Source organism: Scyliorhinus torazame, chromosome 5, assembly GCF_047496885.1.
Source record: "Scyliorhinus torazame isolate Kashiwa2021f chromosome 5, sScyTor2.1, whole genome shotgun sequence".
In the NCBI taxonomy this organism is placed as follows: Eukaryota; Metazoa; Chordata; class Chondrichthyes; order Carcharhiniformes; family Scyliorhinidae; genus Scyliorhinus; species Scyliorhinus torazame.
The window spans coordinates 183,309,572-183,378,651 of record NC_092711.1 but is presented as its reverse complement, the minus strand read 5'-3'; the positions used below and the strand labels follow the sequence as shown (position 1 = coordinate 183,378,651).

At 44.7% G+C, this 69,080-nt stretch overlaps 18 non-coding genes across 18 annotated transcripts; all 18 read left to right on the top strand.

Annotated features, from left to right (window-relative positions):
• The first annotated feature begins 20,561 nt into the window (after positions 1-20,561).
• On the top strand, positions 20,562-20,643 carry trnal-aag (transfer RNA leucine (anticodon AAG)). The gene has a single exon. It is a non-coding gene; the product is annotated as a tRNA-Leu (tRNA).
• Positions 20,644-22,051: 1,408 nt separating this feature from the next.
• Positions 22,052-22,133, top strand: trnal-uag (transfer RNA leucine (anticodon UAG)). Its single transcript has one exon. It is a non-coding gene; the product is annotated as a tRNA-Leu (tRNA).
• A 3,608-nt stretch (positions 22,134-25,741) lies between these two features.
• On the top strand, positions 25,742-25,823 carry trnal-aag (transfer RNA leucine (anticodon AAG)). Its single transcript has one exon. It is a non-coding gene; the product is annotated as a tRNA-Leu (tRNA).
• A 1,408-nt stretch (positions 25,824-27,231) lies between these two features.
• On the top strand, positions 27,232-27,313 carry trnal-uag (transfer RNA leucine (anticodon UAG)). The gene has a single exon. It is a non-coding gene; the product is annotated as a tRNA-Leu (tRNA).
• Positions 27,314-29,464: 2,151 nt separating this feature from the next.
• On the top strand, positions 29,465-29,546 carry trnal-uag (transfer RNA leucine (anticodon UAG)). Its single transcript has one exon. It is a non-coding gene; the product is annotated as a tRNA-Leu (tRNA).
• Positions 29,547-38,530: 8,984 nt separating this feature from the next.
• trnal-uag (transfer RNA leucine (anticodon UAG)) lies at positions 38,531-38,612 on the top strand. The gene has a single exon. It is a non-coding gene; the product is annotated as a tRNA-Leu (tRNA).
• A 1,251-nt stretch (positions 38,613-39,863) lies between these two features.
• Positions 39,864-39,945, top strand: trnal-uag (transfer RNA leucine (anticodon UAG)). The gene has a single exon. It is a non-coding gene; the product is annotated as a tRNA-Leu (tRNA).
• A 2,305-nt stretch (positions 39,946-42,250) lies between these two features.
• On the top strand, positions 42,251-42,332 carry trnal-uag (transfer RNA leucine (anticodon UAG)). The gene has a single exon. It is a non-coding gene; the product is annotated as a tRNA-Leu (tRNA).
• A 3,491-nt stretch (positions 42,333-45,823) lies between these two features.
• Positions 45,824-45,905, top strand: trnal-uag (transfer RNA leucine (anticodon UAG)). The gene has a single exon. It is a non-coding gene; the product is annotated as a tRNA-Leu (tRNA).
• A 1,251-nt stretch (positions 45,906-47,156) lies between these two features.
• On the top strand, positions 47,157-47,238 carry trnal-uag (transfer RNA leucine (anticodon UAG)). The gene has a single exon. It is a non-coding gene; the product is annotated as a tRNA-Leu (tRNA).
• A 2,305-nt stretch (positions 47,239-49,543) lies between these two features.
• trnal-uag (transfer RNA leucine (anticodon UAG)) lies at positions 49,544-49,625 on the top strand. The gene has a single exon. It is a non-coding gene; the product is annotated as a tRNA-Leu (tRNA).
• Positions 49,626-50,876: 1,251 nt separating this feature from the next.
• Positions 50,877-50,958, top strand: trnal-uag (transfer RNA leucine (anticodon UAG)). Its single transcript has one exon. It is a non-coding gene; the product is annotated as a tRNA-Leu (tRNA).
• Positions 50,959-53,263: 2,305 nt separating this feature from the next.
• On the top strand, positions 53,264-53,345 carry trnal-uag (transfer RNA leucine (anticodon UAG)). Its single transcript has one exon. It is a non-coding gene; the product is annotated as a tRNA-Leu (tRNA).
• Positions 53,346-55,650: 2,305 nt separating this feature from the next.
• trnal-uag (transfer RNA leucine (anticodon UAG)) lies at positions 55,651-55,732 on the top strand. The gene has a single exon. It is a non-coding gene; the product is annotated as a tRNA-Leu (tRNA).
• A 1,251-nt stretch (positions 55,733-56,983) lies between these two features.
• trnal-uag (transfer RNA leucine (anticodon UAG)) lies at positions 56,984-57,065 on the top strand. The gene has a single exon. It is a non-coding gene; the product is annotated as a tRNA-Leu (tRNA).
• Positions 57,066-59,370: 2,305 nt separating this feature from the next.
• trnal-uag (transfer RNA leucine (anticodon UAG)) lies at positions 59,371-59,452 on the top strand. The gene has a single exon. It is a non-coding gene; the product is annotated as a tRNA-Leu (tRNA).
• A 1,246-nt stretch (positions 59,453-60,698) lies between these two features.
• trnal-uag (transfer RNA leucine (anticodon UAG)) lies at positions 60,699-60,780 on the top strand. Its single transcript has one exon. It is a non-coding gene; the product is annotated as a tRNA-Leu (tRNA).
• Positions 60,781-63,138: 2,358 nt separating this feature from the next.
• trnal-uag (transfer RNA leucine (anticodon UAG)) lies at positions 63,139-63,220 on the top strand. Its single transcript has one exon. It is a non-coding gene; the product is annotated as a tRNA-Leu (tRNA).
• The last annotated feature ends 5,860 nt before the right edge of the window (positions 63,221-69,080 follow it).

The following is a 69,080-nucleotide window of genomic DNA, read 5'->3' as shown; positions in this document are numbered from 1 at the left end:
CAGAAGAGTCAAACTGACTCGAAATTAGAACTCTCTTTCTCTCTTCACAGATGCTGCATTTTCTCTTTTCCCTTCTGATTTCCAGTGTCAACAGGATAATTGTTTTAATGCAAACGTTGAGCCTATATTCGCAATGCAGAATTAAAATGGTGGGCTTGCGATTTTCAAACGGAATTCACGTACGCTTCTCATTATTCCTCATTCTGACCAATATCTACAGAATTAACCAGGTTTACCCACGAAACCTGTAAGTTTTATTTTCATTTCAGACTTTCTTCATCAGCGTTAAGTTTCTGCGATAAAGTGACATGTTTCCTTGCAGCACAAAAGACAAATCAGTCAAGAACAGCATCGATTGCTGTGAGTTGGAACGTTCAATTGACAGTGAGATGAAATAGTCGCACAAGCTGAAATTCCCCAAACCCTCCCCCCAAACACTGCAGCTCCTGTGAAACGGACAAGACAGAACACGACAGATATTTATTAGTGAAAGGAACTGCCGCCCATCACATTCTGAACTCTTTCGTCGTGTTACGGTCACCTGACTAGCGCGCAGTTAATGCCGAACCCACAGTACACGGAGTCTTTTCAGAATTGAAATTAATAAATATTTCTTCGAAAAACAAATGAAGTATTTTGTCCTTAGCTGTTCAATATCTACATTCACCAGGTTTTGAAATGTAAACACAATTAATTTTATTATTGACAAGAATGATAATTACATATACCACAAAATGTAGAGTTTAGCTGTCAGCTAATTCTTAACCGCGACCCGCAACACACTTTAACTCGTCCCAGCTTCTAACTCGCACATGTGATAGCTCGCCATCGTTGTATTTCTGACTGGAGATGACTTGTTTGTTACACAGTTCTGATTAGCTGAGGGAGCATGCTCGAGATTGCCAAGGGCTCTTCACAATGCCCTTGCTTCTGATCTAAAGAGAAAATGGTGGAAAATCTCAGCAGGTCTGGCAGCATCTGTAGGGAGAGAAAAGAACTAACGTTTCGAGTAAATTGACTCTTCGTCAAACTGATCTATCTCAGTATCACGGAAGGACACGATTAGGGTTGCGTTTTATGTAGTATCGCGGCTGAGCGGTCTAATGTGCTGGATTCCTACTAGAGGCTGTGCGGAAGCGTGGGTTCGAATCCCACCGCTGACAGTTGTATTTACAGTTTTGGCATTTACATTACGTTGAACACGCAGGTTGTGCGCTCAGTCTAACTGAAAAAGAACAAAGAGGAGAGACAAGGTAAATGTTTTGTTTTCTTGCGGGATGGAGTGTGTGTGGGGCTTGAGGCTCCTCCCCAGATATGGCACTGGATCAAATGCTGAATGACAGACGACAATATTAGTTTCAATCAACAACTGGATTCTAAATAGAGAACTCTGCAGAAGGGACATGCCGACTTGAAATGAGAACTCGATTTCACTCTTCATTCACCTGAGGAAGGAGCAGTGCTCCGAAAGCCATGTGATTTGATACAACCTGTTGGACTTTAACCTGGTGTTATAAGACTTCTTGCTCTATTTCTCTCATCACAGGTGCTGTATTTTCAATTTTCATTTCAGATGTCCAGTGGCCACAGTATAATGATTTCAATGCAATCGTAGAGCGTGTGTTTGCGTCCCAGAATTAAGATGGTGGAATTGGGGTTTTGTTACGGAAACACTTTTTTAAAAATAAATAATTTTGTTAAGGTTTTCACAAAATATCAACAACAAAATGTAAAAGGAACCCAATAGAATTAAATACAAAACGAAACAATACAACCCAGTGCCCCCCTCCCCCTATACATAAATAATATATTAACACCCTCCGTAACACAGAGCAAACAGAGCAAATATATACACCCCCTCAGATCTCCCAGTACAGTCAAATACAAATAATATATAACCCCCCCCTTCCCCCCGGGTTGCTGCTGCTGCTGACCATTGTCTACCATTCTGCCAGGAAGCCCAAGAACGGTTGCCACCACCTGAAGAACACTTGCACCGATCCCCTTAAGGCAAATCTCACCCTCTCCAATTTAATAAATCCCGCTATATTGTTGATCCTGGATTCCATGCTTGGGGGCCTCGCATCCTTCCACTGAAGAAGAATCCTTCGCCGGGCTACCAGAGATGCAAAGGGCAGAATACCAGCCTCTCCCACCTCCTGCCCTCCCGGCTCCTCTGCAACCCCAAATATTGCGAGCCCCCAGCCCGGTTTGACCCTGGATCCTACCACCCTTGACACCGTCCTCGCTACGCCCTTCCAAAATGCCTCCAGTGCTGGGCATGCCCTGAACATACGGATGTGGTTTGCTGGGCTCCCTGAGCACCTAACACACCTGTCCTCATCCCCCCAAAACCGGCTCATCCTTGTCCCGGTCATGTGTGCCCTGTGCAGCACCTTAAACTGTATGAGGCTGAGCCTCGCGCACGAAGAGTCAGAGTTCACCCTCCCTAGGGCATGTGCCCACGTCCCCTCCTCGATCTCCTCCCCCCAACTGCTCCTCCCCACCTCCACCGAGGCCTCCTCCTCATCCTGCATCACCTGGTATGTTGCCAAGATCTTGCCTTCTCCAACCCACGCAGCCGAGAGCACCCTGTCCTGTACCGACATATGGATGATAAGGGAATAGTGTAGATGGGCTTTAGAGTGGTTTCACAGGTTGGCGCAACATCGAGGGCCGAAGGGCCTGTACTGCGATGTTCTATGTTCTATGACTGAGCGCACAACGTAACATAGTTCCCAAAACCGTGCATGGTGGCAGCAGCGGGAATTCCACCACTTGCCGCCTGGCAAATTCCCTTATCTGTAGATACCTAAAGGCGCTTCCCGGGGGGGAGCCCGTACTTCTCCTCCAGCTCACCAAGGCTCGTGAACTTTCCATCCACAAACAGGTCCCCTAACCTTCTTATCGCTGCCGTGTGCCACACCAAAAACCCTCCATCTATTCGCCCAGGGACAAAACGGTGGTTCCCCGGTATTGGGATCCACACCGAAGCCCCCACGTCCCTCCTGAGCAGCCTCCATTGCCCCCAAATTTTGAAGGCAGCCGCCATCACCGGGCTCGTGGTATACCTCATTGGAGGGAGTGGCAGCAGCGCCATTGCCAGTGCCTCCAGGCTCGTACCCTCACAAGACGCCATCTGCAGCCTCTTCCATGCCACCCGCCCCCATCACCCACTTGCGCACCATCGCCGCATTGGCGGCCCAGTAGTGCCCAAAGAGGTCGGGCAGCGCGAGCCCCCCCCCCCGCCCGTCCCTACTCCGCTCCAGGAACACCCTTCTCACCCTCGGAGTCCCTCGCGCCCACACAAACCCCGTTATGCTCCTGTTGACCCGCCTGAAGAAGGCTTTCGGGATAAGAATGGGGAGGCACAGGAACATGAGCAAAAACCTTGGGTGCACCGTCATCTTGACAGACTCCACCCTACCCGCCAGGGGCAGCGGCAACGCGTCCCACCTCTTAAATTCCTCGTCCACCAGCCTCGTTATTCCTCACTCTAACCAGATATCTACTTAATTAACCTGGTTTACACACGGAACTTGTAGGTTTTATTTTCATTTCAGACTTTCTTCATCAGCATTAAGTTTCTCCGACAAAGTGACATGTTTCCTTCAGTCAAGAACACCACAGCGTGCTGTGAACTGGAACACTAAATCGACAGTGAGGTGACATGTTTCCTTGCAGCACAAGAGACATAATCAGTCAAGAACAGCATCGATTGCTGTGAGTTGGAACATTCAGTTGACAGTGAGGTGAAATAGTCGCACAAGCTGCAGTTTACAAAATCCACCCACCAAACACTGCGGCTCATGTGAAACGTACAAGACAGCACACCACATATTTTCATCAGTGAAAGCGACTGCCAGACATCACATTCTGAACACTTTACGACCCCCTGACTTGTGTGCAGTTAATTCCAGCCCCACGTGACCCGGAGTCGAAAAACAATTGAAATTATTAACATTTCTTCGAAAAACATTTGAAGTATTTGTTCCATATCTGCCCAATATCTATAATCGACAGGTTTACAAATGTAAATACAATTAATGTTATTAGTAACAATAATTATAATTAATTATGTCACAAATACAACAGGTTAGGCGTTAGCTAATTCTTAAACCGCCCACCCCGCGAGGTTAACTCCTCCCTGCCTCTACACAAACACACGATAGAGAAACAAAGCGGTGAAAAGAGGGGTGGAAAATAGTCTGTAAACTACAAAGATAATAATATCTTCTCAGATGCTTTTGTGCCGAACGCCTTTCTTTAATAGAGGCTTTCTCTTCGAGGTTTTCAGTGCCATGTTGTAATATTTTTAACTGTAGATTCATTCAAAGCTCTGCAGTTATAGAAATATAGCGGCTTTACAGGGGATATGGGGAGAGAGAAGCGACAGAAGTCTTCTCTGTTGTAACTTTTCAACTCCTCACTTTTACTGTTCGACTTGAAGATTAATGCCCTGAAACATCGATGGACCAGAACGTTTATCAAGAAAAATGAAAGGGAAATAGGTGATTCAACACGAATGGCCATTCCATCTCTTTCTGTTGCTTACTCACCTCCAGATCCTCTGGCCGTGGAGCTGCAGATACAGTGGGTTCATAGAATCATAGAATTTACAGTTCAGAAGGAGGCCATTCGGCCCACCAAGTCTGCATCCGCCCTTGGAAAGAGCACCCTATTTATTAATTTTAAATATAAATTTTTATTAAAGTTTTGCAAAATTTTTCATAATAAGCAATAGTAAAAATACTAACACAACAAAATAGAGTGAATATTAATATAGTGCAGAAAGAGAATATAGAATAGCAATTAACTAGACCTTCTGCGACTCGCCTCAGTTTTCCCACGCCCTCCCAATGGAACACTCACACACACCCCCGCCCACTCACTCCTATGGATTGCTGCTGCTGCCTAAATTTAATTTTCCCCGAGAAAGTCGACGAACGGTATTATGCACCCGCCCAACAGCAACATCTCTGTACACTTGGCAAAATTATTTACACACATAAGTAGGCATCTGTTTGTGGTGTTGGCCCTTGCTTCTCCCCGACAGATTTCGCTGCCGTTGTCGTCTCGTGCTCACATCCGTCTTCCCCGTTTTCTTTGTTCTGTGTATGGCAGGTTTGTTAACGTTTCCCTGCCTCCCCCCTCTACCTCCCTGACTCTCCTCTATTGTCCCCTGTCTCTTCCCTCTACTCCCTCCCCCCCCCCACTGTGGTTCACCTTTCCTTCCTCTTAGATTTAGCTGTTCCCGCCCCCGCCCCCCCCCCCCCCCCTCTATCTCGCCCTCTCATGCTACTTTCCCCTGTTTCTTGGCTCCCTGGCTATTCTTCTGCTTGTTTGTTGGCCACAATCAGGTACGGAACAATTGGGTGAATGGCTCTCACGTTCTGTGGAAGCCATCGTCTGACCCTCGGATGGCAAATTTGATTTTCTCCATTTGGAGAGATTCCAAGAGGTCGGACAGCCAGTCTGCAGCTTTGGATGGTGCTGCTGACCGCCAGCTGAACAGGATTCTATGGCGGGTGATCAGGGAGGCAAAGGCGAGGGCTTCTGCCCTCCTCCCCAGGAATAGATCTGGCTGGTCTGAAACCCCGAAGACCGCCGCTTTAGGGCATTGATCCACCCTCACCCCCACCACTTTGGAGCTTGCATCGAAGAAGGCTGTCCAGTACTCCATATGTCTGGGGCAAGACCAGACCACGTGGGCGTGGTTGGCCGTGCCTCCTTGGCACCGTTCACATCTATCCTCCACCTCCAGGAAGAACCAGCTCATACAAGTTCTTGTTAAAGGGGCTTTATGTACCACGTTTAGTTGTGTCAGGCTGAGCCTTGCGCACGAGGTGGGGTTGACCCTATGCAGTGCTTCGCGCCAGAGTCCCCACCCTATTTCGATCCCCAGGTCCTCCTCCCACTTCATTCTTGTTGCGTCCAGTACGGTGTCGGCCCTTTCTACCAGTCGATCATAGATGTCGCTACAGTTTCCTTTATCTTGTATGCTTGCGTCCAGTAACTCTTCCAGTAGTGTCTGTCATGGTGTTTGTGGGTATGTCCTTGTCTCCTTTCGTAGGAAGTTTCTTAGTTGCAGGTACCTTAGCTCGTTCCCCCTGGCTAGCTGGAACTTCTCTGTCAGTTCGCCCAGAGTTGCGATCCTGCCATCCGTGTCTAGGCCCCTGACTGTCAGTGTCCCTCTGTCCTGTCCCCACCTTTTGAAGGTGGCATCAGTCAGCGCTGGTGTGAGCCTTTGGTTGTTGCAGATGGGAGCTTTGCCCGACATTTTGGTTAGGCCATTTTGCTGCCGTAGTTGGTTTCAGGACTGGAGGGTGGCTTTTACCACCGGGCTGCTGGAGTGTTTCTTAGGTGGGGATGGGAGTGCCACCATGGCTGGGGCCCGGAGAGAGGTCCCCTTGCAGGAGGTCTCCTCCACGTGCACCCATTCAGCTTCTGGCTCCTTGATCCATCCCCTTGCACTCTCGGCCGTCGCCGCCCTATGGTAAAGTTGCAGGTTTCGGAAGGCTACCCCCTGGGTTTTGTTTTTTGTAAGACCTTCTTTGGGATTCTAGCATTCTCCTTCTCCCCTGGATGGGTGAACCTTCAGGGGTCCACCACTCCCATCTGTTCCACAAAGTGAACGGGTTCCCGTGCCATGATCGAGGTTTTCCTCATTTTGGGTTTTGATCTGTCAGCCGTTGGATCCAGTACACAGTTGAAGCCCCCCCCCCCCCCCGCCACCCCCCACCCCATGATTCGTCAGTGCGTCGCTATGTCCGGGATTTCTGCTATGCTCCTCTTGATGAAGCTCGTGTCATCCCAGTTGGACGCGTACACGTGAACTAGTACTATTGATGCCCCATCCAGGGCCATGCTGACCGTGACGTACCGTCCCCCTGGGTCTGTAACCGACTTTGTCGCCTTAAACATCGTCCATTTGCTGATCAGTATTGCCTCCCCCCTGGCCCGCTTCCCGTAGCAGGAATGGTAGGTCTGTCCCACCCAGTCCTTTCTTACCCACAGTCGGTCCCGCTCTCCCAAGTGCGTCTCTTGGACTCGAAACGTTACATCTTTTCTCTACCTACAGATGCTGCCAGATCTGCTGAGATTTTCCACCATTTTCTCGTTGGATCAGAAGCAAAGGCATTCTGAAGACCCCTTGGCAATCACGAGCCAGCTCCGTCAGCTTATCAGAACTGTGTAACAAACAAGTCATCTCCAGTCAGAAGCACAATGGGTTGCTCCGATTCTGTCGATATCTGGTTAGAGTGAGGACTAATGAGAAGCGCATGTGAATTCCGTTAGAAAATCACCATCTTAATCCTGCATTGCGAACATAGGCTCTACGTTTGCATTAAAACAATTGTCCTGTTGACACTGGAAATCAGAAGGAAAAAGAGGAAATGCAGCATCTGTGAAGAGAGAAAGAGTGTTCTAATTTCGAGTCAGTTTGACTCTTCTGCCGAGTTCTCGAGTAACAATCCAGTCGTGGTTCTGAAATTAGTGGTGTTGGCTGTCATTCAGCGCTTTGATCCAGTGCCTGATCTGTGGGAAAGCCTCAAGTCCCCGATATACTCCATTCTCCAAGAACAGATCACGTTTGCATTGTCTCTTTCTTCTTTTTCAGTCAGATCTCTGGACAATCTCTGTATTCAATCTAATCTATGGCCAAAACTAAAAACAACCCTGGCAGTGGTGGGATTCGAACCCTCGCCCTCGCAGAGACCACATTTACCTGGTGGACGTGCCCTCCGGTGTTCCCCTTGGATAGGGGCTTTCCAGGATGGCCGCTGTCGCTGCTCTCTCCATGCGGTTGGGCCCCTGCGCTCCGGGGTCTCCCTTCATCCAGGGGGCACCCGACATGCCCGCCTGCTGTGCGACCGCCACGCGAGTAGCCCCCTGCACTCTGGGGCCTCCTTCGCCCATAGACTGTACTTGGTGGATGCTTGCAGCAATTCTTTGTTCCGAGCCCTCGATTGTAGCACTATGTAGCCCTTTTGTTATTCCTTTTCTAGCCTTGTTTGTCCCGCCATCCCTGTGGTCCCCACCCCCTGGTCCCTCCCTTCCTGTGCCCCCTCCGCCCCCGGTCGCTCCCTTTCCTCCCCTTTTCTCCCCCTCTCCCGTATATCCCTCCTCTGTCCCTCTTTCCCCTGCTCCTATCCCCGTTTTCCCTCCCGCCTCTGTTGAGTGCCCCCCCTGCCTGGAACCTTCCCCCCTGTTGGTGGCGCACTGCGGTCCTGCTTTTCTTGCATGTCCCCAGCGCTAGCCTTCTTGCTTGTGCGGTGACCACCCTCTCGGGAGTTACTGTCTCGCTTCTCCTTTGCCCAGCCTTTGCGTTTTTCTGCCCACTCATCTCCTATCCTACCCTGCGCTCGCCTTCCTTGCTTACCGTTCTCCGCTACTCTCGTTCCCTCGTGCTGGGGCCTGGTCTCCCACCTGTGGCGATCCCTCAGGTAGTGGTTTGCTCTTTGTTCAGGCTGCACTCGCCCTGTAGGGGTGGTGGTGGGGGGGGGGGGGGTGCCTGGCGTTGCCTCACCCATCTCCCCTCCTCTATCGGCGTGCTGTTGACTCTAGCCAGGGGTCCTGAATTTCTACCCTCGCTGTTGATTTTCCAGCCCGTGTTCCTCGATAAACTTGTTTGTTTCGGCGTGGGCTGTGAAGAAATACTCTTTTTTTTGGTATGTGACCCAGAGCTTCGCTGGGTGCAGCACACCAAAATGTAGATTGCACTTGTGAAGAGCTGCTTTCGCTCTATTGAATTCGGCCCATCACCTGGCGAGGTCTGCCCCAATGCCCTCGTAAATTCTAATGAAGTGTTCTTCCCATTTGCAAGTTCTGTTCTTCCTGGCCCAGTGCAGGATTGTTTCCCTGTCTTGGTACCGGTGTAGTTGAGCTATAACTGCTCTTGGGTGGTCCCCCACCTTGTGCTTTGGGCGCAGTGACCAGTGTGCTCTGTCATTTCTGGTGGGCCGGGGAAAGTTTCCCTCCCACTAAGTTGCCCAACATCACGGCCACGTAGGCCGTGGGGTTTCTACCCTCGATCCCCTCTGGTAGGCCCACTATCCTGACATTATGTCATCTTGAGCGGTTTCCTGGTCGTCCACCCTGCCCTTCAGGCTCTCCTGCGTAGTGCCCAGTCTCGGCGCCCCTTTCTCCAGTGCCATGATCAGGTCGCTCATGTCAGTTGCGGACTTTTCCAGCACCTTAGTGGTCGCCTCTTGGGCTTCCAGTTTCTCCTCTTGGGCTTCCAGTTTCTTCCCTGCTCTGCCCAGGGCGAGCTGCACCTCCGCCAGGGCCTTGGCCATTGCCACCTTACTGCGGCCTCCATGTCTGCTCTGGTCTCTGCCTTGTTTCCCTGCTGATGTTCCCTCAGCGCCCCGGCAAAGGCTGTCTTCCAGTTACCCTCTGGCCCAGGGGGAAATACTCCTGTCTGACCGTTCTTTTTGTTGCAGCGAGGCTTTGCTTCCCCCGCTTCGTGTGACGGTTGGCTCGCCTGAACGGGCTCGCATAATGTCATCCCATTTGCTTTTCGTGCTCCTTCTTCCCTCTGCTTTGGCTCCATTCTGGCATTTTTCTTCAGTAAAGTTTTTTTTTTGAAAAGTGGGAGAGAAAGAAAAATGAAGAAACTTTTTCCTCCCTTTAAAGGTTTTCTTTCCAAAGTTTTTGGGGTTTTTTTGGAAAAAGTGGGGAAGTTCTTCTTTTCATTTTGCCGTCCTCCATCACCAGGGTCGGGAGAGAGAGAGGCTTCTGGTCGGGTTGGGTGTCCCTCTTTGTTCCGCCACCTGCCTCGTGGTGATTGCCGCCGGGGGGGGGGGGGCGGGGTCCTTGCTGCTGGCTCGGTCCCCGCTTTGGTTCGAGCCGCAACTGGTACTGCTGCCCCGCGTTTTGTTGCCCCGTGCGCTGCTGCTGCGCGGGGGGAGTGGGGCGGGGGGGTGTTCCCAGGTAGTTCCTGCTGGCTCCGTGCCGCTTCTCCTCTGCCGTCCACGTTCTTCAGTCCGGGGGTGGGGGGGGGGTCTCGGTCGGGCCGGTTCGCAGGTCCACGCTCCGACGCGCTCGCTCCCATCGGGGGGTGGGGGGGGGGGGGGGGGCGACTCTTCACGGCCGCCTCCAAGTCTGCGGCTGCTCTCGCACACCTTTACCTCCCACGGGCCACTGCCACTTTTTCCACTGTTCGTACCTCCAGGTGAGCGCCGCGTGGGTCCTTTCTTTATTTTTCCCTTTCCCCCTTTCTGTTTTCCCCTCTCCGTTTAAGAAAAATGAAAATTTGCACAGAAGTAATAACCCACAAGGATTAAAACCCCTCGGACAAAACAAGCAAAAAAACCAAGCGGAAAATGAGAAAAAAAAACTGTTTCTGTAGCGAGAGGTGCCCCGTGCACGTCCCCCATGCCCCCCGCGAGCCCTCAGAGCAACCTATTTGAGCCCATGCCTCCACCTTAACCCCGCAACCTCACCTACCCTTTTTGTACACTGACGGCAATTTATCATGACCAATCCACCGAACCAGCACGTCTTTGGACAGGGGAGGAAACCGGAGCACCCGAAGGAAACTGACGCAGTCACGGGGAGACGTGCAGACTCTGCACAAACAGTGACCCAAGCCAGAAATCGAACCTGGGACCCTGGATCTGTGAAGCAACTGTACTACCCTGTTTCACCTGGAAGTCAGGATCAGTGAATGGAAGACACACTCTATTGAGAAGAGATAGGGCCTAGAGCTGACAGGGTAAAATGACACACGTAGCTCATTGTCCTGGTTATTCGAAACGCTGATTTCAGGTTTATGAAGAGTGCGAATTATCCACAGTCACACACTCTTTCCAGTCTGATGTACGTTGTTAAGCTTTAGCGTCATTACAGTCTGCTGCAGCTTTTCAGGCTGCTGATGAGAGCACATCTAGAATACCGGGTGCTGTTTTGGTCGGTACACTGGTGAGATCACTGATTAGCATTGGAAACCTTACAGTGAAGGTTAAGCAGGTTTTTGCCTGGTAGTGTGGGGTTGTTCAGTGATAGAGGCTGATTAAATTGGGCTGAAATTCCCTGTGGTTTATCAAAATGAGAGGTGGTCTCATTGAAACCTACACAATTCTGAGTGGGTTTTATTGCGTGGTCGCTGGTCGGTAAATGATAACACGCGGGGGCGGGGTCTTGGGCGGGGGGCCGGGGGGGGGGGGGGGGGAGGTGGCGCTGGTGACGACGGGGAACGGTTGGCTGTCCAGATGCAGGATACAAAATTTCCCTCCCGATAAAATTTGTTCCCCATTCCCTGTCTGTGAACTTTACTGTTCTATTTACTGCACTATTCTGTGCATTCTTGGTTTGTGGGCGTGAGGCCCACGCAGACATGGGAGAATGTACAAACTGCATACGGACAGGGACCCGGGGCCGACATCGAACCAGGGTCCTCGGCGCCCTGTTTGTGAACGTTGTGTAAATCTGTAACATCTGTGGTGGCCAGTGTTTGACATTTCTGTCACTGCTGTTTTGATTGCGGGCCCTGAAATGAAGATTTGTTGTTCTTGCCCCAAGGGTGAGTTGAAAGTCATATATTTCATGGTAGAACACATACATCTCATTGGCACATTGTGTCGCATTCTGATAAAAATCAACAGAAAGTTTTGTTGTCAATTCGGAACAGGAGATTCAGAAAGAGGCGAGGTGAAGGACATTTGAAATGGTGCCGAGTCTTCATTGCAAGCCATTGTGTTTCTGACTGGAGATAATTTCTGTTTGTGCCACAGTTCATGATGATCAAATCAGCTGCCGGAGGAGGCTCGACGTGGCATGGGCTCATCCCAACTACTTTGCTTCTGATCTATTTCAGAATCAGTGCCAGTGAAGGGCATAGTGAGCGCTGCGCTACATGTGGTAGCGTGGCCGAGCGGTGTATGGCGTTGGATTTCGGCCCCCGTCTTTCCGGGGGCGTTGTTTCGAATCACACTGTTGCCAGAAATGTTTTAAGTTTTGGCCATAGATTAGATTGAATACAGAGGGTGTGCGCTGCGTCTGACTCAAAAAGAAGAAAGTGGGGAGACAATGGAAACGTGATCTGCTCTTGGGGAATGGAGTGTGTGGGGGTCTTGAGGCTCTTTCACAGGTCTGGTACTGGATCAAGACGCTGAATGACAGATTACACCACTAATTTCAGATCAAGGACTGGATTGTGACGCGAGAACTAGGCAGAAGAGTCAAAATGACTCGAAGGTGGAACTCACTTTCTCTCTTTACAAAATGCTGCATTTTCTCGTTTCCCTTCTGATTTCCAGTGTCAACAGGATAATTGTTTTAATGCAAACGTAGAGCCAGGGTTCGCAATGCAGAATTAAGATGGTGGGCTTGCGAATTTCGAACGGAATTCACGTACGCTTCTCATTATTCCGCACTTCAACCAGATATCTGCAGAATTAACCTGGTTTACCCACGAAACCTGTCAGTTTTATTTTCCTTTCAGACTTTCTTCATCAGCGTTAAGTTTCTGCGATAAAGTGACATGTTTCCTTGCAGCACAAGAGACATAATCAGTCAAGGACAGCAGCGATTGCTGTAATTTGGAACATTCAATTGACATTGAGGTGAAATAGTCGCACAAGCTGAAATTCACAAAACCCTCCCACCAAACACTGCGGCTCCTGTGAAACGGACAAGACAGCACAGGACAGATATTTATTAGTGAAAGAAACTGCCGGCCATCACATTCTGAACTCTTTCAGGTCGTGTTACGGTGACCTGACTTGCGCGCAGCTAATGCCAAACCAACAATACACGGAGTCTTTTCAGAATTGAAATTAATAAATATTTATTCGAAAAACACCTGAAGTATTTTGTCCTTAGCTGTTCAATATCTACATTCACCAGGTTTTGAAATGTAAACACAAGTAATTTTATTATTGACAATAATGATAATTATATATACCACAAAAGCAACAGGTTAGCTGTTAGCTAATTCTGAACCGCGCCCCCAACACACCTACACTCGTCCCAGCTTCTAACTCACACACATGATAGCCATCGTTCCAACCCGTTGTGTTTCTGACTGGAGATGACTTGTTTGTTACACAGTTCTGATCAGCTGACGATGCAGGCTCGAGATTGCCAAAGGCTGTTCACAATGCCTTTGCTTCTGATCTAAAGAGAAAATGCTGGAAAATCTGATCAGGTGTGGCAGCATCTGTAGAACATAGAACATTACAGCGCAGTACAGGCCCTTCGGCCCTCGATGTTGCGCCGACCTGTGAAACCACTCTAAAGGCCATCTACACTATTCCCTTATCGTCCATATGTCTATCCAATGACCATTTGAATGCCCTTAGTGTTGGCGAGTTCACTCCTGTTGCAGGCAGGGCATTCCACTCCCTTACTACTCTCTGAGTAAAGAACCTACCTCTGACATCTGTCTTATATCTATCTCCTCTCAATTTAAAGCTATGTCCACTTGTGCTAGACATCACCATCCGAGGAAAAAGGCTCTCACTGACCACCCTATCGAATCCTCTGATAATCTTGTATGCCTCAAATAAGTCAACTCTTAAACTTCTTCTCTCCAACGAAAGCAGCCTGAAGTCCCTCAGCCTTCCCCCATAAGATCTTCCCTCCATACCAGGCAACATTCTGGTAAATCTCTTCTGCACACTTTCCAATGCTTCCACATCCTTCCTATAATACGGCGACCAGAATTGCACGCAATACTCCAAATGCGGCCGCACCAGAGTTTTGTACAGCTGCAACATGACCTCATGGCTTCGAAACTCAATCCCCCTACCAATAAAAGCTAACACACCGTACGCCTTCTTAACAACCCTGTCAACCTGGGTGGCATCTTTCAGGGACCTATGTACATGGACACCGAGATACCTCTGCTCATCCACACTACCAAGAATCTTACCATTTGCCCAGTACTCTGTATTCCTGTTATTCCTTCCAAAATTAATCACCTCACACTTGTCTGCATTAATCTCCATTTGCCACCTCTCAGCCCAGCGCTGCAGCTTATTTATGTCTCTCTGTAACTTGTAACATTCTTCTGAACTGTCCACAACTCCACCGACTTTAGAGTAATCTGCAAATTTACTCACCCATCCTTCTACGCCCTCCTCCAGGTCATTCATAAAAATGACAACGTGCAGTGGCCCCAAAAGAGATCCTTGTGGTACACCACTAGTAACGGGACTCCAGTCTGAACATTTTCCATCAACGACCTCACCTTGTCTTCTTCCAGCTAGCCAATTTCTGATCCAAACTGCTAAATCACCCTGAATCCCACGCCTCTGTATTTTCTGCAGTAGCCTACCGTGGGGAACCTTATCAAATGTTTTACTGAAATCCATACACACCACATCAACTGCTTTACCCTCATCCACCTGTTTGGTCACCTTCTCAAAGAACACAATAAGGTTTGTGAGGCATGACCTACCCTTCACAAAACCGTTTTGACTATCTCTAATCAATTTATTCCTTTCCAGATGATTATACATCCTATCTCTTATAAACCGTTCCAAGACTTTGCCCACAACAGAAGTAAGGCTCACTGGTCTATAGTTACCGGGGTTCTCTCTACTCCCCTTCTTGAACAAGGGGACAACATTTGCGATCCTCCAGTCTTCTGGCACTAATCCTGTAGACAATGATGACTTAAAGATCAATGCCAAAGGCTCAGCAATCTCCTCCCTAGCTTCCCAGAGAATCCTAGGATAAATCCCATCCGGCCCAGGGGACTTATCTATTTTCACACTTTCCAGAATTGCTAACACCTCCTCCTTATGAACCTCAAGCCCTTCTAGTCTAGTAGCCTGAATCTCAGTATTCTCCTCGACAACATTGTCTTTTTCCTGTGTGAATACTGACGGAAAATATTCACTTAGCACCTCTCCTATCTCCTCGGACTCCACGCACCACTTCCCACTACTGTCCTTGACTGGCCCTACTCTTACCCTAGTCATTCTTTTATTCCTGACATATCTGTAGAAAGCTTTAGGGTTATCCTTGATCCCACCTGCCAAAGACCTCTCATGTTCCCTCCTGGCTCTTCTTAGCTCTCTCTTTAGGTCCTTCATAGCTAACTTGTAAGTCTCGAGCCCCCTAACTGAACCTTCATGTCTCATCTTTACATAAGCCTCCTTCTTCCTCTTGACAAGTATTTCGACTGCTCGAGTAAACCACGGCTCCCTCGCTCGATCACTTACTCCCTGCCTGACAGGTACATACTTATCAAGGACACGCAGTAACTGTTCCTTGAACAAGCTCCACATTTCCATTGTGCCCATCCCCTGCAGTTTTCGTCTCCATCCGATGGATTCTATGTCTTGTCTCATCGCATCATAATTGCCTTTCGCCCAGATATAACTCTTGCCCTGCGGTATATACCTATCCCTTTCCATCACTAAAGTAAACGTAATCGAATTGTGGTCACTATCACCAAAGTGCTCACCCACCTCCAAATCCAACACCTCTCCTGGTTCATTATCCAGTACCAAATCCAATATGAGCTCGCCCTGTCGTAGGCCTATCCAAATGCTGTGTCAGGAAGCCCTCCTGCACACATTGGACAAAAACGGACCCATCTAAAGTACTCGAACTATAGCGTTTCTAACCTCAGCCCATACTACCTCAGTCGACGAGTCCTCATCAAACGTCCTTTCTGCCACCGTAATACTGTCCTTGACTAACAATGTCACCCCTTCCCCTCTTTTACCTCCTTCCCTGAGCTTCATGAAATATCTAAACCCCGGCACCTGCAACCACCATTCCTGTGCCCGCTCTCTCCATGTCTCTGAAATGGCCACAACATCGAAGTCCCACGGTACCAACCCCTGCCGCAAGTTATCCCACCTTATTCCAGATGCTCCAGGCATTGAAGAAGACACACTTTAAACCACCTTCCTGCCTGCCGGGACACTCCTGCAACTTTGAAACTTTACTCATGACCTCACTACTCTCAACCTCCTGGAGCTACAATTCAGGTTCCAATCCCCTGCTGAACTAGTTTAAACCCTCCCGAAGAGCATTAGCAAATTTCCCCCCCAGGATATTGGTACTCCTCTGGTCCAGGAGTAGACCATCCCGTTTGTAGAGGTCCCACCGTCCCCAGAATGAGCCCCAATTATTCAGAAATCTGAAACCCTCCCTCCTGCACCACCCCGGAAGCCACGTGTTCAACTCCTCTCTCTCCCTATTCCTCGTCTCGCCAGTACGTGGCATGGGTAACAACCCAAAGATAATAACTCTGTTTGTCCTAGATCTAACTTTCCACCCTAGCTCCCTGAATTCCTGCCTTGCATCCCTATCCGTGTTCCTACATATGTCGTTGGTACCTATGTGTACCACGACTTGAGGCTGATCCTCCTCCCCCTTAAGGATCCCGAAAACACGATCCGAGACATCCGGGAGAGAAAAGAGGTAACGTTTCGAGTCCAATGACTCTTTGTCAAACTGATCTATCTCTGGATCAAGGCAGGGCACAATTAAGTCTGCCTTTGATGTTGCGTGGCCGAGCGGTCTGAGGCGCTAGATTAATGCTTCGGTTTCTGCAGAGGCGTGGGTTGAAATCCCACCGCTGCCAGTTGTGTTTACAGTTTTGGCATCTACATTACGTTGAACACACAATTTGTGCGCTCAGTTTGACGTCAAAAGAACAAAAAGGAGAGACAAGGCAAATGTTTAGTTTTCTTGCGGATTTGAGTGAGAGTGGGGCGTGAGGCTTCTCCCCTGATATGGCACTGGATCAAATGCTGAATGACAGACGACAACATTGGTTTCAATCAACAACTGGATTCTAAATAGAGAACTGTGCAGAAGGAACATGCCGACTTGAAATTAGAGCTCGATTTCTCTCTTCATTCACCTGAGGAAGGTGCAATACTCCGAAAGATAGTGATTTGATTGAAACCTGTTCGACGTTAACCTGGTGTTGTAAGACTTCTTACTCTATTTCTCTCATCACAGATGCTGTATTTTTAATTACATTTCAGATGTCCGGTGGCCTCAGTTTAATTATTTCAATGCAATCGCAGAGCTTGTGTTTGTGTCCCAGAATTAAGATGGTCGAATAGGGGTTTTGTGACGGAAACACGTAGGCTTCTCATCAGTCCTGATTCTAACGAGGTGGCGACAGAATTAACCTGGTTTACCGATTAAACCTACAGGTTTTATTTTCATTTCAGACTTTCTTCATCAGCGTTAAGTTTCTCCGACAAAGTGACATGTTTCCTTGCAGCACTAGTGACTGCTTCAGTCAAGAACACCACCGATTGCTGTGAGCTGGAACATTAAATCGACAGTGAGGTGAAATTGGCCCACAAGCTGCAATTTACAAAATCCACCCACCAAATACTGCGGCTCATGTGAAACGTACAAGACAGCACACGACATATTTTCCTCAGTGAAAGCGACTGCCAGACACCACATTCTGAACACTTTACGCAGTTAATTCCAGCCTCACTTGAAGCGGAGTCGAAAAACAATTGAAATTATGAATATTTCTTTGAAAAACACCCGAAGTATTTGTTCTACTCACTATCTATAATCGACAGGTTTGCAAACGTAAATACAATGAATGTTATTAATAACAATAATTATAATTAAATATGCCACAAATATAACAGGTTAGACGTCAACTAATTCTTAAACCACCCAATCCCCAAGGTTAACTCGTCCCTGCCTCTACACAAAGAAAGGATAGACAAACAAAGTGGTGAAAAGAGGGGTGGAAATAGTCTGTAAAGTACAAAGATAATAATATCTTTTCAGATGCCTTTGTGCCGAAGGTTTTTCTTTAATCGAGGCTATCCCTTCGAAGTTTACAATATCCTGTTTTAATATTTATAACTGGGGATGATTTCCGTTTGTTACACAGTTCATGATGATCTAATCAGCAGAAGGAATGTGCTCGACGTTGCCAAGGGCTCATCCCAACTAATTTGGTTCTGATCTCTTTCAGGATGAGTGCCAGTGAAGGGCATGACGGGCTCCGTGTTGAACGTGGTAGCGTGGCCGAGAGGTCTAAGGCGCTGAATTAAGGCTCCTGTCTCGGCGGGGGCGTTGGTTCGAATCCCACGTCTGCCAGGAATGTTTTTAGTTTTGGCCATAGATTAGATTGAATACAGAGATTGTCCAGAGATCTGACTGAAAAAGAAGAAAGAGACAATGCAAACGTGATCTGTTCTTGGAAAATGGAGTATATCGGGGACTTGAGGCTTTCCCACAAATCAACCTGGTTTACCCATGAAACCTGTAAGTTTTATTTTCATTTCAGACTTTCTTCATCAGCGTTAAGTTTCTGCGATAAAGTGACATGTTTCCTTGCAGCACAAGAGACAAGTCAGTCAAGAACAGCATCGATTGCTGTGAGTTGGAACGTTCAATTGACAGTGAGATGAAATAGTCGCACAAGCTGAAATTCCCCAAACCCGCCCCCCAAACACTGCGGCTCCTGTGAAACGGACAAGACAGAACACGACAGATATTTATTAGTGAAAGGAACTGCCGCCCATCACATTCTGAACTCGTTCGTCGTGTTACGGTCACCTGACTAGCGCGCAGTTAATGCCGAACCCACAGTACACGGAGTCTTTTCAGAATTGAAATTAATAAATATTTATTCGAAAAACACCTGAAGTATTTTGTCCTGAGCTGTTCAATATCTACATTCACCAGGTTTTGAAATGTAAACACAATTAATTTTATTATTGACAAGAATGATAATTACATATACCACAAAATGTAGAGTTTAGCTGTCAGCTAATTCTTAACCGCGACCCGCAACACACTTTAACTCGTTCCAGCTTCTAACTCGCACACGTGATTGCTCGCCATCGTTGTATTTCTGACTGGAGATGACTTGTTTGTTACACAGTTCTGATTAGCTGAGGGAGCAGGCTCGAGATTGCCAAGGGCTCTTCACAATGCCCTTGCTTCTGATCTAAAGAGAAAATGCTGGAAAATCTCAGCAGGTCTGGCAGGAACTGGAGGGAGAGAAAAGAACTAACGTTTCGAGTACAATGACTCTTCGTCAAACTGATCTATCTCTGTATCACGGAAGGACACGATTCGGTAAGAGTTTTATGTAGTAGCGCGGCTGAGCGGTCTAATGTACTGGATTACGACTCGAGGCTGTGGGGAAGCGTGGGTTCGAATCCCACCGCTGACAGTTGTATTTACAGTTTTGGCATTTACATTACGTTGAACACGCAGGTTGTGCGCTCAGTCTAACTGAAAAAGAACAAAGAGGAGAGACAAGGTAAATGTTTTGTTTTCTTGCGGAATGGAGTGTGTGTGGGGCTTGAGGCTCCTGCCCAGATATGGCACTGGATCAAATGCTGAATGACAGACGACAATATTAGTTTCAATTAACAACTGGATTCTAAATAGAGAACTCTGCAGAAGGGACATGCCGACTTGAAATGAGAACTCGATTTCTCTCTTCATTCACCTGAGGAAGGAGCAGTGCTCCGAAAGCCATGTGATTTGATACAACCTGTTGGACTTTAACCTGGTGTTATAAGACTTCTTGCTCTATTTCTCTCTTCACAGGTGCTGCATTTCCTCTTTTTCCTTCTGACTTCCAGTGTCAACAGGACAATTGTTTTAATGCAAACGTAGAGCCTATGTTCGCAATGCAGGATTAAGATGGTGATTTTCTAACGGAATTCACATGCGCTTCTCATTAGTCCTCACTCTCACCAGATATCGACAGAATTAACCTGGTTTACCCACGAAACCTGTAAGTTTTATTTTCATTTCAGCCTTTCTTCATCAGTGTTAAGTTTCTGCGATAAAGTGACATGTTTCCTTGTAGCACAAGTGACAAGTCAGTCAAGAACAGCTTCGATTGCTGTGAGTTTGAACATTCAATTGATAGTGAGGTGAAATAGTCGCACATGCTGAAATTCACAAAACCCTGCCATCAAACACTGCGGCTCCTGTGAAACGGACAAGACAGCACACGACAGATATTTATGAATGAAACCATCTGTCGTCCATCACATTCTGAACTCTTGCAGGTCGTGTTAGGTGACCTTATTAGTGCGCAGGTAATGCCGAACCCACATTACACGGGGTCTTTTCAGAATTGAAATTACGAAATATTTCTTCTCAATACACCTGAGGTATTTTGTCCTTAGCTGTTCAATATCTACAGTCACCAGGTTTTGAAATGTAAACACAATTAATTTTATTATTGACAATAATGATAATTATATGTACCACAAAAGCAACAGGTTAGCTGTTAGCTACTTTTTACCCGCGCCCCCCTCCCCAAACAACTTAAACTCGTTCCCCCCAGCTTCGAACTCACACACGTGATAGCCATCGGAGCAACCGATTGTGCTTCTGACTGGAGATGACTTGTTTGTTACACAGTTCTGATAAGCTGACGGAGTTGGCTCGAGATTGCCAAGGGGTCTTCACAATGCCTTTGCTTCTGACCCAACGAGAAAATGGTGGAAAATCTCAGCAGGTCTGGCAGCATCTGTAGGGAGAGAAACGCTGTAACGTTTCGAGTCCAATTACTCTTTGTCAAACTGATCTATCTCAGTATCAAGGAAGGGCACGATTCGGTCCGTATTTAATGTGGTAGCGTGGCCGAGCGGTCTAAGGCGCTGGATTAAGGCTCCAGTCTCTGCGGAGGCGAGGGTTCGAATCCCACCGCTGCCAGTTGTATTTCCTGTTTTGTCATCGACATTACGTTGAACACAGAGGTTGTGCGCTCAGGCTGACTGAAAAAAAAACTGGATCGGCAAGGCAAATTCTTGCAGAAGGGAATGTGTGTGGAGCTCATGCCCAGAAATGCCACTGGATCAAATGCTGAATGACAGATGACAACATTGGTTTCAATCAGCAACTCAGTTCTAAATAGAGAACCCTGCAGAAGGGACATGCCGACTTGAAATGAGAACTCGATTTCTCTCTTCATTCATCTGAGGAAAGAGCAGTGCTCCGAAAGCTAGTGATTTGATTCAAACCTGTTGGACTTTAATCTGGTGTTGTCAGACTTCTTACTCTATTTCTCTCATCACAGATGCTGTATTTTCTATTTTCATTTCAGATGTCCGGTTGCCACAGTATAATTATTTCAATGCAATCGCAGAGCTTGTGTTTGTGTCCCAGAATTAAGATGGTGGAATTGGGGTTTTGTAACGGAAAAACGTAGGCATCTCATCATTCCTGATTCTAACGCGGTGGCCGGAGAATTAACCTGGTTTACCCATGAAACCTACAGGTTTTATTTTCATTTCAGACTTTCTTCATCAGCGTTAAGTTTCTCCGACAAAGTGACATGTTTCCTTGCAGCACTAGTGACTGCTTCAGTCAAGAACACTACCGATTGCTGTGAGCTGGAACATTAAATCGACAGTGAGGTGAAATTGGCCGACAAGCTGCAATTTCCAAAATCCACCCACCAAACACTGCGGCTCATGCGAAACGTACAAGACAGCACACGACATATTTTCATCAGTGAAAGCGACTGCCAGACATCACATTCTGAACACTTTACGCAGTTAATTCCAGCCTCACTTGAAGCGGAGTCGAAAAACAATTGAAATTATGAATATTTCTTCGAAAAACACCCGAAGTATTTGTTCCTTACGTACTCACTATCTATAATCGACAGGTTTGCAAACGTAAATAAAATGAATGTTATTAATAACAATAAGTATAATTAAATATGCCACAAATATAACAGGTTAGACGGCAACTAATTCTTAAACCACCCTATCCCCAAGGTTAACTCGTCCCTGCCTCTACACAAAGAAACGATAGACAAACAAAGTGGTGAAAAGAGGGGTGTAAATAGTCTGTAAAGTACAAAGATAATAATATCTTTTCTGATGCCTTTGTGCCGAAGGTTTTTCTTTAATCGAGGCTACCCCTTTGATGTTTACAATATCCTGTTTTAATATTTACAATTGGAGATGATTTCCGTTTGTTACACAGTTCATGATGAACTAATCAGCAGAAGGATAATGCTCGACGTTGCCAAGGGCTCATCCCAACTAATTTGGTTCTGATCTCTTTCAGGATGAGTGCCAGTGAATGGCATGACGTGCTTCGTGTTGAACGTGGTAGCGTGGCCGAGCGGTCTAAGGCGCTGGATTTAGGCTCCAGTCTCTGCGGGGGCGTGGGTTCGAATCCCACCGCTGCCAGTAATGTTTTTAGTTTTGGCCATAAATTAGATTGAATACAGAGATTGTCCAGAGATCTGACTGAAAAAGAAGGAAGAGACAATGCAAACGTGATCTGTTCTTGGAGAATGGAGTATATCGGGGACTTGAGGCTTTCCCACAGATCAGGCACTGGATCAAAGCGCTGAATGACAGCAAACACCACTAATTTCAGAACCACGACTGGATTGTTACTCGAGAACTCGGCAGAAGAGTCAAACTGACTCGAAATTAGAACACTCTTTCTCTCTTCACAGGTGCTGCATTTCCTCTGTTTCCTTCTGACTTCCAGTGTCAACAGGACAATTGTTTTAATGCAAACGTAGAGCCTATGTTCGCAATGCTGAATTAAGATGGTTGGCTTGCGATTCAATATGAGCCAAATTAAGAAACAGTTTATTGAGATACACGATAGACAAACAAAGTGGTGAAAAGAGGGGTGTAAAACTGTCTGTAATGTACAAAGATAATAATATATTTTCAGATGTCTTTGTGCCGAACATCTTTCTTTAATTGACGCTATCCCTTCGAGGTTTACAATGTCCTGTTGTCATATTTATAACTGGAGATGTTTTCTGTTTGTGACACAGTTCATGATGACGGAGCAGGGTCGACGTTGCCAAAGGCTCACCCCAGCGACATTGCTTCTGATCTATTTCAGGATGAGTGCCAGTGAAGGGCATGATGAGCTTTGTGCTTAATGTGGTAGCGTAGCCGAGGGATATAATGCGCTGGATATAGACTCCAGACTTTGCGTGGGCGTTGGTTCGACTCCTACCGGAACGCTTTTAGTTTTGGCCATACATTAGAATGAATACAGTGGGTGTGCACTGTATCTGACTGAAAAAGAAGAAAGAGACAATGCAATCGCGATCTGTTCTTTGGGGATGAAGTGTGTGGGGGCTTGAGGCTCTTTCACAGATCTGGCACTGGATCAAAACGATGAATGACAGACAACACCACTAATTTCAGAACCACGACTGGATTGTTACTCGAAAACTCGGCAGAAGAGTCAAACTGACTCGAAATTAGAACTCTCTTTCTCTCTTCACAGATGCTGCATTTTCTCTTTTCCCTTCTGATTTCCAGTGTCAACAGGATAATTGTTTTAATGCAAACGTTGAGCCTATATTCGCAATGCAGAATTAAAATGGTGGGCTTGCGATTTTCAAACGGAATTCACGTACGCTTCTCATTATTCCTCATTCTGACCAATACCGACAGAATTAACCTGGTTTACCCATGAAACCTGTAAGTTTTATTTTCATTTCAGACTTTCTTCATCAGCGTTAAGTTTCTGCGATAAAGTGACATGTTTCCTTGCAGCACAAGAGACAAGTCAGTCAAGAACAGCATCGATTGCTGTGAGTTGGAACGTTCAATTGACAGTGAGATGAAATAGTCGCACAAGCTGAAATTCCCCAAACCCGCCCCCCAAACACTGCGGCTCCTGTGAAACGGACAAGACAGAACACGACAGATATTTATTAGTGAAAGGAACTGCCGCCCATCACATTCTGAACTCTTTCGTCGTGTTACGGTCACCTGACTAGCGCGCAGTTAATGCCGAACCCACAGGACACGGAGTCTTTTCAGAATTGAAATTAATAAATATTTCTTCGAAAAACACCTGAAGTATTTTGTCCTGAGCTGTTCAATATCTACATTCACCAGGTTTTGAAATGTAAACACAATTAATTTTATTATTGACAAGAATGATAATTACATATACCACAAAATGTAGAGTTTAGCTGTCAGCTAATTCTTAACCGCGACCCGCAACACACTTTAACTCGTCCCAGCTTCTAACTCGCACACGTGATAGCTCGCCATCGTTGTATTTCTGACTGGAGATGACTTGTTTGTTACACAGTTCTGATTAGCTGAGGAAGCAGGCTCGAGATTGTCAAGGGCTCTTCACAATGCCCTTGCTTCTGATCTAAAGAGAAAATGCTGGAAAATCTCAGCAGGTCTGGCAGGAACTGGAGGGAGAGAAAAGAACTAACGTTTCGAGTACAATGACTCTTCGTCAAACTGATCTATCTCTGTATCACGGAAGGACACGATTCGGTAAGAGTTTTATATAGTAACGCGGCTGAGCGGTCTAATGTGCAGGATTACGACTAGAGGCTGTGGGGAAGCGTGTGTTCGAATCCCACCGCTGACAGTTGTATTTACAGTTTTGGCATTTACATTACGTTGAACACGCAGGTTGTGCGCTCAGTCTAACTGAAAAAGAACAAAGAGGAGAGACAAGGTAAATGTTTTGTTTTCTTGCGGAATGGAGTGTGTGTGGGGCTTGAGGCTCCTGCCCAGATATGGCACTGGATCAAATGCTGAATGACAGACGACAATATTAGTTTCAATTAACAACTGGATTCTAAATAGAGAACTCTGCAGAAGGGACATGCCGACTTGAAATGAGAACTCGATTTCTCTCTTCATTCACCTGAGGAAGGAGCAGTGCTCCGAAAGCCATGTGATTTGATACAACCTGTTGGACTTTAACCTGGTGTTATAAGACTTCTTGCTCTATTTCTCTCTTCACAGGTGCTGCATTTCCTCTTTTTCCTTCTGACTTCCAGTGTCAACAGGACAATTGTTTTAATGCAAACGTAGAGCCTATGTTCGCAATGCAGGATTAAGATGGTGATTTTCTAACGGAATTCACATGCGCTTCTCATTAGTCCTCACTCTAACCAGATATCGACAGAATTAACCTGGTTTACCCACGAAACCTGTAAGTTTTATTTTCATTTCAGACTTTCTTCATCAGTGTTAAGTTTCTGCGATAAAGTGACATGTTTCCTTGTAGCACAAGTGACAAGTCAGTCAAGAACAGCTTCGATTGCTGTGAGTTTGAACATTCAATTGATAGTGAGGTGAAATAGTCGCACATGCTGAAATTCACAAAACCCTGCCACCAAACACTGCGGCTCCTGTGAAACGGACAAGACAGCACACGACAGATATTTATGAATGAAACCATCTGTCGTCCATCACATTCTGAACTCTTGCAGGTCGTGTTAGGTGACCTTATTAGTGCGCAGGTAATGCCGAACCCACATTACACGGGGTCTTTTCAGAATTGAAATTAAGAAATATTTCTTCTCAATACACCTGAGGTATTTTGTCCTTAGCTGTTCAATATCTACAGTCACCAGGTTTTGAAATGTAAACACAATTAATTTTATTATTGACAATAATGATAATTATATGTACCACAAAAGCAACAGGTTAGCTGTTAGCTACTTTTTACACGCGCCCCCCTCCCCAAACAACTTAAACTCGTTCCCCCCAGCTTCGAACTCACACACGTGATAGCCATCGGAGCAACCGATTGTGCTTCTGACTGGAGATGACTTGTTTGTTACACAGTTCTGATCAACTGACGGAACTGGCTCGAGATTGCCAAGGGGTCTTCACAATGCCTTTGCTTCTGATCCAACGAGAAAATGGTGGAAAATCTCAGCAGGTCTGGCAGCATCTGTAGGGAGAGAAACGCTGTAACGTTTCGAGTCCAATTACTCTTTGTCAAACTGATCTATCTCAGTATCAAGGAAGGGCACGATTCGGTATGTATTTGATGTGTTAGCGTGGCCGAGCGGTCTAAGGCGCTGGATTAAGGCTCCAGTCTCTGCGGAGGCGTGGGTTCGAATCCCACCGCTGCCAGTTATATTTCCTGTTTTGTCATCGACATTACGTTGAACACAGAGGTTGTGCGCTCAGGCTGACTGAAAAAAAAACTGGATCGACAAGGCAAATTCTTGCAGAAGGGAATGTGTGTGGGGCTCATGCCCAGAAATGCCACTGGATCAAATCCTGAATGACAGATGACAACATTGGTTTCAATCAGCAACTCAGTTCTAAATAGAGAACTCTGCAGAAGGTACATGCCGACTTGAAATGAGAACTCGATTTCTCTCTTCATTCATCTGAGGAAAGAGCAGTGCTCCGAAAGCTAGTGATTTGATTCAAACCTGTTGGACATTAATCTGGTGTTGTCAGACTTCTTACTCTATTTCTCTCATCACAGATGCTGTATTTTCTATTTTCATTTCAGATGTCCGGTAGCCACAGTATAATTATTTCAATGCATTCGCAGAGCTTGTGTTTGTGTCCCAGAATTAAGATGGTGGAATTGGGGTTTTGTAACGGAAAAACGTAGGCTTCTCATCATTCCTGATTCTAACGCGGTGGCCGGAGAATTAACCTGGTTTACCCATGGAACCTACAGGTTTTATTTTCATTTCAGACTTTCTTCATCAGCGTTAAGTTTCTCCGACAAAGTGACATGTTTCCTTGCAGCACTAGTGACTGCTTCAGTCAAGAACACCACCGATTGCTGTGAGCTGGAACATTAAATCGACAGTGAGGTGAAATTGGCCGACAAGCTGCAATTTCCAAAATCCACCCACCAAACACTGCGGCTCATGTGAAACGTACAAGACAGCACACGACATATTTTCATCAGTGAAAGCGACTGCCAGACATCACATTCTGAACACTTTACGCAGTTAATTCCAGCCTCACTTGAACCGGAGTCGAAAAACAATTGAAATTATGAATATTTCTTCGAAAAACACCGGAAGTATTTGTTCCTTACGTACTCACTATCTATAATCGACAGGTTTGCAAACGTAAATAAAATGAATGTTATTAATAACAATAATTATAATTAAATATGCCACAAATATAACAGGTTAGACGTCAACTAATTCTTAAACCACCCAATCCCCAAGGTTAACTCGTCCCTGCCTCTACACAAAGAAACGATAGACAAACAAAGTGGTGAAAAGAGGGGTGTAAATAGTCTGTAAAGTACAAAGATAATAATATCTTTTCAGATGCCTTTGTGCCGAAGGTTTTTCTTTAATCGAGGCTACCCCTTTGATGTTTACAATATCCTGTTTTAATATTTACAACTGGAGATGATTTCCGTTTGTTACACAGTTCATGATGAATTAATCAGCAGAAGGATAGTGCTCGACGTTGCCAAGGGCTCATCCCAACTAATTTGGTTCTGATCTCTTTCAGGATGAGTGCCAGTGAATGGCATGACGTGCTTCGTGTTGAACGTGGTAGCGTGGCCGAGCGGTCTAAGGCGCTGGATTTAGGCTCCAGTCTCTGCGGGGGCGTGGGTTCGAATCCAACCGCTGCCAGTAATGTTTTTAGTTTTGGCCATAGATTAGATTGAATACAGAGATTGTCCAGAGATCTGACTGAAAAAGAAGGAAGAGACAATGCAAACGTGATCTGTTCTTGGAGAATGGAGTAGATCGGGGACTTGAGGCTTTCCCACAGATCAGGCACTGGATCAAAGCGCTGAATGACAGCAAACACCACTAATTTCAGAACCACGACTGGATTGTTACTCGAGAACTCGGCAGAAGAGTCAAACTGACTCGAAATTAGAACACCCTTTCTCTCTTCACAGGTGCTGCATTTCCTCTGTTTCCTTCTGACATCCAGTGTCAACAGGACAATTGTTTTAATGCAAACGTAGAGCCTATGTTCGCAATGCAGGATTAAGATGGTGATTTTCTAACGGAATTCACATGCGCTTCTCATTAGTCCTCACTCTAACCAGATATCGACAGAATTAACCTGGTTTACCCACGAAACCTGTACGTTTTATTTTCATTTCAGGCTTTCTTCATCAGCGTTAAGTTTCTGCGATAAAGTGACATGTTTCCTTGTAGCACAAGTGACAAGTCAGTCAAGAACAGCTTCGATTGCTGTGAGTTTGAACATTCAATTGACAGTGAGGTGAAATAGTCGCACATGCTGAAATTCACAAAACCCTGCCACCAAACACTGCGGCTCCTGTGAAACGGAGAAGACAGCACACGACAGATATTTATGAATGAAACCATCTGTCGTCCATCACATTCTGAACTCTTGCAGGTCGTGTTAGGTGACCTTACTAGTGCGCAGGTAATGCCGCACCCACATTACACGGGGTCTTTTCAGAATTGAAATTAAGAAATATTTCTTCTCAATACACCTGAGGCATTTTGTCCTTAGCTGTTCAATATCTACAGTCACCAGGTTTTGAAATGTAAACACAATTAATTTTATTATTGACAATAATGATAATTATATGTACCACAAAAGCAACAGGTTAGCTGTTAGCTACTTTTTACCCGCGCCCCCCTCCCCAAACAACTTAAACTCGTTCCCCCCAGCTTCGAACTCACACACGTGATAGCCATCGGAGCAACCGATTGTGCTTCTGACTGGAGATGACTTGTTTGTTACACAGTTCTGATAAGCTGACGGAGTTGGCTCGAGATTGCCAAGGGGTCTTCACAATGCCTTTGCTTCTGATCCAACGAGAAAGTGTTTGTGTCCCAGAATTAAGATGGTGGAATTGGGGTTTTGTAACGGAAACACGTAGGCTTCTCATCATTCCTGATTCTAACGCGGTGGCCGGAGAATTAACCTGGTTTACCCATGAAACCTACAGGTTTTATTTTCATTTCAGACTTTCTTCATCAGCGTTAAGTTTCTCCGACAAAGTGACATGTTTCCTTGCAGCACTAGTGACTGCTTCAGTCAAGAACACCACCGATTGCTGTGAGCTGGAACATTAAATCGACAGTGAGGTGAAATTGGCCTACAAGCTGCAATTTCCAAAATCCACCCACCAAACACTGCGGCTCATGTGAAACGTACAAGACAGCACACGACATATTTTCATCAGTGAAAGCGACTGCCAGACATCACATTCTGAACACTTTACGCAGTTAATTCCAGCCTCACTTGAACCGGAGTCGAAAAACAATTGAAATTATGAATATTTCTTCGAAAAACACCCGAAGTATTTGTTCCTTACGTACTCACTATCTATAATCGACAGGTTTGCAAACGTAAATAAAATGAATGTTATTAATAACAATAATTATAATTAAATATGCCACAAATATAACAGGTTAGACGTCAACTAATTCTTAAACCACCCAATCCCCAAGGTTAACTCGTCCCTGCCTCTACACAAAGAAACGATAGACAAACAAAGTGGTGAAAAGAGGGGTGTAAATAGTCTGGAAAGTACAAAGATAATAATATCTTTTCAGATGCCTTTGTGCCGAAGATTTTTCTTTAATCGAGGCTACCCCTTTGATGTTTACAATATCCTGTTTTTAATATTTACAACTGGAGATAATTTCCGTTTGTTACACAGTTCATGATGATCTAATCAGCAGAAGGAATGTGCTCGACGTTGCCAAGGGCTCATCCCAACTAATTTGGTTCTGATCTCTTTCAGGATGAGTGCCAGTGAATGGCATGACGTGCTTTGTGTTGAACGTGGTAGCGTGGCCGAGCGGTCGAAGGCGCTGGATTTAGGCTCCAGTCTCTGCGGGGGCGTGTGTTCGAATCCCACCGCTGCCAGGAATGTTTTTAGTTTTGGCCATAGATTAGATTGGCTGAGCCTCGCGCACAAAGAGGCAGAGTTCACCCTCCCTAGGGCATGTGCCCACGTCCCCTCCTCGATCTCCTCCCCCAACTGCTCCTCCCCACCTCCACCGAGGCCTCCTCCTCATCCTGCATCACCTGGTATGTTGCCGAGATCTTGCCTTCTCCAACCCACGCCGCCGAGAGCACCCTGTCCTGTACCGACATATGGATGATAAGGGAATAGTGTAGATGGGCTTTAGAGTGGTTTCACAGGTTGGCGTAACATCGAGGGCCGAAGGGCCTGTACTGCGATGTTCTATGTTCTATGACTGAGCGCACAACGTAACATAGTTCCCAAAACCGTGCATGGTGGCAGCAGTGGGAATTCCACCACTTGCCGCCTGGCAAATGCCCTTATCTGTAGATACCTAAAGGCGCTTCCCGGGGGGAGCCCGTACTTCTCCTCCAGCTCACCAAGGCTCGCGAACTTTCCATCCACAAACAGGTCCCCTAACCTTCTTATCGCTGCCGTGTGCCACCCCAAAACCCCTCCATCTATTCGCCCAGGGACAAAACGGTGGTTCCCCCGTATTGGGGTCCACACCGAAGCCCCCACGTCCCTCCTGAGCAGCCTCCATTGCCCCCAAATTTTGAAGGCAGCCGCCATCACCGGGCTCGTGGTATATCTCATTGGAGGGAGCGGCAGCAGCGCCGTTGCCATCGCCTCCAGGCTCGTACCCTCACAAGACGCCGTCTGCAGCCTCTTCCATGCCACCTGCTCCCATCACCCACTTGCGCACCATCGCCGCATTGGCGGCCCAGTAGTGCCCAAAGAGGTCGGGCAGCGCGAGCCCCCACCCCCCCCCCCCCCCGGCCCTACTCCGCTCCAGGAACACCCTTCTCACCCTCGGAGTCCCTCGCGCCCACACAAACCCCGTTATGCTCCTGTTGACCCGACTGAAGAAGGCTTTCGGGATAAGAATGTGGAGGCACTGGAACATGAGCAAAAACCTTGGGTGCACCGTCATCTTGACAGACTCCACCCTACCCGCCAGGGGCAGCGGCAACGCGTCCCACCTCTTAAACTCCTCCTCCACCAGCCTCGTTATTCCTCACTCTAACCAGATATCTACAGAATTAACCTGGTTTACACACGGAACTTGTAGGTTTTATTTTAATTTCAGACTTTCTTCATCAGCATTAAGTTTCTCCGACAAAGTGACATGTTTCCTTCAGTCAAGAACACCACAGCGTGCTGTGAACTGGAACACTAAATCGACAGTGAGGTGACATGTTTCCTTGCAGCACAAGAGACATAATCAGTCAAGAGCAGCATCGATTGCTGTGAGTTGGAACATTCAGTTGACAGTGAGGTGAAATAGTCGCACAAGCTGAAATTCACAAAACCCTCCCACCAAACACTGCGGCTCCTGTGAAACGGACAAGACAGCACACGACAGATATTTATTAGTGAAAGAAACTGCCGGCCATCCCATTCTGAACTCTTTCAGGTCGTGTTACGGTGACCTAACTAGTGCGCAGTTAATGCCAAACCAACAATACACGGAGTCTTTTCAGAATTGAAATTAATAAATATTTCTTCGAAAAACACCTGAAGTATTGTGTCCTCAGCTGGTCAATATCTACAGTCACCAGGTTTTGAAATGTAAACACAAGTAATTTTATTATTGACAATAATGATCATTATATATACCACAAAAGCAACAGGTTAGCTGTTAGCTAATTATGAACCGCGCCCCCAACACACCTACTCTCGTCCCAGCTTCTAACTCACACACGTGATAGCCATCGTTGCAACCCGTTGTTTTTCTGACTGGAGATGACTTGTTTTTTACACAGTTCTGATTAGCTGACGATGCAGGCTCGAGATTGCCAAAGGCTGTTCACAATGCCTTTGCTTCTGATCTAAAGAGAAAATGCTGGAAAATCTGAGCAGGTGTGGCAGCATCTGTAGAACATAGAACATTACAGCGCAGTACAGGCCCTTCGGCAATCGATGTTGCGCCGACCTGTGAAACCACTCTAAAGGCCATCTACACTATTCCCTTATCGTCCATATGTCTATCCAATGACCATTTGAATGCCCTTAGTGTTGGCGAGTTCACTCCTGTTGCAGGCAGGGCATTCCACTCCCTTACTACTCTCTGAGTAAAGAACCTACCTCTGACATCTGTCTTATATCTATCTCCTCTCAATTTAAAGCTATGTCCACTTGTGCTAGACATCACCATCCGAGGAAAAAGGCTCTCACTGACCACCCTATCTAATCCTCTGATAATCTTGTATGCCTCAAATAAGTCAACTCTTAAACTTATTCTCTCTAACGAAAGCAGCCTGAAGTCCCTCAGCCTTCCCTCATAAGATCTTCCCTCCATACCAGGCAACATTCTGGTAAATCTCTTCTGCACCCTTTCCAATGCTTCCACATCCTTCCTATAATGCGGCGACCAGAATTGCACGCAATACTCCAAATGCGGCCGCACCAGAGTTTTGTCCAGCTGCAACATGACCTCATGGCTTCGAAACTCAATCCCCATACCAATAAAAGCTAACACACCGTACGCCGTCTTAACAACCCTGTCAACCTGGGTGGCATCTTTGAGGGACCTATGTACATGGACACCGAGATACCTCTGCTCATCCACACTACCAAGAATCTTACCATTTGCCCAGTACTCTGTATTCCTGTTATTCCTTCCAAAATTAATCACCTCACACTTGTCTGCATTAATCTCCATTTGCCACGTCTCAGCCCAGCGCTGCAGCTTATTTATGTCTCTCTGTAATTTGTAACATCCTTCTGCACTGTCCACAACTCCACCGACTTTAGAGTCATCTGCAAATTTACTCACCCATCCTTCTACGCCCTCCTCCAGGTCATTTATAAACATGACAACGTGCAGTGGCCCCAAAAGAGATCCTTGTGGTACACCACTAGTAACGGGACTCCAGTCTGAACATTTTCCATCAACCACCACACCTTGTCTTCTTCCAGCTAGCCAATTTCTGATCCAAACTACTAAATCACCCTGAATCCCATGCCTCTGTATTTTCTGCAGTAGCCTACCGTGGGGAACCTTATCAAATGTTTTACTGAAATCCATATACACCACATCAACTGCTTTACCCTCATCCACCTGTTTGGTCACCTTCTCAAAGAACACAATAAGGTTTGTGAGGCACGACCTATCCTTCACAAAACCGTTTTGACTATCTCTAATCAATTTATTCCTTTCCAGATGATTATACATCCTATCTCTTATAAACCTTTCCAAGACGTTGCCCAAAACAGAAGTAAGGCTCACTGGTCTATAGTTACCGGGTTTTCTCTACTCCCCTTCTTGAACAAGGGGACAACATTTGCGATCCTCCAGTCTTCTGGCACTAATCCTGTAGACAATGATGACTTAAAGATCAATGCCAAAGGCTCAGCAATCTCCTCCCTAGCTTCCCAGAGAATCCTAGGATAAATCCCATCCGCCCAGGGGACTTATCTATTTTCACACTTTCCAGAATTGCTAACACCCCCTCCTTATGAACCTCAAGCCCTTCTAGTCTAGTAGCCTGAATCTCAGTATTCTCCTCGACAACATTGTCTTTTTCCTGTGTTAATACTGACGAAAAATATTCACTTAGCACCTCTCCTATCTCCTCGGACTCCACGCACCACTTCCCACTACTGTCCTTGACTGGCCCTACTCTTACCCTGGTCATTCTTTTATTCCTGACATATCTGTAGAAAGCTTTCGGGTTATCCTTGATCCCACCTGCCAAAGACCTCTCATGTTCCCTCCTGGCTCTTCTTAGCTCTCTCTTTAGGTCCTTCATAGCTAACTTGTAACTCTCGAGCCCCCTAACTGAACCTTCATGTCTCATCTTTATATAAGCCTCCTTCTTCCTCTTGACAAGTATTTCGACTGCTTGAGTAAACCACGGTTCCCTCGCTCGACCACTTACTCCCCGCCTGACAGGTACATACTTATCAAGGACACGCAGTAACTGTTCCTTGAACAGGCTCCACATTTCCATTGTGCCCACCCCCTGCAGTTTTCCTCTCCATCCGATGGATTCTATGTCTTGTCTCATCGCATCATAATTGCCTTTCGCCCAGATATAACTCTTGCCCTGCGGTATATACCTATCCCTTTCCATCACTAAAGTAAACGTAATCGAATTGTGGTCACTATCACCAAAGTGCTCACCCACCTCCAAATCCAACACCTGTCCTGGTTCATTACCCAGTACCAAATCCAATATGACCTCGCCTCTCGTTGGCCTATCCAAATACTGTGTCAGGAAGCCCTCCTGCACACATTGGACAAAAACGGACCCATCTAAAGTACTCGAACTATAGCGTTTCCAGTCAATATTTGGAAAGTTAAAGTCCCCCATAACAACTACCCTATTGCTTTCGCTCCTATCCAGAATCATCTTTGCAATCCTTTCCTCTACATCTCTGGAACTTTTCGGAGGCCTATAGAAAACCCATAACAAGGTGACCTCTCCTTTCCCGTTTCTAACCTCAGCCCATACTACCTCAGTCGACGAGTCCTCATCAAACGTCCTTTCTGCCACGGTAATACTGTCCTTGACTAACAATGTCACCCCTCCCCCTCTTTTACCTCTTTCCCTGAGCTTCATGAAATATCTAAACCCCGGCACCTGCAACAACCATTCCTGTGCCTGCTCTCTCCATGTCTCTGAAATGGCCACAACATCGAAGTCCCACGGTACCAACCCATGCCGCAAGTTGTCCCACCTTATTCTGGATGCTCCAGGCATTGAAGAAGACACACTTTAAACCACCTTCCTGCCTGCCGGGACACTCCTGCAACTTTGAAACTTTACTCATGACCTCACTACTCTCAACCTCCTGGAGCTACAATTCAGGTTCCAATCCCCTGCTGAACTAGTTTAAACCCTCCCGAAGAGCATTAGCAAATCCGCCCCCCCCCCCCCCCCCCAGGATATTGGTACTCCTCTGGTCCAGGAGTAGACCATCCCGTTTGTAGAGGTCCCACCGTCCCCAGAATGAGCCCCAATTATTCAGAAATCTGAAACCCTCCCTCCTGCACCACCGCGGAAGCCACGTGTTCAACTCCTCTTTCTCCCTATTCCTCGCCTCGCCAGTACGTGGCATGGGTAACAACCCAAAGATAATAACTCTGTTTGTCCTAGATCTAACTTTCCACCCTAGCTCCCTGAATTCCTGCCTTGCATCCCTATCCGTGTTCCTACCTATGTCGTTGGTACCGATGTGTACCACGACTTGGGGCTGATCCTCCTCCCCCTTAAGGATCCCGAAAACACGATCCGAGACAGCCAGGAGAGAAAAGAGGTAACGTTTCGAGTCCAATGACTCTTTGTCAAACTGATCTATTTCAGGATCAAGGCAGGGCACGATTAAGACGGCCTTAGATGTGGTAGCGTGGCCGAGCGGGCTGAGGCGCTAGATTTCTGCAGAGTCGTTGGTTGGAATCCCACCGCTGCCAGTTGTGTTTACAGTTTTGGCATCGATATTCCGTTGAACACACAATTTGTGCGCTCAGTTTGACATCAAAAGAACAAAAAAGAGAGACAAGGCAAATGTTTACTTTTCTTGCGGATTGGAGTGAGAGTGGGGCGTGAGGCTCCTCCACTGAGATGTCACTGGATCAAATGCTGAATGACAGACGACAACATTGGTTTCAATCAACAACTGGATTCTAAATAGAGAACTGTGCAGAAGGAACATGCCGACTTGAAATTAGAGCTCGATTTCTCTCTTCATTCACCTGAGGAAAGAGCAGACTTCTTACTCTATTTCTCTCATCACAGATGCTATATTTTCTATTTTCATTTCAGGTGTCCGGTAGCCACAGTATAATTATTTCAATGCAATCGCAGAGCTTGTGTTTGTGTCCCAGAATTAAGATGGTGGAATTGGGGTTTTGTAACGGAAAAACGTAGGCTTCTCATCATTCCTGATTCTAACGAGGTGGTCGGAGAATTAACCTGGTTTACCCATGAAACCTACAGGTTTTATTTTCATTTCAGACTTTCTTCATCAGCGTTAAGTTTCTCCGACAAAGTGACATGTTTCCTTGTAGCACTAGTGACTGCTTCAGTCAAGAACACCACCGATTGCTGTGAGCTGGAACATTAAATCGACAGTGAGGTGAAATTGGCCTACAAGCTGCAATTTCCAAAATCCACCCACCAAACACTGCGGCTCATGTGAAACGTACAAGACAGCACACGACATATTTTCATCAGTGAAAGCGACTGCCAGACATCACATTCTGAACACTTTACGCAGTTAATTCCAGCCTCACTTGAACCGGAGTCGAAAAACAATTGAAATTATGAATATTTCTTCGAAAAACACCCGAAGTATTTGTTCCTTACCTACTCACTATCTATAATCGACAGGTTTGCAAACGTAAATTCAATGAATGTTATTAATGACAATAATTATAATTAAATATGCCACAAATATAACAGGTTAGACGTCAACTAATTCTTAAACCACCCAATCCCCAAGGTTAACTCGTCCCTGCCTCTACACAAAGAAACGATAGACAAACAAAGAGGTGAAAAGAGGGGTGTAAATAGTCTGTAAAGTACAAATATAATAATATCTTTTCAGATGCCTTTGTGCCGAAGGTTTCTCTTTAATCGAGGCTACCCCTTTGATGTTTACAAAATCCTGTTTTAATATTTACAACTGGAGATGATTTCGGTTTGTTACACAGTTCATGATGATCTAATCAGCAGAAGGAATGTGCTCGACGTTGCCAAGGGCTCATCCCAACTAATTTGGTTCTGATCGCTTTCATGGTGAGTGCCAGTGAATGGCATGACGGGATTTGTATTTAACGTGGTAGCGGGGCCGAGCGGTCTAAGGCGCTGGATTTAGGCTCCAGTCTCTGGGTTCGAATCCCACCGCTGCCAGGAATGTTTTTAGTTTTGGCCATAGATTAGATTGAATACAGAGATTGTACAGAGATCTGACTGAAAAAGAAGAAAGAGACAATGCAAACGTGATCTGTTCTTGGAGAATGGAGTATATCGGGGACTTGAGGCTTTCCCACAGATCAGGCACTGGATCAAAGCGCTGAATGACAGGCAACACCACTAATTTCAGAACCACGACTGGATTGTTACTCGAGAACTCGGCAGAAGAGTCAAACTGACTCGAAATTAGAACACTCTTTCTCTCTTCACAGGTGCTGCACTTCCTCTGTTTCCTTCTGACTTTCAGTGTCAACAGGACAATTGTTTTAATGCAAACGTAGAGCCTATGTTCGCAATGCATGATTAAGATGGTGATTTTCTAACGGAATTCACATGCGCTTCTCATTAGTCCTCACTCGAACCAGATATCGACAGAATTAACCTGGTTTACCCACGAAACCTGTAAGTTTTATTTTCATTTCAGACTTTCTTCATCAGCGTTAAGTTTCTGCGATAAAGTGACATGTTTCCTTGTAGCACAAGTGACAAGTCAGTCAAGAACAGCTTCGATTGCTGTGAGTTTGAACATTCAATTGACAGTGAGGTGAAATAGTCGCACAAGCTGAAATTCACAAAACCCTGCCACCAAACACTGCGGCTCCTGTGAAACGGACAAGACAGCACACGACAGATATTTATGAATGAAACCATCTGTCGTCCATCACATTCTGAACTCTTGCAGGTCGTGTTAGGTGACCTTACTAGTGCGAAGGTAATGCCGAATCCACATTAAACGGGGTCTTTTCAGAATTGAAATTAATAAATATTTCTTCTCAATACACCTGAGGTATTTTGTCCTTAGCTGTTCAATATCTACAGTCACCAGGTTTTGAAATGTAAACACAATTAATTTTATTATTGACAATAATGATAATTATATGTACCACAAAAGCAACAGGTTAGCTGTTAGCTACTTTTTACCCGCGCCCCCCTCCCCAAACAACTTAAACTCGTTCCCCCCAGCTTCGAACTCACACACGTGATAGCCATCAGAGCAACCCATTGTGCTTCTGACTGGAGATGTTTGTTACACAGTTCTGATAAGCTGACGGAACTGGCTCGAGATTGCCAAGGGGTCTTCACAATGCCTTTGCTTCTGATCCAACGAGAAAATGGTGGAAAATCTCAGCAGTTCTGGCAGCAGCTGTAGGGAGAGAAAAGATGTAACGTTTCGAGTCCAATGACACTTTGTCAAACTGATCTATCTCAGTATCAAGGAACACCACCGATTGCTGTGAGCTGGAACATTAAATCGACAGTGAGGTGAAATTGGCCCACAAGCTGCAATTTCCAAAATCCACCCACCAAACACTGCGGCTCATGTGAAACGTACAAGACAGCACACGACATATTTTCCTCAGTGAAAGCGACTGCCAGACACCACATTCTGAACACTTTACGCAGTTAATTCCATCCTCACTTGAACGGGAGTCGAAAAACAATTGAAATTATGAATATTTCTTCGAAAAACACCCGAAGTATTTGTTCTACTCACTATCTATAATCGACAGGTTTGCAAACGTAAATGCAATGAATGTTATTAATAACAATAATTATAATTAAATATGCCACAAATATAACAGGTTAGACGTCAACTAATTCTTAAACCACCCAATCCCCAAGGTTAACTCGTCCCTGCCTCTACACAAAGAAACGATAGACAAACAAAGTGGTGAAAAGAGGGGTGTAAATAGTCTGTAAAGTACAAAGATAATAATATCTTTTCAGATGCCTTTGTGCCGAAGGTTTTTCTTTAATCGAGGCTACCCCTTCGAAGTTTACAATATCCTGTTTTAATATTTATAACTGGAGATGATTTCCGTTTGTTACACAGTTCATGATGATCTAATCAGCTGAAGGAATGTGCTTGACGTTGCCAAGGGCTCATCCCAACTAATTTGGTTCTGATCTCTTTCAGGATGTGTGCCAGTGAAGGGCATGACGGGCTGTGCGTTGGACGTGGTAGCGTGGCCGAGCGGTCTAAGGCGCTGGATTTAGGCTCCAGTCTCTGCGGGGGCGTGGGTTCGAGTCCCACCGCTGCCACTTGTATTTACGGTTTTGCCATCGACATTACGTTGAACACAGAGGTTGTGCGCTCAGGCTGACTGAAAAAGAAACTGGAGAGACAAGGCAAATTTTTGCAGAATGGAATGTGTGTGGGCCTCATGCATAGAAATGCCACTGGATCAAATGCTGAATGACAGATGACAACATTGGTTTCAATCAGCAACTGAGTTCTAAATAGTTAACTCTGCAGAAGGGACAGGACGACTTGAAATGAGAACTCGATTTCTCTCTTCATTCACCTGAGGAAAGAGCAGTGCTCCGAAAGCTAGTGATTTGATTGTGGTGGAATTGGGGTTTTGTAACGGAAAAACGTAGGCTTCTCATCATTCCTGATTCTAAAGCGGTGGCCGGAGAATTAACCTGGTTTACCCATGAAACCTACAGGTTTTATTTTCATTTCAGACTTTCTTCATCAGCGTTAAGTTTCTCCGACAAAGTGACATGTTTCCTTGCAGCACTAGTGACTGCTTCAGTCAAGAACACCGCCGATTGCTGTGAGCTGGAAAATTAAATCGACAGTGAGGTGAAATTGGCCTACAAGCTGCAATTTCCAAAATCCACCCACCAAACACTGCGGCTCATGTGAAACGTACAAGACAGCACACGACATATTTTCATCAGCGAAAGCGACTGCCAGACATCACATTCTGAACACTTTACGCAGTTAATTCCAGCCTCACTTGAAGCGGAGTCGAAAAACAATTGAAATTATGAATATTTCTTCGAAAAACACCCGAAGTATTTGTTCCTTACCTACTCACTATCTATAATCGACAGGTTTGCAAACGTAAATACAATGAATGTTATTAATAACAATAATTATAATTAAATATGTCACAAATATAACAGGTTAGACGTCAACTAATTCTTAAACCACCCAATCCCCAAGGTTAACTCGTCCCTGCCTCTACACAAAGAAACGATAGACAAACAAAGTGGTGAAAAGAGGGGTGTAAATAGTCTGTAAAGTACAAAGATAATAATATCTTTTCAGATGCCTTTGTGCCGAAGGTTTCTCTTTAATCGAGGCTACCCCTTTGATGTTTACAATATCCTGTTTTAATATTTACAACTGGAGATGATTTCCGTTTGTTACACAGTTCATGATGATCTAATCAGCAGAAGGAATGTGCTCGACGTTGCCAAGGGCTCATCCCAACTAATTTGGTTCTGATCTCTTTCGGGACGAGTGCCAGTGAAGGGCATGACGGGCTGCGTGTTGAACGTGGTAGCGTGGCCGAGAGGTCTAAGGCGCTGGATTTAGGCTCCAATCTCTGCGGGGGCGTGGGTTCGAATCCCACCGCTGCCAGGGATGTTTTTAGTTTTGGCCATAGATTAGATTGAATACAGAGATTGTACAGAGATCTGACTGAAAAAGAAGAAAGAGACAATGCAAACGTGATCTGTTCTTGGAGAATGGAGTATATCGGGGACTTGAGGCTTTCACACAGATCAGGCACTGGATCAAAGCGCTGAATGACAGCCAACACCACTAATTTCAGAACCACGACTGGATTGTTACTCGAGAACTCGGCAGAAGAGTCAAACTGACTCGAAATTAGAACACTCTTTCTCTCTTCACAGGTGCTGCATTTCCTCTGTTTCCTTCTGACTTCCAGTGTCAACAGGACAATTGTTTTAATGCAAACGTAGAGCCTATGTTCGCAACGCAGGATTAAGATGGTGATTTTCTAACGGAATTCACATGCGCTTCTCATTAGTCCTCACTCTAACCAGATATCGACAGAATCAACCTGGTTTACCCACGAAACCTATAAGTTATATTTTCATTTCAGACTTTCTTCATCAGCGTTAAGTTTCTGCGATAAAGTGACATGTTTCCTTGTAGCACAAGTGACAAGTCAGTCAAGAACAGCTTCGATTGCTGTGAGTTTGAACATTCAATTGACAGTGAGGTGAAATAGTCGCACAAGCTGAAATTCACAAAACCCTGCCACCAAACACTGCGGCTCCTGTGAAACGGACAAGACAGCACACGACAGATATTTATGAATGAAACCATCTGTCGTCCATCACATTCTGAACTCTTGCAGGTCGTGTTAGGTGACCTTACTAGTGCGCAGGTAATGCCGAATCCACATTACACGGGGTCTTTTCAGAATTGAAATTAAGAAATATTTCTTCTAAATACACCTGAGGTATTTTGTCCTTAGCTGTTCAATATCTACAATGTTGTGGAGATGCCGGCGTTGGACTGGGGTGAGCACAGTACGACGCCTTACAACACCAGGTTAAAGTCCAACAGGTTTGTTTCGATGTCACTAGCTTTCGGAGCGCTGCTCCTTCCTCATGTGAATGAAGAGGTCTGTTCCAGAAACACATATATAGACAAATTCAAAGATGCCAAACAATGCTTGGAATGCGAGCATTAGCAGGTGATTAAATCTTTACAGATCCAGAGATGGGGTAACCCCAGGTTAAAGAGGTGTGAATTGTACCAAGCCAGGACAGTCACCAGGTTCTGAAATGTAAACACAATTAATTTTATTATTGACAATAATGATAATTATATGTACCACAAAAGCAACAGGTTAGCTGTTAGCTACTTTTTACCCACGCCCCCCTCCCCAAACAACTTAAACTCGTTCTCCCCAGCTTCGAACTCACACACGTGATAGCCATCAGAGCAACCCATTGTGCTTCTGACTGGAGATGTTTGTTACACAGTTCTGATAAGCTGACGGAACTGGCTCGAGATTGCCAAGGGGTCTTCACAATGCCTTTGCTTCTGATCCAACGAGAAAATGGTGGAAAATCTCAGCAGGTCTGGCAGCAGCTGTAGGGAGAGAAAAGATGTAACGTTTCGAGTCCAATGACACTTTGTCAAACTGATCTATCTCAGTATCAAGGAACACCACCGATTGCTGTGAGCTGGAACATTAAATCGACAGTGAGGTGAAATTGGCCCACAAGCTGCAATTTCCAAAATCCACCCACCAAACACTGCGGCTCATGTGAAACGTACAAGACAGCACACGACATATTTTCATCAGTGAAAGCGACTGCCAGACACCACATTCTGAACACTTTACGCAGTTAATTCCATCCTCACTTGAACGGGAGTCGAAAAACAATTGAAATTATGAATATTTCTTCGAAAAACACCCGAAGTATTTGTTCTACTCACTAGCTATAATCGACAGGTTTGCAAACGTAAATGCAATGAATGTTATTAATAACAATAATTATAATTAAATATGCCACAAATATAACAGGTTAGACGTCAACTAATTCTTAAACCACCCAATCCCCAAGGTTAACTCGTCCCTGCCTCTACACAAAGAAACGATAGACAAACAAAGTGGTGAAAAGAGGGGTGTAAATAGTCTGTAAAGTACAAAGATAATAATATCTTTTCAGATGCCTTTGTGCCGAAGGTTTTTCTTTAATCGAGGCTACCCCTTCGAAGTTTGCAACATCCTGTTTTAATATTTATAACTGGAGATGATTTCCGTTTGTTACACAGTTCATGATGATCTCATCAGCTGAAGGAATGTGCTTGACGTTGCCAAGGGCTCATCCCAACTAATTTGGTTCTGATCTCTTTCAGGATGTGTGCCAGTGAAGGGCATGACGGGCTGTGCGTTGAACGTGGTAGCGTGGCCGAGCGGTCTAAGGCGCTGGATTTAGGCTCCAGTCTCTGCGGGGGCCTGGGTTCGAATCCCACCGCTGCCACTTGTATTTACGGTTTTGCCATCGACATTACGTTGAACACAGAGGTTGTGCGCTCAGGCTGACTGAAAAAGAAACTGGAGAGACAAGGCAAATTTTTGCAGAATGGAATGTGTGTGGGCCTCATGCATAGAAATGCCACTGGATCAAATGCTGAATGACAGATGACAACATTGGTTTCAATCAGCAACTGAGTTCTAAATAGTTAACTCTGCAGAAGGGACAGGACGACTTGAAATGAGAACTCGATTTCTGTCTTCATTCACCTGAGGAAAGAGCAGTGCTCCGAAAGCTAGTGATTTGATTGTGGTGGAATTGGGGTTTTGTAACGGAAAAACGTAGGCTTCTCATCATTCCTGATTCTAAAGCGGTGGCCGGAGAATTAACCTGGTTTACCCATGAAACCTACAGGTTTTATTTTCATTTCAGACTTTCTTCATCAGCGTTAAGTTTCTCCGACAAAGTGACATGTTTCCTTGCAGCACTAGTGACTGCTTCAGTCAAGAACACCGCCGATTGCTGTGAGCTGGAAAATTAAATCGACAGTGAGGTGAAATTGGCCCACAAGCTGCAATTTCCAAAATCCACCCACCAAACACTGCGGCTCATGTGAAACGTACAAGACAGCACACGACATATTTTCATCAGTGAAAGCGACTGCCAGACACCACATTCTGAACACTTTACGCAGTTAATTCCATCCTCACTTGAAGCGGAGTCGAAAAACAATTGAAATTATGAATATTTCTTCGAAAAACACCCGAAGTATTTGTCCCTTACCTACTCACTATCTATAATCGACAGGTTTGCAAACGTAAATACAATGAATGTTATTAATAACAATAATTATAATTAAATATGCCACAAATATAACAGGTTAGACGTCAACTAATTCTTAAACCACCCAATCCCCAAGGTTAACTCATCCCTGCCTCTACACAAAGAAACGATAGACAAACAAAGTGGTGAAAAGAGGGGTGTAAATAGTCTGTAAAGTACAAAGATAATAATATCTTTTCAGATGCCTTTGTGCCGAAGGTTTTTCTTTAATCGAGGCTACCCCTTCGAAGTTTACAATATCCTGTTTTAATATTTATAACTGGAGATGATTTCCGTTTGTTACACAGTTCATGATGATCTCATCAGCTGAAGGAATGTGCTTGACGTTGCCAAGGGCTCATCCCAACTAATTTGGTTCTGATCTCTTTCAGGATGTGTGCCAGTGAAGGGCATGACGGGCTGTGCGTTGAACGTGGTAGCGTGGCCGAGCGGTCTAAGTTGATCTGTTCTTGGAGAATGGAGTATATCGGGGACTTGAGGCTTTCACACAGATCAGGCACTGGATCAAAGCGCTGAATGACAGCCAACACCACTAATTTCAGAACCACGACTGGATTGTTACTCGAGAACTCGGCAGAAGAGTCAAACTGACTCGAAATTAGAACACTCTTTCTCTCTTCACAGGTGCTGCATTTCCTCTGTTTCCTTCTGACTTCCAGTGTCAACAGGACAATTGTTTTAATGCAAACGTAGAGCCTATGTTCGCAACGCAGGATTAAGATGGTGATTTTCTAACGGAATTCACATGCGCTTCTCATTAGTCCTCACTCTAACCAGATATCGACAGAATCAACCTGGTTTACCCACGAAACCTATAAGTTATATTTTCATTTCAGACTTTCTTCATCAGCGTTAAGTTTCTGCGATAAAGTGACATGTTTCCTTGTAGCACAAGTGACAAGTCAGTCAAGAACAGCTTCGATTGCTGTGAGTTTGAACATTCAATTGACAGTGAGGTGAAATAGTCGCACAAGCTGAAATTCACAAAACCCTGCCACCAAACACTGCGGCTCCTGTGAAACGGACAAGACAGCACACGACAGATATTTATGAATGAAACCATCTGTCGTCCATCACATTCTGAACTCTTGCAGGTCGTGTTAGGTGACCTTACTAGTGCGCAGGTAATGCCGAATCCACATTACACGGGGTCTTTTCAGAATTGAAATTAAGAAATATTTCTTCTAAATACACCTGAGGTATTTTGTCCTTAGCTGTTCAATATCTACAATGTTGTGGAGATGCCGGCGTTGGACTGGGGTGAGCACAGTACGACGTCTTACAACACCAGGTTAAAGTCCAACAGGTTTGTTTCGATGTCACTAGCTTTCGGAGCGCTGCTCCTTCCTCATGTGAATGAAGAGGTCTGTTCCAGAAACACATATATAGACAAATTCAAAGATGCCAAACAATGCTTGGAATGCGAGCATTAGCAGGTGATTAAATCTTTACAGATCCAGAGATGGGGTAACCCCAGGTTAAAGAGGTGTGAATTGTACCAAGCCAGGACAGTCACCAGGTTCTGAAATGTAAACACAATTAATTTTATTATTGACAATAATGATAATTATATGTACCACAAAAGCAACAGGTTAGCTGTTAGCTACTTTTTACCCGCGCCCCCGTCCCCAAACAACTTAAACTCGTTCCCCCCAGCTTCGAACTCACACACGTGATAGCCATCAGAGCAACCCATTGTGCTTCTGACTGGAGATGTTTGTTCCACAGTTCTGATAAGCTGACGGAACTGGCTCGAGATTGCCAAGGGGTCTTCACAATGCCTTTGCTTCTGATCCAACGAGAAAATGGTGGAAAATCTCAGCAGGTCTGGCAGCAGCTGTAGGGAGAGAAAAGATGTAACGTTTCGAGTCCAATGACACTTTGTCAAACTGATCTATCTCAGTATCAAGGAACACCACCGATTGCTGTGAGCTGGAACATTAAATCGACAGTGAGGTGAAATTGGCCCACAAGCTGCAATTTCCAAAATCCACCCACCAAACACTGCGGCTCATGTGAAACGTACAAGACAGCACACGACATATTTTCATCAGTGAAAGCGACTGCCAGACACCACATTCTGAACACTTTACGCAGTTAATTCCATCCTCACTTGAACGGGAGTCGAAAAACAATTGAAATTATGAATATTTCTTCGAAAAACACCCGAAGTATTTGTTCTACTCACTAGCTATAATCGACAGGTTTGCAAACGTAAATGCAATGAATGTTATTAATAACAATAATTATAATTAAATATGCCACAAATATAACAGGTTAGACGTCAACTAATTCTTAAACCACCCAATCCCCAAGGTTAACTCGTCCCTGCCTCTACACAAAGAAACGATAGACAAACAAAGTGGTGAAAAGAGGGGTGTAAATAGTCTGTAAAGTACAAAGATAATAATATCTTTTCAGATGCCTTTGTGCCGAAGGTTTTTCTTTAATCGAGGCTACCCCTTCGAAGTTTACAATATCCTGTTTTAATATTTATAACTGGAGATGATTTCCGTTTGTTACACAGTTCATGATGATCTAATCAGCTGAAGGAATGTGCTTGACGTTGCCAAGGGCTCATCCCAACTAATTTGGTTCTGATCTCTTTCAGGATGTGTGCCAGTGAAGGGCATGACGGGCTGTGCGTTGAACGTGGTAGCGTGGCCGAGCGGTCTAAGGCGCTGGATTTAGGCTCCAGTCTCTGCGGGGGCCTGGGTTCGAATCCCACCGCTGCCACTTGTATTTACGGTTTTGCCATCGACATTACGTTGAACACAGAGGTTGTGCGCTCAGGCTGACTGAAAAAGAAACTGGAGAGACAAGGCAAATTTTTGCAGAATGGAATGTGTGTGGGCCTCATGCATAGAAATGCCACTGGATCAAATGCTGAATGACAGATGACAACATTGGTTTCAATCAGCAACTGAGTTCTAAATAGTTAACTCTGCAGAAGGGACAGGACGACTTGAAATGAGAACTCGATTTCTCTCTTCATTCACCTGAGGAAAGAGCAGTGCTCCGAAAGCTAGTGATTTGATTGTGGTGGAATTGGGGTTTTGTAACGGAAAAACGTAGGCTTCTCATCATTCCTGATTCTAAAGCGGTGGCCGGAGAATTAACCTGGTTTACCCATGAAACCTACAGGTTTTATTTTCATTTCAGACTTTCTTCATCAGCGTTAAGTTTCTCCGACAAAGTGACATGTTTCCTTGCAGCACTAGTGACTGCTTCAGTCAAGAACACCGCCGATTGCTGTGAGCTGGAAAATTAAATCGACAGTGAGGTGAAATTGGCCTACAAGCTGCAATTTCCAAAATCCACCCACCAAACACTGCGGCTCATGTGAAACGTACAAGACAGCACACGACATATTTTCATCAGCGAAAGCGACTGCCAGACATCACATTCTGAACACTTTACGCAGTTAATTCCAGCCTCACTTGAAGCGGAGTCGAAAAACAATTGAAATTATGAATATTTCTTCGAAAAACACCCGAAGTATTTGTCCCTTACCTACTCACTATCTATAATCGACAGGTTTGCAAACGTAAATACAATGAATGTTATTAATAACAATAATTATAATTAAATATGCCACAAATATAACAGGTTAGACGTCAACTAATTCTTAAACCACCCAATCCCCAAGGTTAACTCGTCCCTGCCTCTACACAAAGAAACGATAGACAAACAAAGTGGTGAAAAGAGGGGTGTAAATAGTCTGTAAAGTACAAAGATAATAATATCTTTTCAGATGCCTTTGTGCCGAAGGTTTCTCTTTAATCGAGGCTACCCCTTTGATGTTTACAATATCCTGTTTTAATATTTACAACTGGAGATGATTTCCGTTTGTTACACAGTTCATGATGATCTAATCAGCAGAAGGAATGTGCTCGACGTTGCCAAGGGCTCATCCCAACTAATTTGGTTCTGATCTCTTTCGGGATGAGTGCCAGTGAAGGGCATGACGGGCTGCGTGTTGAAAGTGGTAGCGTGGCCGAACGGTCTAAGGCGCTGGGTTTAGGCTCCAGTCTCTGCGGGGGCGTGGGTTCGAATCCCACCGCTGCCAGGGATGTTTTTAGTTTTGGCCATAGATTAGATTGAATACAGAGATTGTACAGAGATCTGACTGAAAAAGAAGAAAGAGACAATGCAAACGTGATCTGTTCTTGGAGAATGGAGTATATCGGGGACTTGAGGCTTTCACACAGATCAGGCACTGGATCAAAGCGCTGAATGACAGCCAACACCACTAATTTCAGAACCACGACTGGATTGTTACTCGAGAACTCGGCAGAAGAGTCAAACTGACTCGAAATTAGAACACTCTTTCTCTCTTCACAGGTGCTGCATTTCCTCTGTTTCCTTCTGACTTCCAGTGTCAACAGGACAATTGTTTTAATGCAAACGTAGAGCCTATGTTCGCAACGCAGGATTAAGATGGTGATTTTCTAACGGAATTCACATGCGCTTCTCATTAGTCCTCACTCTAACCAGATATCGACAGAATCAACCTGGTTTACCCACGAAACCTATAAGTTATATTTTCATTTCAGACTTTCTCCATCAGCGTTAAGTTTCTGCGATAAAGTGACATGTTTCCTTGTAGCACAAGTGACAAGTCAGTCAAGAACAGCTTCGATTGCTGTGAGTTTGAACATTCAATTGACAGTGAGGTGAAATAGTCGCACAAGCTGAAATTCACAAAACCCTGCCACCAAACACTGCGGCTCCTGTGAAACGGACAAGACAGCACACGACAGATATTTATGAATGAAACCATCTGTCGTCCATCACATTCTGAACTCTTGCAGGTCGTGTTAGGTGACCTTACTAGTGCGCAGGTAATGCCGAACCCACATTACACGGGGTCTTTTCAGAATTGAAATTAAGAAATATTTCTTCTAAATACACCTGAGGTATTTTGTCCTTAGCTGTTCAATATCTACAATGTTGTGGAGATGCCGGCGTTGGACTGGGGTGAGCACAGTACGACGTCTTACAACACCAGGTTAAAGTCCAACAGGTTTGTTTCGATGTCACTAGCTTTCGGAGCGCTGCTCCTTCCTCATGTGAATGAAGAGGTCTGTTCCAGAAACACATATAAAGACAAATTCAAAGATGCCAAACAATGCTTGGAATGCGAACATTAGCAGGTGATTAAATCTTTACAGATCCAGAGATGGGGTAACCCCAGGTTAAAGAGGTGTGAATTGTACCAAGCCAGGACAGTCACCAGGTTCTGAAATGTAAACACAATTAATTTTATTATTGACAATAATGATAATTATATGTACCACAAAAGCAACAGGTTAGCTGTTAGCTACTTTTTACCCGCGCCCCCCTCCCCAAACAACTTAAACTCGTTCCCCCCAGCTTCGAACTCACACACGTGATAGCCATCAGAGCAACCCATTGTGCTTCTGACTGGAGATGTTTGTTACACAGTTCTGATAAGCTGACGGAACTGGCTCGAGATTGCCAAGGGGTCTTCACAATGCCTTTGCTTCTGATCCAACGAGAAAATGGTGGAAAATCTCAGCAGGTCTGGCAGCAGCTGTAGGGAGAGAAAAGATGTAACGTTTCGAGTCCAATGACACTTTGTCAAACTGATCTATCTCAGTATCAAGGAACACCACCGATTGCTGTGAGCTGGAACATTAAATCGACAGTGAGGTGAAATTGGCCCACAAGCTGCAATTTCCAAAATCCACCCACCAAACACTGCGGCTCATGTGAAACGTACAAGACAGCACACGACATATTTTCATCAGTGAAAGCGACTGCCAGACACCACATTCTGAACACTTAACGCAGTTAATTCCATCCTCACTTGAACGGGAGTCGAATAACAATTGAAATTATGAATATTTCTTCGAAAAACACCCGAAGTATTTGTTCTACTCACTAGCTATAATCGACAGGTTTGCAAACGTAAATGCAATGAATGTTATTAATAACAATAATTATAATTAAATATGCCACAAATATAACAGGTTAGACGTCAACTAATTCTTAAACCACCCAATCCCCAAGGTTAACTCGTCCCTGCCTCTACACAAAGAAACGATAGACAAACAAAGTGGTGAAAAGAGGGGTGTAAATAGTCTGTAAAGTACAAAGATAATAATATCTTTTCAGATGCCTTTGTGCCGAAGGTTTTTCTTTAATCGAGGCTACCCCTTCGAAGTTTACAATATCCTGTTTTAATATTTATAACTGGAGATGATTTCCGTTTGTTACACAGTTCATGATGATCTAATCAGCTGAAGGAATGTGCTTGACGTTGCCAAGGGCTCATCCCAACTAATTTGGTTCTGATCTCTTTCAGGATGTGTGCCAGTGAAGGGCATGACGGGCTGTGCGTTGAACGTGGTAGCGTGGCCGAGCGGTCTAAGGCGCTGGATTTAGGCTCCAGTCTCTGCGGGGGCCTGGGTTCGAATCCCACCGCTGCCACTTGTATTTACGGTTTTGCCATCGACATTACGTTGAACACAGAGGTTGTGCGCTCACGCTGACTGAAAAAGAAACTGGAGAGACAAGGCAAATTTTTGCAGAATGGAATGTGTGTGGGCCTCATGCATAGAAATGCCACTGGATCAAATGCTGAATGACAGATGACAACATTGGTTTCAATCAGCAACTGAGTTCTAAATAGTTAACTCTGCAGAAGGGACAGGACGACTTGAAATGAGAACTCGATTTCTCTCTTCATTCACCTGAGGAAAGAGCAGTGCTCCGAAAGCTAGTGATTTGATTGTGGTGGAATTGGGGTTTTGTAACGGAAAAACGTAGGCTTCTCATCATTCCTGATTCTAAAGCGGTGGCCGGAGAATTAACCTGGTTTACCCATGAAACCTACAGGTTTTATTTTCATTTCAGACTTTCTTCATCAGCGTTAAGTTTCTCCGACAAAGTGACATGTTTCCTTGCAGCACTAGTGACTGCTTCAGTCAAGAACACCGCCGATTGCTGTGAGCTGGAAAATTAAATCGACAGTGAGGTGAAATTGGCCTACAAGCTGCAATTTCCAAAATCCACCCACCAAACACTGCGGCTCATGTGAAACGTACAAGACAGCACACGACATATTTTCATCAGCGAAAGCGACTGCCAGACATCACATTCTGAACACTTTACGCAGTTAATTCCAGCCTCACTTGAAGCGGAGTCGAAAAACAATTGAAATTATGAATATTTCTTCGAAAAACACCCGAAGTATTTGTCCCTTACCTACTCACTATCTATAATCGACAGGTTTGCAAACGTAAATACAATGAATGTTATTAATAACAATAATTATAATTAAATATGCCACAAATATAACAGGTTAGACGTCAACTAATTCTTAAACCACCCAATCCCCAAGGTTAACTCGTCCCTGCCTCTACACAAAGAAACGATAGACAAACAAAGTGGTGAAAAGAGGGGTGTAAATAGTCTGTAAAGTACAAAGATAATAATATCTTTTCAGATGCCTTTGTGCCGAAGGTTTCTCTTTAATCGAGGCTACCCCTTTGATGTTTACAATATCCTGTTTTAATATTTACAACTGGAGATGATTTCCGTTTGTTACACAGTTCATGATGATCTAATCAGCAGAAGGAATGTGCTCGACGTTGCCAAGGGCTCATCCCAACTAATTTGGTTCTGATCTCTTTCGGGATGAGTGCCAGTGAAGGGCATGACGGGCTGCGTGTTGAACGTGGTAGCGTGGCCGAACGGTCTAAGGCGCTGGATTTAGGCTCCAGTCTCTGCGGGGGCGTGGGTTCGAATCCCACCGCTGCCAGGGATGTTTTTAGTTTTGGCCATAGATTAGATTGAATACAGAGATTGTACAGAGATCTGACTGAAAAAGAAGAAAGAGACAATGCAAACGTGATCTGTTCTTGGAGAATGGAGTATATCGGGGACTTGAGGCTTTCACACAGATCAGGCACTGGATCAAAGCGCTGAATGACAGCCAACACCACTAATTTCAGAACCACGACTGGATTGTTACTCGAGAACTCGGCAGAAGAGTCAAACTGACTCGAAATTAGAACACTCTTTCTCTCTTCACAGGTGCTGCATTTCCTCTGTTTCCTTCTGACTTCCAGTGTCAACAGGACAATTGTTTTAATGCAAACGTAGAGCCTATGTTCGCAACGCAGGATTAAGATGGTGATTTTCTAACGGAATTCACATGCGCTTCTCATTATTCCTCACTCTAACCAGATATCGACAGAATCAACCTGGTTTACCCACGAAACCTATAAGTTATATTTTCATTTCAGACTTTCTCCATCAGCGTTAAGTTTCTGCGATAAAGTGACATGTTTCCTTGTAGCACAAGTGACAAGTCAGTCAAGAACAGCTTCGATTGCTGTGAGTTTGAACATTCAATTGACAGTGAGGTGAAATAGTCGCACAAGCTGAAATTCACAAAACCCTGCCACCAAACACTGCGGCTCCTGTGAAACGGACAAGACAGCACACGACAGATATTTATGAATGAAACCATCTGTCGTCCATCACATTCTGAACTCTTGCAGGTCGTGTTAGGTGACCTTACTAGTGCGCAGGTAATGCCGAACCCACATTACACGGGGTCTTTTCAGAATTGAAATTAAGAAATATTTCTTCTAAATACACCTGAGGTATTTTGTCCTTAGCTGTTCAATATCTACAATGTTGTGGAGATGCCGGCGTTGGACTGGGGTGATCACAGTACGACGTCTTACAATACCAGGTTAAAGTCCAACAGGTTTGTTTCGATGTCACTAGCTTTCGGAGCGCTGCTCCTTCCTCATGTGAATGAAGAGGTCTGTTCCAGAAACACATATAAAGACAAATTCAAAGATGCCAAACAATGCTTGGAATGCGAGCATTAGCAGGTGATTAAATCTTTACAGATCCAGAGATGGGGTAACCCCAGGTTAAAGAGGTGTGAATTGTACCAAGCCAGGACAGTCACCAGGTTCTGAAATGTAAACACAATTAATTTTATTATTGACAATAATGATAATTATATGTACCACAAAAGCAACAGGTTAGATGTTAGCTACTTTTTACCCGCGCCCCCCTCCCCAAACAACTTAAACTCGTTCCCCCCAGCTTCGAACTCACACACGTGATAGCCATCAGAGCAACCCATTGTGCTTCTGACTGGAGATGTTTGTTACACAGTTCTGATAAGCTGACGGAACTGGCTCGAGATTGCCAAGGGGTCTTCACAATGCCTTTGCTTCTGATCCAACGAGAAAATGGTGGAAAATCTCAGCAGGTCTGGCAGCAGCTGTAGGGAGAGAAAAGATGTAACGTTTCGAGTCCAATGACACTTTGTCAAACTGATCTATCTCAGTATCAAGGAACACCACCGATTGCTGTGAGCTGGAACATTAAATCGACAGTGAGGTGAAATTGGCCCACAAGCTGCAATTTCCAAAATCCACCCACCAAACACTGCGGCTCATGTGAAACGTACAAGACAGCACACGACATATTTTCATCAGTGAAAGCGACTGCCAGACACCACATTCTGAACACTTTACGCAGTTAATTCCATCCTCACTTGAACGGGAGTCGAAAAACAATTGAAATTATGAATATTTCTTCGAAAAACACCCGAAGTATTTGTTCTACTCACTAGCTATAATCGACAGGTTTGCAAACGTAAATGCAATGAATGTTATTAATAACAATAATTATAATTAAATATGCCACAAATATAACAGGTTAGACGTCAACTAATTCTTAAACCACCCAATCCCCAAGGTTAACTCGTCCCTGCCTCTACACAAAGAAACGATAGACAAACAAAGTGGTGAAAAGAGGGGTGTAAATAGTCTGTAAAGTACAAAGATAATAATATCTTTTCAGATGCCTTTGTGCCGAAGGTTTTTCTTTAATCGAGGCTACCCCTTCGAAGTTTACAATATCCTGTTTTAATATTTATAACTGGAGATGATTTCCGTTTGTTACACAGTTCATGATGATCTAATCAGCAGAAGGAATGTGCTCGACGTTGCCAAGGGCTCATCCCAACTAATTTGGTTCTGATCTCTTTCGGGATGAGTGCCAGTGAAGGGCATGACGGGCTGCGTGTTGAACGTGGTAGCGTGGCCGAGCGGTCTAAGGCGCTGGATTTAGGCTCCAGTCTCTGCGGGGGCGTGGGTTCGAATCCCACCGCTGCCAGGGATGTTTTTAGTTTTGGCCATAGATTAGATTGAATACAGAGATTGTACAGAGATCTGACTGAAAAAGAAGAAAGAGACAATGCAAACGTGATCTGTTCTTGGAGAATGGAGTATATCGGGGACTTGAGGCTTTCACACAGATCAGGCACTGGATCAAAGCGCTGAATGACAGCCAACACCACTAATTTCAGAACCACGACTGGATTGTTACTCGAGAACTCGGCAGAAGAGTCAAACTGACTCGAAATTAGAACACTCTTTCTCTCTTCACAGGTGCTGCATTTCCTCTGTTTCCTTCTGACTTCCAGTGTCAACAGGACAATTGTTTTAATGCAAACGTAGAGCCTATGTTCGCAACGCAGGATTAAGATGGTGATTTTCTAACGGAATTCACATGCGCTTCTCATTCGTCCTCACTCTAACCAGATATCGACAGAATCAACCTGGTTTACCCACGAAACCTATAAGTTATATTTTCATTTCAGACTTTCTTCATCAGCGTTAAGTTTCTGCGATAAAGTGACATGTTTCCTTGTAGCACAAGTGACAAGTCAGTCAAGAACAGCTTCGATTGCTGTGAGTTTGAACATTCAATTGACAGTGAGGTGAAATAGTCGCACAAGCTGAAATTCACAAAACCCTGCCACCAAACACTGCGGCTCCTGTGAAACGGACAAGACAGCACACGACAGATATTTATGAATGAAACCATCTGTCGTCCATCACATTCTGAACTCTTGCAGGTCGTGTTAGGTGACCTTACTAGTGCGCAGGTAATGCCGAACCCACATTACACGGGGTCTTTTCAGAATTGAAATTAAGAAATATTTCTTCTAAATACACCTGAGGTATTTTGTCCTTAGCTGTTCAATATCTACAATGTTGTGGAGATGCCGGCGTTGGACTGGGGTGAGCACAGTACGACGTCTTACAACACCAGGTTAAAGTCCAACAGGTTTGTTTCGATGTCACTAGCTTTCGGAGCGCTGCTCCTTCCTCATGTGAATGAAGAGGTCTGTTCCAGAAACACATATAAAGACAAATTCAAAGATGCCAAACAATGCTTGGAATGCGAACATTAGCAGGTGATTAAATCTTTACAGATCCAGAGATGGGGTAACCCCAGGTTAAAGAGGTGTGAATTGTACCAAGCCAGGACAGTCACCAGGTTCTGAAATGTAAACACAATTAATTTTATTATTGACAATAATGATAATTATATGTACCACAAAAGCAACAGGTTAGCTGTTAGCTACTTTTTACCCGCGCCCCCCTCCCCAAACAACTTAAACTCGTTCCCCCCAGCTTCGAACTCACACACGTGATAGCCATCAGAGCAACCCATTGTGCTTCTGACTGGAGATGTTTGTTCCACAGTTCTGATAAGCTGACGGAACTGGCTCGAGATTGCCAAGGGGTCTTCACAATGCCTTTGCTTCTGATCCAACGAGAAAATGGTGGAAAATCTCAGCAGGTCTGGCAGCAGCTGTAGGGAGAGAAAAGATGTAACGTTTCGAGTCCAATGACACTTTGTCAAACTGATCTATCTCAGTATCAAGGAACACCACCGATTGCTGTGAGCTGGAACATTAAATCGACAGTGAGGTGAAATTGGCCCACAAGCTGCAATTTCCAAAATCCACCCACCAAACACTGCGGCTCATGTGAAACGTACAAGACAGCACACGACATATTTTCATCAGTGAAAGCGACTGCCAGACACCACATTCTGAACACTTTACGCAGTTAATTCCATCCTCACTTGAACGGGAGTCGAAAAACAATTGAAATTATGAATATTTCTTCGAAAAACACCCGAAGTATTTGTTCTACTCACTAGCTATAATCGACAGGTTTGCAAACGTAAATGCAATGAATGTTATTAATAACAATAATTATAATTAAATATGCCACAAATATAACAGGTTAGACGTCAACTAATTCTTAAACCACCCAATCCCCAAGGTTAACTCGTCCCTGCCTCTACACAAAGAAACGATAGACAAACAAAGTGGTGAAAAGAGGGGTGTAAATAGTCTGTAAAGTACAAAGATAATAATATCTTTTCAGATGCCTTTGTGCCGAAGGTTTTTCTTTAATCGAGGCTACCCCTTCGAAGTTTACAATATCCTGTTTTAATATTTATAACTGGAGATGATTTCCGTTTGTTACACAGTTCATGATGATCTAATCAGCTGAAGGAATGTGCTTGACGTTGCCAAGGGCTCATCCCAACTAATTTGGTTCTGATCTCTTTCAGGATGTGTGCCAGTGAAGGGCATGACGGGCTGTGCGTTGAACGTGGTAGCGTGGCCGAGCGGTCTAAGGCGCTGGATTTAGCCTCCAGTCTCTGCGGGGGCCTGGGTTCGAATCCCACCGCTGCCACTTGTATTTACGGTTTTGCCATCGACATTACGTTGAACACAGAGGTTGTGCGCTCAGGCTGACTGAAAAAGAAACTGGAGAGACAAGGCAAATTTTTGCAGAATGGAATGTGTGTGGGCCTCATGCATAGAAATGCCACTGGATCAAATGCTGAATGACAGATGACAACATTGGTTTCAATCAGCAACTGAGTTCTAAATAGTTAACTCTGCAGAAGGGACAGGACGACTTGAAATGAGAACTCGATTTCTCTCTTCATTCACCTGAGGAAAGAGCAGTGCTCCGAAAGCTAGTGATTTGATTGTGGTGGAATTGGGGTTTTGTAACGGAAAAACGTAGGCTTCTCATCATTCCTGATTCTAAAGCGGTGGCCGGAGAATTAACCTGGTTTACCCATGAAACCTACAGGTTTTATTTTCATTTCAGACTTTCTTCATCAGCGTTAAGTTTCTCCGACAAAGTGACATGTTTCCTTGCAGCACTAGTGACTGCTTCAGTCAAGAACACCGCCGATTGCTGTGAGCTGGAAAATTAAATCGACAGTGAGGTGAAATTGGCCTACAAGCTGCAATTTCCAAAATCCACCCACCAAACACTGCGGCTCATGTGAAACGTACAAGACAGCACACGACATATTTTCATCAGCGAAAGCGACTGCCAGACATCACATTCTGAACACTTTACGCAGTTAATTCCAGCCTCACTTGAAGCGGAGTCGAAAAACAATTGAAATTATGAATATTTCTTCGAAAAACACCCGAAGTATTTGTTCCTTACCTACTCACTATCTATAATCGACAGGTTTGCAAACGTAAATACAATGAATGTTATTAATAACAATAATTATAATTAAATATGCCACAAATATAACAGGTTAGACGTCAACTAATTCTTGAACCACCCAATCCCCAAGGTTAACTCGTCCCTGCCTCTACACAAAGAAACGATAGACAAACAAAGTGGTGAAAAGAGGGGTGTAAATAGTCTGTAAAGTACAAAGATAATAATATCTTTTCAGATGCCTTTGTGCCGAAGGTTTCTCTTTAATCGAGGCTACCCCTTTGATGTTTACAATATCCTGTTTTAATATTTACAACTGGAGATGATTTCCGTTTGTTACACAGTTCATGATGATCTAATCAGCAGAAGGAATGTGCTCGACGTTGCCAAGGGCTCATCCCAACTAATTTGGTTCTGATCTCTTTCGGGATGAGTGCCAGTGAAGGGCATGACGGGCTGCGTGTTGAACGTGGTAGCGTGGCCGAGCGGTCTAAGGCGCTGGATTTAGGCTCCAGTCTCTGCGGGGGCGTGGGTTCGAATCCCACCGCTGCCAGGGATGTTTTTAGTTTTGGCCATAGATTAGATTGAATACAGAGATTGTACAGAGATCTGACTGAAAAAGAAGAAAGAGACAATGCAAACGTGATCTGTTCTTGGAGAATGGAGTATATCGGGGACTTGAGGCTTTCACACAGATCAGGCACTGGATCAAAGCGCTGAATGACAGCCAACACCACTAATTTCAGAACCACGACTGGATTGTTACTCGAGAACTCGGCAGAAGAGTCAAACTGACTCGAAATTAGAACACTCTTTCTCTCTTCACAGGTGCTGCATTTCCTCTGTTTCCTTCTGACTTCCAGTGTCAACAGGACAATTGTTTTAATGCAAACGTAGAGCCTATGTTCGCAACGCAGGATTAAGATGGTGATTTTCTAACGGAATTCACATGCGCTTCTCATTCGTCCTCACTCTAACCAGATATCGACAGAATCAACCTGGTTTACCCACGAAACCTATAAGTTATATTTTCATTTCAGACTTTCTTCATCAGCGTTAAGTTTCTGCGATAAAGTGACATGTTTCCTTGTAGCACAAGTGACAAGTCAGTCAAGAACAGCTTCGATTGCTGTGAGTTTGAACATTCAATTGACAGTGAGGTGAAATAGTCGCACAAGCTGAAATTCACAAAACCCTGCCACCAAACACTGCGGCTCCTGTGAAACGGACAAGACAGCACACGACAGATATTTATGAATGAAACCATCTGTCGTCCATCACATTCTGAACTCTTGCAGGTCGTGTTACGTGACCTTACTAGTGCGCAGGTAATGCAGAACCCACATTACACGGGGTCTTTTCAGAATTGAAATTAAGAAATATTTCTTCTAACTACACCTGAGGTATTTTGTCCTTAGCTGTTCAATATCTACAATGTTGTGGAGATGCCGGCGTTGGACTGGGGTGAGCACAGTACGACGTCTTACAACACCAGGTTAAAGTCCAACAGGTTTGTTTCGATGTCACTAGCTTTCGGAGCGCTGCTCCTTCCTCATGTGAATGAAGAGGTCTGTTCCAGAAACACATATATAGACAAATTCAAAGATGCCAAACAATGCTTGGAATGCGAGCATTAGCAGGTGATTAAATCTTTACAGATCCAGAGATGGGGTAACCCCAGGTTAAAGAGGTGTGAATTGTACCAAGCCAGGACAGTCACCAGGTTCTGAAATGTAAACACAATTAATTTTATTATTGACAATAATGATAATTATATGTACCACAAAAGCAACAGGTTAGCTGTTAGCTACTTTTTACCCGCGCCCCCCTCCCCAAACAACTTAAACTCGTTCCCCCCAGCTTCGAACTCACACACGTGATAGCCATCAGAGCAACCCATTGTGCTTCTGACTGGAGATGTTTGTTCCACAGTTCTGATAAGCTGACGGAACTGGCTCGAGATTGCCAAGGGGTCTTCACAATGCCTTTGCTTCTGATCCAACGAGAAAATGGTGGAAAATCTCAGCAGGTCTGGCAGCAGCTGTAGGGAGAGAAAAGATGTAACGTTTCGAGTCCAATGACACTTTGTCAAACTGATCTATCTCAGTATCAAGGAACACCACCGATTGCTGTGAGCTGGAACATTAAATCGACAGTGAGGTGAAATTGGCCCACAAGCTGCAATTTCCAAAATCCACCCACCAAACACTGCGGCTCATGTGAAACGTACAAGACAGCACACGACATATTTTCCTCAGTGAAAGCGACTGCCAGACACCACATTCTGAACACTTTACGCAGTTAATTCCATCCTCACTTGAACGGGAGTCGAAAAACAATTGAAATTATGAATATTTCTTCGAAAAACACCCGAAGTATTTGTTCTACTCACTAGCTATAATCGACAGGTTTGCAAACGTAAATACAATGAATGTTATTAATAACAATAATTATAATTAAATATGCCACAAATATAACAGGTTAGACGTCAACTAATTCTTAAACCACCCAATCCCCAAGGTTAACTCGTCCCTGCCTCTACACAAAGAAACGATAGACAAACAAAGTGGTGAAAAGAGGGGTGTAAATAGACTGTAAAGTTCAAAGATAATAATATCTTTTCAGATGCCTTTGTGCCGAAGGTTTTTCTTTAATCGAGGCTACCCCTTCGAAGTTTACAATATCCTGTTTTAATATTTATAACTGGAGATGATTTCCGTTTGTTACACAGTTCATGATGATCTAATCAGCTGAAGGAATGTGCTTGACGTTGCCAAGGGCTCATCCCAACTAATTTGGTTCTGATCTCTTTCAGGATGTGTGCCAGTGAAGGGCATGACGAGCTGTACGTTGAACGTGGTAGCGTGGCCGAGCGGTCTAAGGCGCTGGATTTAGGCTCCAGTCTCTGCGGGGTCGTGGGTTCGAATCCCACCGCTGCCAGTTGTATTTACGGTTTTGCCATCGACATTACGTTGAACACAGAGGTTGTGAGCTCAGGCTGACTGAAAAAGAAACTGGAGAGACAAGGCAAATTTTTGCAGAATGGAATGTGTGTGGGCCTCATGCATAGAAATGCCACTGGATCAAATGCTGAATGACAGATGACAACATTGGTTTCAATCGGCAACTGAGTTCTAAATAGTTAACTCTGCAGAAGGGACAGGACGACTTGAAATGAGAACTCGATTTCTCTCTTCATTCTCCTGAGGAAAGAGCAGTGCTCCGAAAGCTAGTGATTTGATTGTGGTGGAATTGGGGTTTTGTAACGGAAAAACGTAGGCTTCTCATCATCCCTGATTCTAAAGCGGTGGCCGGAGAATTAACCTGGTTTACCCATGAAACCTACAGATTTTATTTTCATTTCAGACTTTCTTCATAAGCATTAAGTTTCTCCGACAAAGTGACATGTTTCCTTGCAGCACTAGTGACTGCTTCAGTCAAGAACACCACCGATTGCTGTGAGCTGGAACATTAAATCGACAGTGAGGTGAAATTGGCCCACAAGCTGCAATTTCCAAAATCCACCCACCAAACACTGCGGCTCATGCGAAACGTACAAGACAGCACACGACATATTTTCATCAGTGAAAGCGACTGCCAGATATCACATTCTGAACACTTTACGCAGTTAATTCCAGCCTCACTTGAAGCGGAGTCGAAAAACAATTGAAATTATGAATATTTCTTCGAAAAACACCCGAAGTATTTGTTCCTTACCTACTCACTATCTATAATCGACAGGTTTGCAAACGTAAATACAATGAATGTTATTAATAACAATAATTATAATTAAATATGCCACAAATATAACAGGTTAGACGTCAACTAATTCTTAAACCACCCAATCCCGAAGGTTAACTCGTCCCTGCCTCTACCCAAAGAAACGATAGACAAACAAAGTGGTGAAAAGAGGGGTGTAAATAGTCTGTAAAGTACAAAGATAATAATATCTTTTCAGATGCCTTTGTGCCGAAGGTTTTTCTTTAATCGAGGCTACCCCTTTGATGTTTACAATATCCTGTTTTAATATTTACAACTGGAGATGATTTCCGTTTGTTACACAGTTCATGATGATCTAATCAGCAGAAGGAATCTGCTCGACGTTGCCAAGGGCTCATCCCAACTAATTCTGATCTCTTTCAGGATGAGTGCCAGTGAATGGCATGACGGGCTGTGTGTTGAACGTGGTAGCGTGGCCGAGCGGTCTAAGGCGCTGGATTTAGGCTCCAGTCTCTGCGGGGGCGTGGGTTCGAATCCCACCGCTGCCAGGAATATTTTTAGTTTTGGCCATAGATTAGACTGAATACAGAGATTGTACAGAGATCTGACTGAAAAAGAAGAAAGACAATGCAAACGTGATCTGTTCTTGGAGAATGGAGTATATCGGGGACTTGAGGCTTTCCCACAGATCAGGCACTGGATCAAAGCGCTGAATGACAGCCAACACCACTAATTTCAGAACCACGACTGGATTGTTACTCGAGAACTCGGCAGAAGAGTCAAACTGACTCGAAATTAGAACACTCTTTCTCTCTTCACAGGTGCTGCATTTCCTCTGTTTCCTTCTGACTTCCAGTGTCAACAGGACAATTGTTTTAATGCAAACGTAGAGCCTATGTTCGCAATGCAGGATTAAGATGGTGATTTTCTAACAGAATTGAAATTAAGAAATATTTCTTCTAAATACACCTGAGGTATTTTGTCCTTAGCTGTTCAACATCTACAGTCACCAGGTTTTGAAATGTAAACACAATTAATTTTATTATTGACAATAATGATAATTATATGTACCACAAAAGAAACAGGTTAGCTGTTAGCTACTTTTTACCCGCGCCCCCTCCCCAAACAACTTAAACTCGTTCCCCCCCCCCAGCTTCGAACTCACACACGTGATAGCCATCGGAGCAACCATTGTGCTTCTGACTGGAGATGACTTGTTTGTTACACAGTTCTGATAAGCTGACGGAACTGTCTCGAGATTGCCAAGGGGTCTGCACAATGCCTTTGCTTCTGATCCAACGAGAAAATGGTGGACAATCTCAGCAGGTCTGGCAGCATCTGTAGGGAGAGAAAAGATGTAACGTTTCGAGTCCAATTACTCTTTGTCAAACTGATCTATCTCAGTATCAAGGAAGGTCACGATTCGGGTTCCCTTTGATGCGGTAGCGTGGCCGAGTGGTCTAAGGCGTCTGCGGAGGCGCGGGTTCGAATCCCACCGCTGCCAGTTGTATTTCCTGTTTTGCCATCGACATTACGTTGAACACAGAGGTTGTGCGCTCAGGCTGACTGAAAAAAAAACTGGATAGGCAAGGCAAATTCTTGCAGAAGGGAATGTGTGGGGGGCTCATGCCCAGAAATGCCACCTGATCAAATGCTGAATGACAGATGACAACATTGGTTTCAATCAGCAACTGAGTTCTAAATAGAGAACTCTGCAGAAGGGACATGCAGACTTGAAAGGAGAACTCGATTTCTCTCTTCATTCATCTGAGGAAAGAGCAGTGCTCCGAAAGCTAGTGATTTGATTCAAACCAGTTGGACTTTAATCTGGTGTTGTAAGACTTCTTACTCTATTTCTCTCATCACAGATGCTGTATTTTCTATTTTCATTTCAGGTGTCCGGTAGCCACAGTATAATTATTTCAATGCATTCGCAGAGCTTGTGTTTGTGTCCCAGAATTAAGATGGTGGAATTGGGGTTTTGTAACGGAAAAACGTAGGCTTCTCATCATTCCTGATTCTAAAGCGGTGGCCGGAGAATTAACCTGGTTTACCCATGAAACCTACAGCTTTTATTTTCATTTCAGACTTTCTTCATCAGCGTTAAGTTTCTCCGACAAAGTGACATGTTTCCTTGCAGCACTAGTGACTGCTTCAGTCAAGAAGACCACCGATTGCTGTGAGCTGGAACATTAAATCGACAGTGAGGTGAAATTGGCCCACAAGCTGCAATTTCCAAAATCCACCCACCAAACACTGCGGCTCATGTGAAACGTACAAGACAGCACACGACATATTTTCCTCAGTGAAAGCGACTGCCAGACACCACATTCTGAACACTTTACGCAGTTAATTCCATCCTCACTTGAACGGGAGTCGAAAAACAATTGAAATTATGAATATTTCTTCGAAAAACACCCGAAGTAATTGTTATACTCACTAGCTATAATCGACAGGTTTGCAAACGTAAATGCAATGAATGTTATTAATAACAATAATTATAATTAAATATGCCACAAATATAACAGGTTAGACGTCAACTAATTCTTAAACCACCCAATCCCCAAGGTTAACTCGTCCCTGCCTCTACACAAAGAAACGATAGACAAACAAAGTGGTGAAAAGAGGGGTGTAAATAGTCTGTAAAGTACAAAGATAATAATATCTTTTCAGATGCCTTTGTGCCGAAGGTTTTTCTTTAATCGAGGCTACCCCTTCGAAGTTTACAATATCCTGTTTTGATATTTATAACTGGAGATGATTTCCGTTTGTTACACAGTTCATGATGATCTAATCAGCTGAAGGAATGTGCTTGACGTTGCCAAGGGCTCATCCCAACTAATTTGGTTCTGATCTCTTTCAGGGTGTGTGCCAGTGAAGGGCATGACGGGCTGTGCGTTAAACGTGGTAGCGTGGCCGAGCGGTCTAAGGCGCTGGATTTAGGCTCCAGTCTCTGCGGGGGCGTGGGTTCGAATCCCACCGCTGCCACTTGTATTTACGGTTTTGCCATCGACATTACGTTGAACACAGAGGTTGTGCGCTCAGGCTGACTGAAAAAGAAACTGGAGAGACAAGGCAAATTTTTGCAGAATGGAATGTGTGTGGGCCTCATGCATAGAAATGCCACTGGATCAAATGCTGAATGACAGATGACAACATTGGTTTCAATCAGCAACTGAGTTCTAAATAGTTAACTCTGCAGAAGGGACAGGACGACTTGAAATGAGAACTCGATTTCTCTCTTCATTCACCTGAGGAAAGAGCAGTGCTCCGAAAGCTAGTGATTTGATTCAAACCTGTTGGACATTAATCTGGTGTTGTAAGACTTCTTACTCTATTTCTCTCATCACATATGCTGTATTTTCAATTTTCATTTCAGATGTCCGGTGGCCACAGTATAATTATTTCAATGCAATCGCAGAGTTTGTGTTTGTGTCCCAGAATTAAGATGGTGGAATTGGGGTTTTGTAACGGAAAAACGTAGACTTCTCATCATTCCTGATTCTAACGCGGTGGCCGGAGAATTAACCTGGTTTACCCAGGTTTTAATTTCATTTCAGACTTTCTTCATCAGCGTTAAGTTTCTCCGACAAAGTGACATGTTTCCTTGCAGCACTAGTGACTGCTTCAGTCAAGAACACCACCGATTGCTGTGAGCTGGAACATTAAATCGACAGTGAGGTGAAATTGGCCCACAAGCTGCAATTTCCAAAATCCACCCACCAAACACTGCGGCTCATGTGAAACGTACAAGACAGCACACGACATATTTTCATCAGTGAAAGCGACTGCCAGACATCACATTCTGAACACTTTAAGACCCCCTGACTGGTGCGCAGTTAATTCCAGCCCCACTTGTCCCGGAGTCGAAAATCAATTGAAATTATAAATATTTCTTCGAAAACACCCGAAGTATTTGTTCCTTATCTGCCCAATGTCTATTATCGACAGGTTTGGAAATGTAAATACAATTAATGTTATTAATAACTATAATTAAAATTAAATATGCCACAAATGCAACAGTTTAGACGTTAGCTAATTCTTAAACCGCCCACCCACCAAGGTTAACTCATCCCTGCCTCTACACAAAGACACGATAGACAAACAAAGCGGTGAATAGAGGGGCGTACAATGGTCTGTAAACTACAAAGATAATAATAACTTTTCAGATATTTTTGTGCCGAACGTCTTTCTTTAATAGAGGCTATCACTTCGAGGTGTTCAGTGCCTTGTAATATTTTTAACTGTAGATTCATTCAAAGCTCTGCAGTTTTAGAAATACAGCGGCTTCACAGGAGGGAGGGGGAGTGAGAAGCGAGAGGAAAACAGGTCCATTCCTCGAATTGTACAGGACTCTATCTGTGCTCCCGGGATATCTGTAAATCACTCCAGTGGGATGTGATGCACTCCTCGCCTCTTACCAGGCAGAATACGATATCTCGGCCAAATCATTTGACAATCAATCAAACTGAGTCCCTCCAATCTGTCAGGTGGCTAAAAGTCTGAGTTCTGCAGTCCGAGGTAAGCAGAGAGTCTTCTCTGTTGTAACTTGTCAACTCCTCACTTTCACTGTTCGACTTGAAAATAAATGCCCTGAAACATATATCGACCACAATGTTTATCAGGAAAAATGAAGGGGACATCGGTGAACCAACACGAATGGCCATTACATCTCTTTCTGTTGCTGCCTCGACTCCAGGTCCACTGGCCGTCCAGCTGCAGATACAGTGGGTTCATAGAATCATAGAATTTACAGTGCAGAAGGAGGCCATTCGTCCCATCGAGTCTGCATCGACCCTTGGCAAGAGCACCCTATTTAAGCCCACGCCTCCACCCTAACCCCGCAACCTCACCTAACCGTTTTGTACACTGACGGCAATTTATCATGGCCAATCCACCTAACCTGCACATCTTTGGAGTGGGGAGAAAACCGGAGCACCCAAAGGAAACTCACGCAGTCACGGGGAGACGTGCAGACTGTGCACAAACAGTGCCCGAAGCCAGAAATCAAACTTGAGACCCTTGAGCTGTGACGCAACTGTGCTACCGTCCTGCCCTGTTTCACCTGGAAGTCAGGATCAGGGAATGGAAGACACACTCTATTGAGAAGAGATGAATCCTAGAGCTGACAGGTTAAAGTGACACACGTAGCTCATTGTCCTGGTTATTCGAGACGCTGATTTCAGGTTTATGAAGAGTGCGAATTATCCACAGTCACACTCTCTTTCCAGTCTGATGTGCGTTGTTAAGCTTTCCCGTCATTAAAGTCTGCTGCAGGTTTTCAGGCTTCTGATGAGGCCACATCTAGAATAGCGGGTGCTGTTTTGGTCGCTACATTGCTGAGGTCATAGATTAGCATTGGAAACGTTACAGTGAAGGTGAAGTAGATTTTTGCCTGGTAGGGTGGGGTTGTTCTGTGATAGAGGCTGATTAAATTGGGCTGAAATTCCCTGTGGTTTAGAAAAATGGGAAGTCGTCTCATTAAAACCTACACAATTCTGAGTGGGTTTTATTGCGTGGGTGCTTGTCGGCAAAAGATAAAACGCGGGGGGCGGGGTCTCTGGCGGGAGGTTGGGGGGCTGGTGGCGGGAGGAGGTGGCGGGATGGGGGTGGGGTGCAGACGCAGGATACAAAATTTCCCTCCCGATAAAACGTCTTCCCCCATTTCCTGTCTGTGAACTTTACTGTTTTTTCCCTGAAATTCCTATTAAGGGGCCACTAAGAGTGGCCAAAGAGTGGCTCTATAGATAGCCACAAAGAGTGTCTCCATCGATATGTCAGGAATAAAAGAATGACTAGGTAAGAGTAGGGCCAGTCAAGGGCAGTAGTGGGGAGTTGTGCTTGGAGTCCGAGGAGATAGGAGAGGTGCTAAATGAATATTTTTCGTCAGTATTCACACAGGAAAAAGACAATGTTGTCGAGGAGAATACTGAGATTCAGGCTACTAGACTAGAAGGGCTTGAGGTTCATAAGGAGGAGGTATTAGCAATTCTGGAAAGTGTGAAAATAGATAAGTCACCTGGGCCGGATGGGATTTATCCTAGGATTCCTTGGGAAGCTAGGGAGCAGATTGCTGAGCCTTTGGCCTTGATCTTTAAGTCATCTTTGTCTACAGGAATAGTGCCAGAAGACTGGAGGATAGCAAATGTTGTCCCCTTGTTCAAGAAAGGGAGAAGAGATAACCCCGGTAACTATAGACCAGTGAGCCTTACTTCTGTTGTGGTCAAAATCTTGGAAAGGTTTATAAGAGATAGGATGTGTAATCATCTGTAAAGGAATAATTTAATTAGAGATAGTCAACACGGTTTTGTGAAGGGTAGGTCGTGCCTCACAAACCTTATAGAGTTCTTTGAGAAGGTGACCAAACAGGTGGAGGAGGGTAAAGCAGTTGATGTGGTGTATATGGATTTCAGTAAAGCATTTGATAAGGTTCCCCGTGGTAGGCTACTACAGAAAATACGGAGGCATGGGATTCAGGGTGATTTAGCAGTTTAGATCAGAAATTGGCTAGCTGGAAGAAGGTGATGGTTGATGGGAAATGTTCAGACTGGAGTCCAGTTACTAATGGTGTACCACAAGGATCTGTTTTGGGGCCACTGCACGTTGTCATGTTTATAAATGACCTGGAGGAGGGTGTAGAAGGATGGGTGAGTAAATTTTCAGATGGCACTAAAGTCGGTGGAGTTGTGGACAGTGCGGAAGGATGTTGAAAGTTACAGAGGGACATAGATAAGCTGCAGCCCTGGGCTGAGAGGTGGGAAATGGAGTTTAATGCAGAAAAGTGTCAGGTGATTCATTTTGGTAGGAATAACAGGAAGACTGAGTACTGGGCTAATGGTAAGATTCTTGGCAGTGTGGATGAGCAGAGAGATCTCGGTGTCCATGTACATAGATACCTGAAAGTTGCCACCCAAGTTGAGAGGGTTATTAAGAAGGCGTACGGTGTGTTAGCTTTTATTGGTATAAGTATTGAGTTTAGGAGCCATGAGGTCATGTTGCAGCTATACAACACTCTGGTGCGGCCGCATTTGGAATATTGCGTGCAATTCTGGTCGCCGCATTATAGGAAGGATGTGGAAGCATTGGAAAGGGTGCAGAGGAGATTTACCAGAATGTTGCCTGGTATGGAGGGAAGATCTTATGAGGAAAGGCTGAGGGACTTGAGGCTGTTTTCGTTAGAGAGAAGAAGGTTAAGAGGTGACTTAATTGAGGCATACATGATGATCAGAGGATTGGATAGGGTGGACAGTGAGAGCCTTTTTCCTCAGATGGTGATGTCTAGCACGAGGGGACATACCTTTAAATTGAGGGGAGATAGATATAAGACAGATGTCAGAAGTAGGTTCTTTGCTCAGAGTGTAGTAAGGGCGTGGAATGCCCTGCCTGCAACAGTAGTGGACTCGCCAACACTAAGGACATTCAAATGGTCATTGGATAGACATATGGACAATAAGGGAATAGTGTAGATGGGCTTTAGAGTGGTTTCACAGGTCGGCGCAACATCGAGGGCCGAAGGGCCTGTACTGTGCTGTAATGTTCTATGTAATCCACCTATTCTGTGAATTCTTGGTTTGTGGGGATGAGGCCCACGCAGGCATCGATGAATACTCACGGACATGACTGTGTTGAGATTGGTCGCGTGGCCGAGCGGTCTAAGACACTGCATTTAGGCTCCGGTCGCTGCTGGGGCGTTGGTTCAAATACTAGAGCTGTCCCAGCTTCTAACACACGGGATGGCCTCCATTGCAACCCGTTGTGTTTCTGAGTGCAGATGACTTGTTTGTTATGTTATGGGCCAGGATTTAGAGAACGCCAAAGTGTATCATGAAATTCAGCTGACCCACAACTTTTAACAGATTGTGGTATGGGGAGCACACGTCTCACTCTGCAGGAGTGATAGAGCAGAAATAGAAAAGTATTTTTTAAAGCAAAACAATGTTTATTCTATGAACTCAAGTTAACCTTTTTAAAACATACAGTGAACATCTTAGCACCATTAATTCAAATACAACCCCCAAGTCTACAACACAAAGTAAACCTTTAAGCTTTCCTTTTAACTACCATAAGACTTAAAACACGTTTTACCAGAAGCACATCAGGTTACAGAATTCTGATTGGGTGTTATGGAGTGGACGCTAAGAGATGATTTCCGCTGGTCCGTAAGTCGAAAACAGGGTGGTACACATTCAGGATACAAACACTCCCTCCAGTTCATATCTCATCCCCCTTTCCCTGTCTGCGGCCTTGGCTGCTTTAAAGAAAATCCAATTAGAAGTCATTTCCATTGCTAATTCACTTACACTGCCCATGTTTGGGTAAAGGGGTTTAGATCTATGCATGGGAGAATGTGCAAAGAGAAAACGGGCAGTGACCCGGGTCTGTGATAGAACCCTGGTCCTCGACAGCATGCCTGTGAAGTTTATGAAGATCTGTAACATCTGTGTTGGTCAGTAATTGACATTTGCACTGTTTTTTTGATTGCGGGTCCTGTACTCAAGATTGATTGCTCTCGCCAAATGGTGAACTGAATATCATATATTTCATGATGTGGAGATGCAGGCATTGGACTGCAGCACAGTAAGAAGTCTTACAACACCAGGTTAAAGTCCAACAGGTTTGTTTCAAACACTAGCTTTCGGAGCACTGCTCCTTCCTCAGGTGAATGAAGAGGTATGTTCAAGAATCATATATATGGACAAATTCAAAGATGCAAGACAATGTTAAGAATGCGAGCATTTTCAGGTAATTAAGTCTTTACACATCCAGAGATAGGGGTAATGCAGGTTAATGAGTTGTGAATTGTCTCAAGCTAGGATAGTTGGTAGGATTTTGCAAGCCCAGGCCAGAT